Source organism: Melanerpes formicivorus, unplaced genomic scaffold (genome assembly GCF_026170545.1).
Source record: "Melanerpes formicivorus ecotype bairdi unplaced genomic scaffold, bMelFor1.0.p_v2 SCAF_151, whole genome shotgun sequence".
NCBI classification, from domain to species: Eukaryota; Metazoa; Chordata; class Aves; order Piciformes; family Picidae; genus Melanerpes; species Melanerpes formicivorus.
The window spans coordinates 285,222-356,722 of NW_027142503.1; the positions used below are offsets into that span (position 1 = coordinate 285,222).

Here is a 71,501-nt window from a genome sequence, read left to right on the forward strand (position 1 = left end):
TAATTCTAGCTTCAAGGTTTCTATAGACTGAAGCCAGTTGTCTATGAGAGTGCCCTTTGGTCAAGCCCAGCCTCGAGGAATCTATAAGTATCGTCCCAGTTGGTAAACAAGTTGCCCCTTCTTACACTTTGTCTCTCTCTCCTTGCTGGAGAGGACAACGCTCGAGCTATTAGACTCTGCCACTGAGCTTATTGTTATTAGCTTCTCTTATTTACACATGCACGCATACTGAAAGCCTCTGCATCTCGAGAAGCAGACCTGAGAATCATTTCCACAGGGAGGACCTTCACTGAGCCTGAGAAGCCCAGCGTCGCCACAGCCAGTCGTACCGACTTGGAGAGCCCACTGTGCCACCGGAGTACTGGACCAGCTCCCGAGGGTAAGATCTGCCCAGTTGCCGGGGAGAAAGGACTTGATCAAGACTGAGTCCACATATGCCTAGCCCCGCCATAGCGGGAGAGGAGCCACCATGTGTGCCGCTCTGAGCCCTGTAAACCTCAGGGTAGACTAAAGCACTGTTTGTGCCTATACTGCACCAAACCCGGGACCACTCCGAATGTCCCGCTATTCCTTTAAGCCCAGTAAACGATAAGATGCTGCTCGACGCAGCCACATTCTCTCTCCAAGGCTGTTTACATCAGCCCTGAGAATTCTCGTAGCTGGGCCGACCCCGCAGCCGTGCCTGCTGTCGTGTCTGATCGAAAACATCCGAGCCTGCCTATTGGCAACTGTCGCCCCGCCCTGCCGTGCAAGCCGACTCCAAGGGCCGACCCCTATAGAAATGGTTCTGTAGATAGTTCAATTAAGTTCTAATCATAACACTATGCCACTTATGGAATGTATTTCATGAACATGCACTAGAACATGTATATAAGTTAGTGATTCATTTGTCATTAATAATTTGATAATTAATAAAAGCACTATTTTCATATTTCATATTCATAAATTTAATAACCTCTTCATCACAATTGGATAGTGTTGGGTGATGGGTCAGTTTTGGAGATCTCAGAGAACTTTTCCAACCTGGTTTTCTATAGGGCTCCATAGGGCAACATAGGGCATTGTAGTCTCCATAGGCCTTAATAGGGTGTTATGGGATCTGTAGGGCTCCACTGGTCTCTATAGGGCTCTGTAGGGTTTCGCAGGGTTCCATAGGGCTCTATAGGGTTTCATAGGGCTCTTTAGGTTCCATAAGGTTCCATATGGCTCATTAGGGCTCCATATGACTCTATAGGCTTCATAGGCTCCACAGGGCTCTGTAGGCTCTATAGGGCTCCATAGGGCTTATTAGGGGTCCATAGGGCTCCATAGGGGTCTATAGGCTCCAGAGGGTGACATAGGGCTCCATAGAACTCCATAGGACACTATAGGATCCATAGGGCTCCACAGGTCTCTATAGGGCTCTATAGGTTCCATAGGGCTCCAGAGGGCTCTCTAGGCTCCATAGGGTTCCATAGGGCTCTATAGGGTCCATAGGGATCTATGGAAGTTTAATGAAAGTGTTATACTGGTCTAATTGCAGAATTCACCTCTAAAGATAGTATCTTAGGCTTACTTTTACGTCACCTGAGTGACTAAATAAGGTACAACAAAGCGACAATCCTCTGTCTGAAAATTCAAATAAAATTAATCCAAGGCACCATCACATTTTCACCTTTTTAGGAGATGCAGTTTAGAAATTTGTAATCTGGAAAACACTGGGAAGAGAAGATAAGAGAACAGAGCGAATCTGCAAAGACCTCCTTTCTCTCTTTCTTTTATGAGATTGTGGTGGTTTGAGCCTTAACTGGGACTTAAGAGCTCAGATGGGGTCCAGGCTAAGAATCCGTTCCCCGTCCCCCCTCTCTCCCTTTCTTTTGAAAGGAAAGGAGGAAATCCACCAAGAAATAATTTGGATTCGGCTTGGAAGTAGAGAGGTAAAGAATTTTCTTTAAGCAATATTTGTGCATGCGTGTGTGTATGTGTAACAATAACAGGCAGGGTTCTCAAGGGTAAGGAACAAAGATGGATGGGGAAAAAAAAGAAATATGAAATACAAAAGTAGTCCTTTGCAAAGGCATGGGGTGCAGCAGGGAGGACCACGTGGCAGAGAAGCAGGGGAACCAGTGGCAGTCCTCATCTAGGCAAAGGCAGGGCCCAAGAGAGCTAATGGCCGCAGTATTCTCCTTTTTATAGCCTTGCTGGGCAGGCAGGGGGGAGTGGAACAGACTAATTTAGTTTCCCAGGGGGAAAAACACCCTCCAGGGAGGGCAAAAGCTCTCACAAGCCCCCACCCCCACCCCCACCCCTGGGCTTCCAGGATGGGCATAGCCTATCGCAGAGATGATAGCCAAAGATGTGAAAGCAGGAAATACTCAGTGAGATTTGGTTTTCTTAATCACAATACTGTGGTTTGAAAGAAAGAACTGAACAGAAGTGCCTAGGGAATTTGAAACGACAGACATATCTGCAGGATGCTAAGCCTGTAATGTAAAGTCTTTGATATAAGCATCTACAAGTTAAAAACCAAACAAAGCATAAAAAAGAGGCCTCCCAGAAAAACACCCTCATGTTTTTATTGATTTGTTTTAGTCTGTGGGTTTTTTTTTCCTGTGTGACTTTCTAACTTGTTGAAGTCCTGTTGATACAAATTAACTTTCTCAGGGTGCTGTTTGTTACAGTTTCACTTTATGGGATACCTAACCGACTGGAAGTTAGCCTTTTTCAGCAAACAATAAGCCCAGCAATGAGCAGAAAATGAATCCTATCCTAGGATAGGCTATAAACACTACCTCTTAGTTTTGAAGGGGATGAGACATGTATACTTTTGGGCCTTAACAGAAATGAATTAATTTTCAAGTCACATCAAACTCTTTCAGAACAAAAAAGTGTTTGAATGGCTGTGGTCTTGCTTATTGTTTTATTGGGATGTGAAAAGGGTTCTTTTGCTGCTATTGATGAAATTTCTTGCTTCAGAGGAAATTAAAAAGGAAATATTATCATATTTCATAAAATCCTATTTGACTATGTTAATACAGAGACTAGTGTCAAGAGATCAAGGACGCACCTGCATTAGAAAAGAGGCTTCTTTTTCTATTAATGCTTCGGGACAAAGCCAGTGTAAGGCCATTTGAGGTTTATTTCTCTTCTACTCACCTGAAGATCAACACATTTGTCTTGGAGCAGGGAAAGTATAAGTCCTTCTCGTAGAGTAGATCAGCCTCTGGGTTTTGTGCATTTCCTAATTCCCTATCTGTACCATGGCTGTGCAAAAGTGTGGAGATTTAGCTTTAATGTGTAAGATCAGTTGGATTTCTTTGTATTCTACACCTCATTACTCTAGATATTCTATAACTCATTACTCTAGATACTTCTCAATACTGCTCAAACCACAAGTTCCAAAAATTTCCTCACTGCTACTTTAGTTATATTAAACAAACTTGCTTGTTTTCTTTCCTAGTTGTGAGCAGAAACATTGGACAACATCAAAGAAAATACAGTCAAGGAGGAGGGTAATGAGGAAAGACAGGGTTTCTCCAGCACACAAAAGGTAAGGAGGGATGAGAGAAGATAGCCCTGATATCTAATTTCTCACTAGGTTAGCTGGTTCCATGCCAATGATTTTCAGACTTGCTCAATTAGAATGGCTGGTCATGTTTTGATTTCTTCTGCATCTGTGAGAGGCTGTTGTTTTTGTGGCAGTCTTGGCATGGATATTTACAAAGTTCCTTTTAGTAACTCTGTGGTTTTTGACTCATGCTTTTTAATTCCACGTTGAGTAGCATGTCCTAGAGAACTGTGGATGTTATTTTGTGCAGCTACCATGAGGAAAGACCATGACTCTTTCTAATGAGAAAAGCAAACTATAATGGAAGCCTCTGCTGTTAGCTACCCAGGATTTCTCAAGTGTAAATAAGAATAATTATGCAACGGTGTGCACACACACACAAAAAAATACACTGAAAAATGCTGTGATGTGCACTGAAAAATACAATGACACGATCAACGATGACATATCCTAGCTAGTCATTCATACCTCACGTGTCCTAAAGTTTAGCAGTGACTCTCTGTCCCTGAAGTAGTTTAAAGGTGTGCCTATGTTGCTCACTAGTGAAAGTTGCAAGGTATGCTGTTCTGCTCTTCCAAGGAAGAGGCAAAACAATCAGCATGTTTTTGCAAAGTCTAACAGCAAACTTATGCTCAGTTTGCAGGAAGCTGAACATGGAGGCTTTCCCTTGGCTTGCACTCCCTAAGCCTTAAGCACTCCCACAGTTTTTCTTAACTGCATTTCCAGCACAAGTCCTAGCTGTGTTCCAGCCCCACTTGAGGATCAAGTCTTCCACTTTGACTTGGTTTTTGTTCAGGCACGTAGCCTGAAGTTTCAGAAAGATGTTGAGAAATTCTTTATGGATGCCTAGTTTGGACAGTGAGGCAATGGTGATTCAGTGTAGCAGATCCACCCAGCTCACATGTTGTGAGCTTTCTTGAGACTTTTAAATTATATGTCCGTATTTCATTATTAGCATATCTTTAAAACTTCATTAGCACTAGAAGCACTTTAGCATTTTGCATTTTTATAATGTTCTGGGATGGGCTCAGAGAGGATGCTTCTCCATGGACTGGACTTTGCCCTTCAGCTGCTCATGGAGGGGTAATGCTCTTTGGCAAACACAGTGCAGAGCCTCTTCAATTAACCTCTGAATGTGCAAGAGTGCTGACTGTGATCTGTAGCGCATTAAATGTTAACTCAGCAAAATCTTGAAACAAATAAACAGCTAAAAAAGACATGGGTAATCTAGGCTCCCAGTAAATCAGAATGGAAAGCAGCAGCAGGAGGGGAAGGAAATTAATATATTTCCTTGGAATTTGGACAACAGAATTATTCCATGCCAAACACAAGTGAATGTCTGCAAAATGTCTGGAAAATAACTGAAATATCAGTGTCAAAAGTTTCTGTGAATCCTAAAACTGCCATTAGTAACTGTCTTGAGCTTCACTAGAGTAACAGCGGTCTCTGCAGCTATATGTGTGTATTATTTTGCCATGGTAGAATATCACACACAACTTCAGTTACAATGCAAGGGCATGACACTGCACAGCAACTTGTGCTAAATACACATATCTCAAATCTTTCATTCTTTACTGAGTGCTAGTTCTTCAGATAGTAGCTGAGAAAAGCAATCAAACCTCCATATACAAACTCAGACATGCAAAAAAACTTACAATGCATCTTCCTCTGGCCATCCCATATCGAGGAGTAGCTCACACCATGGGTCTAGTGAGTCAGGTGAATCTCATGAATCAGAGTGTTCCCTGTCACTCTTCGTGTTTTCATTCTCTCTACTGGGGCTGCAGAAACCTCGTGAGTATTCTCTTCCGGTGCAGTGTTTGTGCCTGCCCGGGTTGGCAGAAGGGGATGCTTGAGAGCGCTGCTATTCCCTTCTCTGGCTGTGTGGTACAGTTTTACAACTGGCAGTATATAGCTTTTGCTGGTGTTCCTCCCTTCTGGGTCTGTGGTTCCCTTTGGAACTCTCTCTTTCAGAGGTCTTTTCCTGGAGCTGTCCTTTCAGGATGCTGCGGGGTTTAGCCTTACTGGATTCTGTGTCAGCTTGGCTTTTCCACAGTTTGCGATGATGCTGTGGGCTAGACTCACATCCAGAATCTGAGTCTGATAATAGTGCTCCGTGTGTCTCTGGGATCACAGTAAGCTCTCTTGCTGGCATGCTGTGCAAGCTGTTGTTGAGTTGGCTTGGCTACCTTATTGCAGGAGCTTCTATTTCTCTGCTTACCTCTTGGTCTGCCATGATGTGGGAGGCTTGGTCCTCTGCTGGCTTGGAAGTCATCTATCAATGCTAAGTTGAATCTCACCTTCTCCTTCAGGATTCGTTGCTGGTTGAAGCTGGTGGCTTCATTGTTATGATCCAGTGGTTTGGGGCCTGGCTTGGCTTGTTGCACTGGTGCTCTAGCTGCTGACCTGCCTGGTGTGGGTGAGCTAACGTTGCTCACATGCTGATGCTGGGCAGTTGCTGAATCAGAGTCAGCTGGGTTCTGCTTGTCAGCTGGAACAGACAGAATAGGAGAGCCTGGCTCTCATGGGTCATGTGCCCTGGCTAATTCATAAGTAGCATGTGATTACCATTGAGTCTTAGAGGCAGACACGGTCTCTTTTATGTGCAGCTCAAATAAATCATGAAGTCTCTGGATTTGTGTCTCTGACTTTGCCAGCTCCCTTTCCAATTGGGAAACCTTCTGGTCAAAAAAATTAATTTCCTCCTGCATCTGTATGATACAAGATGCCTTCAGGACAGCGTGTTCACTGCTGGGTTCGCTTAGCTTTGTGAAAATGCCATCTATATTTTTACAATTTAATTTTGGCCACTCCAAGTCTGGGGCTGTAATTTTGTATCCCAAGTTATGGAAATATTTCACAGATGTGCACCCTGCTCGCTGCGCCATTACTGTGATGAAGACGTTCTTAAATTTATTAATATGAAATATGAATTATGAAAATATTATTTATTAATTATGAAAGTATTAATAACCGATGAATCACTGACTCATATACATGTTCTAGTGTACGTTCATGAAATACATTCCATAAGTGGCTTAGTGTTATAATTAGAACTCAATTGAACTTCCTACAGAATTATTTCTATATTTATACAACGGAGGATGTAGTTCTGCCGATTGGCCACTAGATGGCGACGCGACGGGACGCGGGTGGCTTCTGGCTATACACGACGCTATTACAATGTTTCTGTGCGACATTACTCTGCTAGACGCTGATACTTTGAACTGAGTGCTAGTGGATGGAAAGCACGTGGAAGATACTCTGTAGCTATTGTTTGTAGCAAGGTGGAGGTCCGGCAGACCTCTGTCGCTGGATTGGTTCCTAGTCGATCTGAACGACGGCGCTGGGTAGCTGTCTCGTCTCTCCGCCGCAGCGAAGAGGAAATGGAACCTGGGCTTAGCCTGTAAGCAGGTTCGCCTCAGGACTCAGTCGATTCCCTCCAGACAATAGGGATCGGTCCTGGTCAGCCCGTGGGGTCGAGAGACAAAGTGAAAGAGGGGGCAACTTGTTTACCAGCTGGGGCAATACTTACAGGTTTCCTCGAGGCTGGGTTTGACCAATGGGCACTCTCATAGACAACTGGCTTCAGCGTACAGAAAGCATGAAGCTAGAATTATGCTCATACTTGGTTATTGTATGAGCACTGAATGCACTGGGTGCGTGCTGGCCTGGCTAATGCCTTGGCTTTTGTCTTCTTCCTGAAGGAGGGGGAACTTAACCACTTCCTGGGACAAGATTCAATATCTGGGGATAATGTGCCTTCAACACAAAAGGTTCACAGAGTTGAACCATTACTACTTTTAATATGAAGCTAAAATGTTTTCTGTATTTCAGCCTTCATTATCACTTGCTGTTCAATTAAATACAGGAAATTCTTTAATTACATTTCCTCTAGCTCTACAGGGACAAGTGATGCTTCATAAAGGCACTGTAAAGGTAAACATCAAGCTTTCTTTTTTGATAACTAATTAAAAACAATTTTTTGCCTTGATAATGTCTCTTTTGTTTTGATCTGTGTATGTTATCTTGACATCATACTGATGGGAATGATTTCAGAATATGTATTTGGCCACATCACAGGTCATTCAAGTCTGTATTTCTTTTCAAATGGCTTCAGCTTTGGGTTGTTTTTTGGGGGGCATGGGGGGCTTTGTTTGCTTGTTTTTCCCCAAAGCTGTCAGTTTCTACCCAGCCCAAAGACTGAATAAAGTCTAAGGTCTAAATGCTTATGACTGAATTGGACAGAAGAAGGTGTTTTGTTACAGAGCCAAGATTTGACTATCATCTGATTAAATATTTGAATCTCTATCAGCACTTACTACTATGTCTTGAAAAAATGGCTGACACAAGCAACTATAAGGCCCAGTTACTCATGTATCAATAAGTACACTACAGTTGAAACACTGAAGGATTAAGATTGTGCAGAGAATTGTTAGTGGTTTTTAGCCATTAGTTGTAAATATAGATGCCCCAGACAGCAATTTGGCAATGGAAAACAAGATTACTTAAACTGAATGAGTTCTGGAAGAAACATGGTGTAAAAGTGTGAGTTTTAACAGTTCAGCACTGCAACAGCTCCACAGTTCTGAGGCTAAGAGCAATAAAAGTCATTTAGAGGAGCAATTGTGTTTTGGAAGAGCAGCTAACATTATTTGGGGAAGCCGTTCCATGAAAATTTTGGGCACTTGTGACCTCATTTCATCTGTGAAACAGCACTGGTTAGACCACACCTTGAGTCCTGTGTCCAGTTCTGGGCCCCTCAGTTTAGGAAAGATGTTAAGGTGCTGGAACATGTCCAGAGGAGGGCAACAAAACTGGGGAGGGGTTTGGAGCACAAGCCCTATGAGGAGAAGCTGAGGGAGCTGGGGTCGCTTAGCATGGAGAAGAGGAGGCTCAGAGGAGACCTTATTGCTGTCTACAACTACCTGAAGGGAGGTTGTAGCCAGGTGGGAGTTGGTCTCTTCTGCCAGGCAACCACCAACAGAGCAAGAGGACACAGTCTCAAGCTGCACCTGGGGAGGTTTAGGCTGGATGTCAGGAAGAAGTTCTTCCCAGGAAGAGAGTTTGTCCATTGGAATGTGCTGTCCAGTGGGGTGGTGGAGTCACCATCACTGGAGGTGTTTAGGAAGAGACTGGATGGGGTGCTTGGTGCCATGGTTTAGTTGATTAAATAGTGTTGGGTGATAGGCTGGACTCGATGATCTCGAAGGTCTTTTCCAACCTGGTTAATTCTGATCTATTCTATTCTATTCACGTACAGAACGAGCACCTCAAGTTTATGGCAGAAATGGGTGATCATGCTCTACAGACTCATTGCCTAGAAGAGGTACACAGCAGGCCACTGGACATTTCACTTTAAGGCCCTTTGTCTGTGAAACACTGCGAATGTAGGAGAAAGGGTAGTAGGCTGTAAAACTGAAATGTTGGTTTTTTATGCCCTATAAAACCTATTAGGTATGATTCAGTGCCCGTGCCTCCTCCTTCAGACAATGTTTCACAGGTTTTACTCCAGACTGGCAGCATGGAGGTTGAAGGCATTGTTTCTACGAGAGGCACTCCCCAGATGAAGATAAACCTATTTCCCGGTCTGCTGCCTGTCCCTGCTGAGGCACGTAAGCCTTGTAAGTCTTTTAATGCCTGCATTTCCCGTGATGGTAGCCGAGGGGTAGAGCTGGCCTGCAGGCTTGTATCTCTACACCTGCCTTTTGGAGGGCCAAGGCAAGGGGAATGCAGAAAAGGTTGCCAACACAGCCTTTGTCCTTGATGCCGAGGGAGGTCGGGCGCTCAGGAGCTACCCAGGGCCCCTGCCCCAGGACAGCGCATCAGTGGCGAGGGACTCGCGGGAATCTGCGGGCACCGCGTAGCCACGCCTACCCGAGGCCGCCCGCGGGGCCGAGTGGCGCAGACTGCAACTCCCGGCGTACAGCGCGGCATCTACGCCTGCTCTGATTGGCTGCCTCACCCCGCCCCTCTCCACGTCATGGTGTGAGGCTGGCAGCAGCGTCGGAGCCCCCCGCTTTATGGGGGCTGGCAGCCGCATGGCGGCGGCGTGGGGGCGGCTCCTGCGGGGGCCGCTCACAGCAGCCCCGGGCCGCGCTTGTAGCACGGGCGCGCCCGTTAGGGCTCCTTCTGCCGCTGCTCAGGTGAGGAGTCGGGCGGTGGGGGAATACGAGGCAATGTCGGTGCAGTGAATAGGAGGCTTTTGGGACGAAGGTAGTCGCCACAACTGGCGGCCAGTAGCGGGCAGGTGCCGCTGCCGCGGGGGGAGGCTTGTGGGGCGTGTGGTCGCTGGAGGTCGTTTGGGCTTTTGAGTCCTGGGTCGGTGCCTTGCACTTAAAATTCAGAATTCGTAAGTTTGTGGTGCGAGTACTCGTGAGAATCCAGGCTTCGCTTGACAGGGCTCCCGCGGGGAGCTTGTCCTTGAAGGTGCTTCTGCCACCATGGTCTGCAGATCAGGGGTACTGCAGCTGGAACATGCTGGGTTGGATGGCACCGAGCCGCGCCTCGTCCTGTCTGGTAGAAACGCTTAATTTACCAACCTGTCCCAGACCGATAAGTAATTCCGGTGGTGAACATAGCTTGATTACATGGGGGTGCGGGGAGCGGGGTAAGAGAGAGTCTACGACGGGTATAGTAATACATAATTCGGTGTCCTTACTTTGTTGAAGTGTCACCCTTACTTTGAAAGTACGTAGAACGTTAAGTCCCTTGGCCCTGAACCAGTTCTAAGACAAAAGAGAGTATTGCACAATGAAGCTCGGTCTACCTAGGTCAAAGTATGGGGTGGTTGTACTCTTGAGTGGTCATGCGAGCTTGTTGCAGTGAAGGTGCTTGTTCCTTTGCTGGCATGGAATCAACACAGGTGCTGTCCAGATCTGGCTCCTTTCGGTTCCCCAGGTCAGTTTGTTATCTTTTGTGTTTAAATGCAGGAGAAAAGGCTGCACATAAAGGGAAAGTTCTGTAATGGTCCAGCAGGAGTAAGACATGACATGCAGAGTAATCCCAGCTGGGACATGATTTATTGATTTACTTGCAATTGCATGGCTGGCTTTAACAAGCAGAAAATAAAATAAAGCTATCTTTGTATCTCCAGAATTGAATGCATTCACTATGTGCAGAAAGTCACACAGACTTGTGTATTGCTTTATTGAACGCTTACTTGAGAATCTAGGAATATTATTGGATTTCTTTAGATTATTTTCTAAACTATGTATTGTTCTATAAATTCTGATCAGAATTACTTTTGAACTGGTTTCTATGAATCAAGTTGTTTTAACATATATTCAGGAATACTTTTGAGAGAAGTTGATTGCAAACATCCATCTCCAGAAGCGCTACTCCCCTAAGGGATGAAAGCCACAGAGGTTGGGAGAATGGGATGGGTGATTTGTGTGTTTGGCTTGGTAACTTTGAAAGGTGTGCAGGTGTGCTGGCTGATAGCATGCAGGGAGATGCAGGCTAATGCAAAAGCAGAGACAATGCAAATTTAGCAACTATACATATAGTGATAATATACTGATGGCTCCTTTCTGTTCTCCTAGGATTAATCTGTAAAGAGGAACAGTTAACCTTACAACCATAGGGGACAGGGAAACATGCTTTCAGATGACATTCAGAACAATGTTTATTACTGTTTGGCTATGATCTGGGCTGGAACTAAAACTGTTCATGGGTTCTCTTTAGTTTCACAAGATTTCAATTGGGTGCAGGGGGTACAAAGGGGAAAAGAGAGCACTAAGCTGTATTTCATCTCCTGTTAAAATGGTCCTTCCAACTGTGGAAGGAAGAACTCTGTCTCAGGAACTTCAGGAAACAACTGAAAGGCTGTGTCTAAGGCCATCTATTTTAAGTCAAGGTTACAACACAGAGTGGGGTTGGTGCAGCTACTGTATTGGCATTGTGTGGTGAATTTATATTCAGTTGACAGCCTTTTAGCCTGTTTCTTATGTGATGGTTTTTTGAGATAATGGGAGAATGTCGGTGTGCATTTAGTATCCTGCATTTGCAGTCACTACTAACACTTATCTATGAACTTCCTATGAATGCTTGGCAGGTGACTCTTTCCAATATAAACACTTTATTGCTTTTATTTGTGTTTTGAGTGTTCATTAAGTTCTTGAAACATTCTCTTTAGGAAATATGTGATGGAAAATTATGAATTCATAGAAGTAAAATTATATTGACCAGATAATCTGGCTGAGCAGATCTGAGGCTGTGAAAATTTATGTCAGTTTTGAAGATATATTGGAAGCTTTTTCTAAACTGTTTCCAAACGTAACCTAGAATTTGATCAGATTATTATGGACCAATTAATGCGCATGTTTATGTATTGGTATTTAAGATACAGTTGTGAGTCTTGGAGATGTGCATAGCATAGAGTTCCTTTTTGTAAGACTAGATAAAGGGCAGGTAGCAGGAGGCACTCTGAAAGCAGCATTTTCATGGTTATTTGGTTATGTGTAAGAATTTCTTCACTAATACACAGTTAACAAAGGAAAGTGTAATGCCATGTCAATGTATACACATGGATCCCTGTCAAAATGATATATGTTAATAAATAAAATATCATATAGGAATAAGTATTTCTACTACAAAACTGTGTATCTTCCAGTACAGAAAAAACAAAACAAAACCCCACTACAGTAATTTGTACTAATTTAAAAAATAATTATTTTAGTTTGCATTTGAAGCTGAAAGTTTACCTGCAAACATGCCAAAATGCCAGCTTTTTTAAACAAAGGAGGATGATAAGAGGACCCTTAAAATAGTGAGTCTGGAGAGCAATAACATGTTGGAAATTAGCATTTTTTTATTACTTCTTATTTTTTATTTTTATGTTCAATCTTGCTCTAGATGTATCATTTCCAGCCAAGGTTTTGGACACCCTGATAGAAAGTTTCACTTTTGGCTTCTACCATATGTTCATGTAGCTCATGTAATTCCAGCATAACCACCTGAAATTTTGTGTGGCCTCTAAGTCTTCACCACTGGGATAAAGAGGATAGCACAACTTATCCAGAAGGACCTCATATGGCCTCTATTCTTGGCCAGTTGTGTGAAACTCTGTGTACTGGAGCTCCATTTTGTGGGTAGCTGGTCAAAGTCCCAGAGCAGTGCTTTTTGTGCCAGCAGCCAGAACTGAAGCATGCTGTCTTGGGGTCAGCTGTTGGGTAGCAGCCGCTGAGCCCTCAGAAAAAACATTTGTCTTGGATTTCTCAGCTCAGACCTCATTCTGGCACTTGGCCTATTTAGACCCATTTCAGCCTCTGTGGTTGTCTAATTTCCAGGTTGAACAAGGACACTCTGTCACTTCCCTACAGGCTAAGATATTAAAGGTGAGGCATGAAGCAGAAAAGTTTTTCTGAGTTGTCTGTGATGCTGGTGAAGCAGGCAGTGCTGAGACAGAAACCCAACAGGGCTGCAGGAGCTGTAAGAACCAGCAGGTGCAGGAGCAGTGCTAACAATGTCATAAGTTGTGCTGGTCCTCAAGGCCTATGCAGAAGTAGTGTTTTCAGGGATTACTATTTCATAGTGTACAAATACCACTAGGCATAAGGTGAAGGGGGAAGGGTAGAGCAGATCTTCGGCTTGATAAATAGGTAAGTGTTCCATTCTCTTCTCCCTTTTGTTTAACTGTGCCTTTCCTGTCAGTTTGTGGTGTTCCTTATGGTTATTAATACCTCTGGTGACAGCTCTCACTTTTGCTGCATTGTTAGAAGAGTTCTCCTCGAAATAACAGATGAATTGACAGGTCTGAAGGGTTGACAGTTTGTCAAAATATAGCTGCTAGGTACGGTCATCTAAGCTCTCGTTCTTTCAGTACTGGTAAAGAACAAGGGATTGACAGCTCAGAGAATGAAACTGTTTTTTTCACACATCAGATAAAGTACACTGTGTGACAGGGCATACTCTTCCTATATGCAGAAGTGCCTTCTGTCAGCTATGGAGAAGAGAGTGGGGACTTGGGAATTATAACCAACCTTTTTGAGTGAAAAAGTTATGTGACTGGGCATTGATGTGTTAAAATACTGACAATCGCACATTTTCCAACTGCAAGAAAATTAATAACCCTTTCCCCATAGTCTGGGAACTGTAGTAGGCAGCTTTTGTGTTCTCCATGTTCCAATATACAGGCTATGAGTGACTAGGTCCGACCTCATCCTATTCTTCCCCTTCAGAAAATCTTACTTACATGACTGCCCAAGAGTTCCTCATCAGTTGCCCTGAGTTACCAGAAAGGCAGATGAGTTTCCCCCTCTGATGTTTGGCCTTCCTTGTGGAATGGATAAAAATACGAGTTAGTGATGGTCACACTGGCAGTTCTGGTAATGCAGGATCTGCTCCCAGTAGAGCTCAAGCTGATGCTACTGAACTCCTCATGGGTGTCTCCTGATTCCTCATTGCTGACATCAAACTGGACAGACACTGAACTATAATGACTTAAAAATTCCATCTCCAGTCATTCTTCCCTCCCAGACCAATCCATCTCTGTACACAACAAGAAGCTGATGGAAAGAAGCTCTAGCAGCTCTGGAAAACTTTTCTTTTTACCACCTGAACACCCACTATTTTATGGCAAGAGGTAAAGCTTAGTTATTTCCAACAGGAACTTTAAAGTATGTTGTCACCAACTGCCTTCTGAGTGCCTGTTCTTCTGATATTCCTTCTTGACAGTTCACTTTAATCAGTGAAGGGTAGTGTTATTTCTCCAGTAAGTCCTCTTACTTTAGCTTCTTTTCCTATAGCAGCCATGCAGGTGAATGGCAGACTAAAAACAGAACTGTTGTTTCCTGCATTCTGTTCCAGTGGTGGCTCCTTCCCGAAAATAGGAAATTTCTGTAAGTCTATTGTTGTCCTTGAAAATAAGCAGGTTTGGCATCCATTGCATACAATCACTAAAGTCTCCTTCTCTTACTTCCTGTCAGAGAGGACAACTTTTCACTTCTTTCCTTCCCTGTAATGCATAATCTAAAATAAGGAGGCATGAAGTCTGTACTGTTCTTTCTTCAGGTGGAGTGGGTAAGGAAGGCTGATCCTGATAAAGAAACAGGAAATGAGTGCTCCTAAAATAAGGGCCAAAGCATGGGCAAGCTTTCTCTTTCCATGTGAACCCCTTTCCAAAATGACAAAAAGGAGCACATCAGAAATCCAACCAGGCCAGAGTTTTCAAGAGGAAAAAAAAAAACCAAAACCCACAATACTTTTTGTAGTTTTTCTGAGTTTGGTGGTATTACATCTGTTAAGGGGTGAGTTTTCTAACTGGGAAAGAAGCAGAAGTGAATTTTGGACCTTTACTTGGGCTCTTTGACATAACCCTGCTTGTGTTCTGAGAAACTCTCACAGTAGAGGCAGTAGAGCCAGCATTTCTAAGCAAGCAAGCTCCCAGATTGGGATTTCTTGGGTAAACTAAAGCAGTGCAGAACTCGCAGATAACTCACAGGAGCCCAGGCTGGAGCGTTTTCCCTTGGGGATTGATGAAACAGCAGGGGACTTGTTCTGCCTATGCAAGCTGGAGAAGAGGGAGGTGTAAGAATGAGTGCGTGAGCAGCACACATGGTTCTGCAGGGCAGGAAGGGCAGGCCTGGAGAAGGCTGGTCTTGACCCCCTTAGGACTCTGCTGTTGTGGCCACCGCTACAAAACAGGAAATGAAAGAGACTGCTTTCTTCTGGCAGAAAAGCAATTATGTGGAAGCTAGTACTGCTGTTTTATCGGGGGTAAACTGGTGTTCCTTGAAACAGCCACTGTCTCCTTTGTCTTCCTTAACCCCCCACTGCTGGGGATGTTCGTGGAGATCTTATCTGACCACAGAGCTGTTTGGATCAAGAAGTGTAGTGAATTGTTTAAAGCCTAGTGGAAAGATTGTGCTGCCAGGAAAGGCTGCTCCTGCTTATAAGCTTAGCAGCAGCTGTGGTATTAGCACAGCTGGAATCAAAATTGCTGCAGCTGCTGCTGAATGAAGTTGGTCTCCCCAGATAACCTTTGCTGTCTGTCTGATCCAGTCACTGAAGGTGCCTTCTCTATCGTCTGCACACCCCCCAAAACCTTTCTTATGATTGCTGGTAGAATTAAGTGTTTTGAAGAAGCATACATGGGGTGTTTAGATGACCACTTCCAGACTTCTTGAAAGGGTTGTTTTGAAGTGCTGTGCACGATTAACTTCTGTGGTTACTGGTGATGACCAGAGCCAGGAAGATGATTGCTGTGGTTCTGCCCAGTCCCTTGGCATTGACCCATACATACCCATTTTAGTATGTCTGGAGGTTTCACAGGTCTGTTGGTCTGGTTTTCACTAGATGGAGGTCATTCCTTTTGCTCACTGTAGCAGTTTGATTACTAGCTATTATGATTTTGTCTCGTTCCTCATTCTGTATCTTAGATTTGTCACAACTTTAATCCTTTGCCTGCCACAGTCTGTCAAAGTTTGCCTTTTTTTTCCCCCTTCACTCTTTTTACTTTGTGATCATAATGTGTACACAAGTGGTTGTTTGTGCTATTTCACTGGAGCTGAAGTCTCCTGTACCATCCAGAAATCCTTGAGCTTTCTTCCTCTGGCATATAGCTGGTTAAGTGTCTCTATGTGGTTAACTAATAGGGGCACGGTGAAGGTAGTTCTTTTACTTATTTTGCTGCTGTTTTCTCTGGTTTCTTTTGGAATGCTATGCAGTTGGCTTCTGTCAAAGTTATTAAATTGGCCTCTATGAGAAACGAGTTCCCTGCTAAATTTTAAATACAACCAGTTTATCATAAAATAAAGGCAAAGCAGCACTGAGCACATAGCAGGTTTGCTAGAGGCGCACCATAACAATAGGAGTTGAACTTATATAGACGTCAAACATACATATTCATACCTTTCCCCAGTATGTTCCCACTCTTCTCCATCAGGGCTGCGACCAAACCTGCACTTTTAACCTGGCCAGTCTTCAAACATGTCGACGCCTCACCTTTCTCTCCCAACACACAAGGATCCCTGAAGGGTTAAAACTTGGAGAGCAGAGCTCCAAGCACTGCTAGACTGATAAGAGGAGACAGTGTTAGCCTTGATGGCTCATGAACCATGGGAACATGGTGCAGCAGTGTAGTTGGAGGAGCACAGATACCTGATTACGAATGGTTGTTATGATGTGAAAGTGTAAGACTTCACACGTATCATAGATGGTTATACCAGAGTCCCTGGTCTCTTAATTTTTCTTTGATGCTTGCTAAAACCCTGGTAAGATATAGGTACCTGTGTGATACATTTTCTGTAACCAATCACAAACCTCTTCTTTGTTATGTTAATTTTTATGAAGAAAAGATTTTGCATAATAAAGTGGACACCTGGCCTAAATCAGTCTCTTAATCAAGGCAGACCCCCACACAATAAAGACCACAATCAACCAATCAGCCCAAAGATTGAACCTCATGGTCCCCAGCAATTCCCCTTCTGAAAGCCAAATATTAAAATCTCTTTCTCACAATCCCTCCCCTTCTTTCTCCTACATTTGGCTTGAGCCACAATAACCAAAGAAATCCTCCCAAGAGGATCCATTTTGTTTCCCACCTGTTTCAAATGTGGGGCCAGAACAGTTACATAACCTGGCAACAATTCTGTAACCAACAAAAATACTCTAATTTCAACTTCCTGTTAAAAGGAATGGGATAACTGATGTTCCTTGCCTGAAAATATTTCCTCTTCTACTTTAATAGATACCATACACAGTGAGCGGGTATGGTATATATACACCAATGTCCAGGTGACAACTTTCTTCCTCCGAGTGGTTAATCCTGGGAATTAGGAGTCCAGTTTGACTTGCAGCTCCACTCACATGGCCTATGGGGTTGCTGCCCACAGCCATGGTTCTAGACCTTCTTTGTGGCGATTACAGAGGTCTACCTGGCCTAGCCTCGCTTCAATCCCCACCAATGCTCTGCTTGGACCATGTCCCCTTCCCTTGTCCAGGGAGGTTACTTGTTAACATTTCTCAATACCATTACCACTGCTATTCTGATACCGGAACTCATCTCATGACCATCTTTATGTCCTCCATTTGGGGTACCACAGTCCATTCAGTGGGTGGATCCACCAGGCCTTTAACTCTGGTTGTGTGTGTCCATCCTCTCTCAGCCATCTGTATTGCAGCCTCTGTGGTATTACTAGCTGAAGACAGTTTTTGGTGCTTTGACACAAAGAACATAGATGAATAAAAAACCAGCCTGGAGAGAAAACTAAAAAAGGAAGTTAAACACAAGCTCCATTGACCTTTGGTTGTGCAACTGGAATCTGACTGCAAGCCTTTCATGGTGTTCACTCCACTGCACCAGCTCCACCAGCTGCTCTGGTGGCAGCCCACTTAGCTCCCGCACCAACAGCAGTTGCAACCACCACTCACCTCGGCGCCTCATGACACAAGGGCCACCACAGCGGTCAGGCTGTCCACCCAGCGAGTCCAGCTGACCATGGTGCTCCCGGCCCAAAGCGAGCCATGCAACTTCTCCTGCACCAGCTCCCATTGCCACCGCCGCGGGCCTCCACCAGTGCCATCGCCATGGGTGGGACATGCCCAGCCCCCCTCGGCCAGGTGGTCACCCTGGATCTGCTCCGGGCTGCTGCCATAGCGCAACCAGGCTTGGCTCCATTCCGGCCCAGGGCTCTCTCACTCTAGCGCAGCCACATGGACAGTGTGGACGGACAACAGCCAGGCCACCGCCTCCTTTGCCTTGAAGCCCAGCTACACCTGCGCCTCCAGAAGATGCCCCACTCCACTGGAGAGAAGCCGGCAGCGGAGACCCGACCGTGCCAAACTGCTCCAGGATGCCCTGTTCCTCCCGGCCCACCGCCAGCAGTGCCAGGAAAGCTCTCCTCCTGCCACTGCTGGGCTCACCCTATTCCTCCAGGGAGCAGCTCCAGACCCACCAAGCCCCTGGCAGGCACAGCTCCAGCAGTATTGCCGTTTCCCGCTGCAGCAGCAGCACCCAGAGCCCTGGTAGGGCTCCCAGCAGCAGCAGCCTCAGCACGGGCAGAGGGCCCAGCTCGCCCTCCCAAGTCCTGCTCTACATATGCGGAGAGGACACTCTGTTTTAACCCCACTAAAGCCCTGGGCAGGCACCCATGACTCTGCAAGTGGCAGCACAGCATCCACACACACACCCAGCACATCAAACAGCTCAGCCAGCTTCAAAGAAATAAATTCTACATCTGAATGCACCTTGCTGTGCTGCTCCAAGACAGCACAGCATAGGCTGCAGCGGAGTGCTCTGCTGCTCAGCTTCTTGGGTGTCTGTGTTAAACTGCTCACTGAGCTTCTGGCTCTTCACAGAAACCCAAAGCCACAGCCTCAGGAGCAAGTCCCCACTCCTGAGTGGACACATGCAGAGGCAGTGCAGGGGAGGCAGCATCATTTGGAGCCAGCACAGCAGAAGCTCTTTGCAAACCAGAATTTAACATGAAGACATCCCCCATTAGGGCAAATACTCAGTACTTCCTGAAAACTCTGTTGCTTCAAGAGGAGATTGGACATGGCACTTGGCACCATGGTTTAGTCATGAGATCCATGGTGACAGGTTGGACTTAATGATCTTTGAGGTCTCTTCCAACCTTGGTGATTCTGTGATTCTAGAATATGCTATAGATTTGTAAATAGAGATTAATTCAGTATTGACTACATGGCACTAATAAAGACATGATTAAAGTTCTGAATCTTTTTATGTGGCCTTGACCAGGTGGAATGTTCAGGATCATACATTTTCCTTCTAGGCCTGCTGTATTGTTTTCATCTTTTATCTCATAAGTCTTTTTTTGAAGTATTCTGTTGTATGGATTTGGGAAAGAAGACCTTGTTGGAAATGTGCTTAAAAGAGAGATCATGAAACATAATTCTACACAGCAACAAGTTGGATTTGGTATTAACAAGATGCACATGGAAGTTGGAAGGGACACAAGCAGAGATGCAGTGTTTCATCAGCTTGTAGTTCACATGCACTGAAGTGCAGGGAGGGACCCTTCTATAAGATTTTATTTTTTCCTAAGAGCTGTAGTGAGATAGAATAGAATAAACCAGGTTGGAAGAGACCTTAGAGGTCATCATGTCCAACTTACCATCCAACACTATATAATCAACTAAACTATGGCACCAAGCACCCCATCTAGTCTCTTCCTAAACACCTCCAGTGATGGTGACTCCACCACCTCCCTGGGCAGCTCATTCCAATGGGCAATCACTCACTCTATGAAGCATTTCTTCCTAAAATCCAGTCTAAACCTCCTCTGGCACAGCTTGAGACTGTGTCCTTTTATTCTGGTGCTGGTTGCCTGGGAGAAGAGACTGGCCCCCACCTGTCTGCAATCTCCCTTCCGGCATTTATAGAGAGCAATAAGGTCTCCTCTGAGCATCCAGTTCTCCAGGCTAAGCAACCCCAACTCCCTCAGCCTCTCCTCATAGGCCTTGTGCTCCAAACCCCTCCCCAGCTTTGTTGCCCTTCTCTGCACGCATTCCAGCAACTCAACATCTTTCCTAAACTGAGGGGCCCAGAACTGGACACAGGGCTCAAGGTGTGGCCTAACCAGTGCTGAATCCAGGGGCAGAATGACTTCCCTGCTCCTGCTGGCCACACTGTCCATGCAGGCCAGCCCCATCAATTCTGGTGAGAGAATAGAAACAATTTGAAAAAGCTGCAGAAAGTCCCAAAGCTCTTGTGCCAAAAAGGCTGTATGTTAAAATGCATGAGGAAAATTGTACAATTCCATGGAATTAAGTAGGGTGTGAAACAATTAATAAAGGCAAGTCATGGGGTTTTCTTGTGCAGCTCACCCTGTGGGGATAAATGGAATAATAATTATCCATTGAGTTCAGAGTTAATATTTATACAGGATGCTGATGGGATAACTATTCAAATATTTAGCACTTCATTGTTTTCATTACAGGAGTTGCAAAGCTCAGGAAGAGGACGTTTTCTACTGGAACATGCTGCTCCCTTCTCTGCTTTTTTGACAGACAGCTTTGGGCGTCAGCACAATTACTTGCGAATTTCTTTGACTGAGAAATGCAACCTTAGGTGTAAGTGTCCACTTGCTTTCTTGCAGAGGGTTTTTAGCACCATATTGTGCCAAGAATCAAGTTTGGATACTTTTTGCTGTGTCGGCTCTATGCCAGTTCTGGTTTTCACAATGTAATAATAAAGGATAGATTGAAATTGTTTCAGGGCTGAGTTGCTGGTGGGATGGGGCAGCAGGAGCAAAACTAGGCTTGAAAGGGGAGGGAGTTAAAAACAGCAGAGGAGAGGAGCCTAAGGATAGCCTTCAGCCTGCCATTTCACATGAGGTGGGAGATGATGACAATATCAAAATTGGCTGTGTCAAGTGGCAGGATGACACATCAGCGAGACTTGGGGGTGCTGGTGGATGAGAACCTCAACAGGAGCTCTCAATGTTCACTTGCAGCCCAGAAAGCCAATCAGATCCTGGGCTGCATCAAGACAAGTGTGGCTAGCAGGTCAAGGGAGGTGATTCTCCCCCTCTACTCCTCTCTGGTGAGACCCCACCTGGAGTACTGCATCCCTATTACAAGTACTCCCTATTACAAGAGGGACATGTACATGCTGGAGTGTGTCCAGAGAAGGGCTATGAGGATGATCAGAGGGCTGGAGCACCTCTCCTGTGAGGACAGACTGAAAGAGTTGGGGCTGTTCAGTCTAGAGATGAGAAGGCTCTGGGTGACCTAATTGTGGCCTTCCAGTATCTGAAGGGGGCCTATAAGAAGGCTGGGGAGGGACTTCTCAGGATATCAGGTAGTGATAGGACTAGGGGGAATGGAATGAAGCTGGAGGTGGGGAGATTCAGGCTGGATGTAAGGAGGAAGTTCTTCACCATGAGAGGGGTGAAGCCCTGGAATGGGTTGTCCAGGGAGGTGGTTGAGGCCCCAACCCTGGAGGTGTTTAAGCCCAGGCTGGATGAGGCTCTGGCCAGCCTGCTCTGGTGTGAGGTGTCCCTGCCCATGGCAGGGGGATTGGAACTAGATGATCCTTGTGGTCCCTTCCAACCCTGACTGGTACTATGATACTACTATGAATGGCCCTCAGGGACAAGGGAACAGAACAGACCTGGCAGATCTTTAAGGATGCTCTCTTTAGAATACAAAACATCTCAATTCCTACAGGTAAGAAATTGGGCAAGGAGGGCAAGAGATCACCATGGTTGAGCCATGACCTGCTGGTCAAACTAAAGGCCAAGTTGTGGCTATGTAGGAAATGGAAGAAGGCACAGGCATCCTGGGAAGAGTATAGAGATATTGCCTGGCTCTGTAGTGATGAGGTCAGAAAGGCCAAGGCACAACTGGGATGTAAAGAAAACGAAGAAAGGCTTCTACAGATACATTAATCAGAAAAGAAAGGTTAAAGCAAGCATTAACCCCCAGTGATGAGCAACAGTGGGGGACTTGTATCCACAGATAAGGAGAAGATTGAGACTCTCAACAACTTTTTTGCCTCTGTCTTCACTGTCAGCCCCTCATGGCTCTTGTGTTGATGGCCCACAAGTTGGAGACGAGGGAGACAAAGTCCCTCCCACTGTAAGTGAAGACAGGGTGTGTGATCAACTGGGGAACCTGGAAATATACAAGTCCATGGGACCTGATTAAATACATCCCAGAGTCCTCAGGGAATAGCTGATGTAGTTGCCAAGCCACTCTCCATGATATTTGAAAAGTCCTGGCAGTCAGGTGTAGTCCCTGGGGACTGGAAGAAAGGAAACATTAGAGATATTTTTAAAAAGGGTAGAAAGGAGAACCCTGGGAACTACCAACCTGTCAGACTCACCTCTGTGCCTGGGAATATGATGGGACAGATCCTCCTAGATGCCATGCTGAGGCACATGGAGGTCAGGGACGTGATTCAAGATGGCCAGCATGGCTTTACTAGGGGGGGGTCCTGCCTGACCAACCTAGTGGCTTTCTATGATAAAGTGACTATGTCAGTAGATAAGGGATGACCTAGATGTGATCTGTCTGGACTTTCTGCAAGGCCTTTGACAGTCCCCCACAACATCCTGCTCACCAAGTTGGAGAGATATGGATGTGATGGGTGGACTGATCAATGGATAAGGAATTGGCTGGATGGTCACAACCAGAGGGTGGTGCTCAATGGCTTGAAGTCCAGATGGAGAGCAGTGACAAATGGAGGCTCCAGGGAGACCTAATAGCAGCCTTCCAATACCTGAAGGGGGCTTAGAGGAAGGGTGGAGACTGTTTCCGAAGACCTGGAGTGACAGGACAAGGGGCAATGGCTTCAAACTAGAGAAGAGCAGATTTAGATTGGACGTTAAGAATAAATTCTTTACTATGAGGGTAGGATGGTGGAACACTTGAACAGGTTGCCCAGGGAGGTGGTTGAGGCTGCTTCCCTGGAGATATTCAAGGTGAGACTTGACGAGGCCCTGGGCAACCTGATCTAGTTAGGGATGTCCCTTCTGGCTGTGGGGAGGTTGGACTGGATGACCTTTGGAGGTCCCTTCTGGCCTGGACCATTCTGTGATTCTATGAAAATTAGGGATCTGCTAGAGACAGGTAAGAATAACAGGTCTTTCATCAGACCTGTTGTGGTTTGAATGATAGTGCTATTGGAGTTTTGCCTACATGCCATGTGCAATAAGTGTAAGAGTCTGCAAAGTGTTTGGCAATATCCCACTGTTTTCCCATTCAGGTCAGTATCTCTGAATGCAGGTTAGATAGGAAGTTTCCTTCAGAGTGGGTCCATTGTAATATAGAGACCTATCAATTACAAGTCTTGCTTTTTCTTATGAAGGAAACCAGAAAATTGTTAGAATAGAATAGAATAAACCAGGTTGGAAGAGACCTTTGAGATTGAGTCCAACCTATCATCCAACACCATCTAATCAACTAAACCATGGCACCAAGCACCCCATCCAGTCTCTTCCTAAACACCTCCAGCGATGGTGACTCCACCACCTCACTGGGCAGCACATTCCCATGGCCAATCACTCTTTCTGTGAAGAAATTCATCCTAACATCCAACCTAAGCCTCCCCTGGCACACCTTGAGACTGTGCCCTCTTGTTCTGATGTTGGTTGACCTGGCTACAACCTCCCTTGAGGTAGTTGTAGAGAGCAATGAGGTCTCCTCTGAGCATCCTCTTCTCCAGGCTAAGCAACCCCAAATCCCTTAGCCTCTCCTCATAGGCCTTGTGCTCCAAACCCCTCCCCAGCTTTGTTGCACTTCTCTGGACACATTCCAGCAACTCAACATTTTTCCTAAAGTGAGGGGCCCAGAAGTGAACACAGGACTCAAGGTGCGGCCTAACCAGTGCTGAGTCCAGGGGCACAATGACTTCCCTGCTCCTGCTGGCCACACTGTCCACACAGGCCAGCCCCATCAATTCTGTTGAGAGAATAGAAACAATTTGAAAAAGCCAGGATGCCATTGGCCTTCTTGGCCATCTGGGCACACTGCTGGCTCACGTTCAGCCTACTGTCAACCACTACCCCCAGCTCCTTTTCTGCCTGGCTGCTCTTCAGCCACTCTGACCCCAGCCTGTAGCACTGCATGGGGTTGTTGTGGCCAAAGTGCAGCACCTGGCACTTAGATGTGTTAAATCTCATGCCCTTGGACTCTGCCCATCTGTCCAGCCAGTCAAGGTCCCTCTGCAGAGCCCTTCTACCCTCTAACAGATCAACACCTGCCCCCACTTTGGTGTCATCTGCAAATATACTGATGATGGACTCTATAGGACTATGTGTTTATGTGGTTGATCTTACCTGTATTTCAGAAAAGCTGAGTCATTTGATAGCTATTAAAGACAGCTGCAATTGGTGTAATTTGCCCATCAATATTAGACTAAATGCTGATGGTTATTTTTTACTCATGTATTTCTGGATTCTTGTTACAGGTCAGTATTGTATGCCGGAGGAAGGTGTTCAGCTGACCCCTAAATCACAGCTACTTACTACTCAGGAAGTAATCACCCTAGCCAGACTGTTTGTGAAAGAAGGCGTTGATAAAATTCGACTGACAGGAGGAGAGCCACTTATCCGTCCTGATGTGGTTGATATTGTGGGTGAGTTCCCAATAAATACAGTGTGCTTCAGAGTGACTTGATAGATATTGATGCAAGAACTGTTCTTATGTCTATCTGGCAGTACGGTCTAGCAACCTGAGGAATAGTTATGAATTAAATCACACTGTCTTCTCCCAACATTCAGAAATGCAAAATGGTTCACAGAATCACCAAGGTTGGAAGAGACCTCAAAGATCATCAAGTCCAACCTGTCACCCAACATCTCATGGCTACTAGACCACAGCACCAAGTGCTACAACCAATCCCCTCTTGAACGCCTCCAGGGATGGTGACTCCACCGCCTCCCTGGGCAGCACATTCCAATGGCCAATCACTCTTTCTATGAAGAACTTTCTCCTCACCTCAAGCCTAATCTTCCCCTGGTGCAATTTGAGACTATGTCCTCTTGTTCTGGTGCTGGTTGCCTGAGAGAAGAGAACAGTCCCCACCTGGCTACAACCTCCCTTCAGGTAGTTGTAGACAGCAATAAGATCTCCTCTGAGCCTCCTCTTCTCCAGGCTAAACCCAGCTCCATCAGCCTCTCCTCATAGGGCTTGTGCTCAAGGCCTCTCCCCAGCCTCTTTGCATTCTCTGGTCTGTTCAAGTGTCTCAATGTCCATTTTAAACTAAGGGGCCCAGAACTGGGCACAGGACTCAAGGTGTGGGCTAACCAGTGCTGAGAACAGGGGCAGAATGACTTCCCTGCTCCTGCTGGCCACGCTATTCTTGATGCATGCCAGGATGCCATTGGCCTTCTTGGCCACCTGGGCACACTGCTGGCTCATGTTCAGCCGGCTGTCAATCAGCACCCCCAAGTCCCTTTCTGTTTGGCAGCTCTTCAGCCACTCCGACCCCAGCCTGTAAGTCTGCATGATGTTATTGTGGCCAAAGTGCAGCACCTGGCACCTGGATTTGTTGAATGCCATCATGTTCCTTTCTAAAAGTTTCCAATCCTTCATTCCTTTTTGTATGGAACTTAGGACTCTTCATATTACAACAGCTGAATTTACAATTGTCTTCATATTCAGCTTCTACTTGAATGGCTTGCAATAATGTGGCCTTGGGGTGAAAAATCAGGAAATTATATGACCAGGTCCTCACTGGGAAGGAACAGCTGATGTGTGCTTATATACAAGATGGTTTTCTTTTGGATTTTCAGAGGAGTTTTGCTTTTGTGTTTTCATTTTGTTTCCTTGATAACAGATGTCACTTGCTTTTCAGTGTTTAATAATGATGGTGAAAATGTCTATCTTTTTACAGTTACTGATGAAGATTATTACTTCAATGAAAGATAAATTATTGGGTATTTTTTATAATTCTATCTCCTTCAAACAGCATTGAATTGACTGACTGTGCCTGTTTTTTCTTGAGACAGATGCTTTCTTTCCCTATCCAAAGCCTCAGGTGTTTACAAACATTGCAGTAGGCTTGTATAGTGGCCAGGTATCAGACTAAGGTTATATAGGTGGTTGTACTTTTGGGTATTCTAGGCAACTGTATTTGCCTGTTTCTGCACCTTTACCTTCATGAGGTATTGAATATAAGAATGGGTCCATATGCGAGATGAAGGTCTTCAAAGTAGAGTAAACTGTCTCTTGATACAGTGAGCTTTGATGCTGGAAGCTCCTGGTCCCTACTTCTGCTCTGTTTTGTTCAGGATTTGGAAATGCTTTATGTTCTTTTCCAAAGGAGGCAGCAGAGCTGTGTGATATGGTGAACTGACATGTTCATAGCTGGAAAAGGTATGGCTAGAGTGACCTAGCTTGGGTCTTTTTGAGCCTTGATTGTGAGGAGTCCTGAAACAATGGTAACTTCTTTTTGGAACTCTAGAATACCATTCTCTAGGACGTTTTGCCCATGCACAATAGGTTATTTTTAGTTTGGGTTTGAGAAAGTTATGTACCTCTTAGGAGACCTGTCACTTTCAAAAAGGTACTCCTCATTTATGGTGGTAATAGGCGTAATTAATTTTTGATGACTTTTACTAGCCTGTGATGGGTTACGCCCATCCTGAAAGCAGGTGGGGAGGGGTGTCTCGGTCCAGAGAGGGAGTGAGACTCAGTTCTTTTGAATATTCCCCTCTTGTGAAATGAGAGGCACAAACGAGGCCAAAATACCAACAGCTAGACTATTTATTACATAAATAAAGTGGATGGATTAGAAAGGGAGAGAAAATAGAGAGTGAGAGAGAAGAGGAAAGGAATTATATTACTACACCCCTCACACACACACCCCACAAGACAGTTTGAGTCTGTGGAGGAAAGGTGCTGCAGGAGATGTTGGGTCTGTAGAGAAAGGGTGCTGAGGCTTTGGCTGTAAAAGAGAGGTGGTCCTCTGAGCAGCCTCTTCAGCTCCATGAGTTGCAGCAGGCAGAACTTAAGACACACAGAGAGGGTTTGGTCTGCTTCTTACAGGCTCCATGGCCCCTTTTCTTCGGAGCAGCATTGTCCCGGGCTTTTCCTTCTCTGTGCTTTCCTTCTCAGTGGCATTGTCCTTCTCCTGTGTTTTTCTTCATCTGTGTTTTCCTTCTGTGTTTTTGGTTCTCCATTTTTCTTCTCCTGTGTTTTTGGTTCCGTGTTTTTCTTCTTCTGAGCCAGTAGTTGCTCAAGTCTTTTATACAGGTTTTTAGTCCTTAGGTATGTGTCCAAGTATTGTCCCTCAGGAAATCAGGGGCCACGTGGTGAATCCGTTGTCTCACCATCCTCCCTTTCCGGGATACTTGATGGGTGGAGATTATCTTGTCTTATGCATATTCCTGAAGGTGGCCTCGGTCATTGATTTTATCTTTGTTGAGTCACATCAGGAGAGACAAGCTTTTAGTCTCTCACAAAGGGGTTGTGAGAGCATTGCCCTCCCTGGAGGGGGTTTTCTCCCTGGGAAACTCAGTCTGTTCCACTCCCCCTCCTTGTCCAGCAAGCTTATAAAAAGACACTGCAACCATCAGCAATCTTTTTGGCTCCTGCCTTGCCTGGATGAGAGCTACTGCTGCTGGCTTCCTGCTTTTCTGCCACGTGGTCAGGCCTAGTCCTCTCCCTGCTACATCCATGCCTGGTAGACTGGTTTTATATAAATTTCTTTTTCTTTCCCCATCAATCCTTGTTCCTTACCCCTTGTGAACCCTTCCTGTTATTGCTTTATATATATATACTGTTTAAAGAAAACTTTTACCTCTTTACTTCCAGACCGACTCCAAATTATTTCTTGGTGGATTTGCTCCCCCTTCCCTTTTTTTTTCCTCTCTATTAGGAAAGAGGAGAGGGGAATGGGGGAGGGGTTCTCAGTCTTGCACCCAGAAGGAATGTTAGTTCTTATCTGCAAGTTCAGCAGCAGTGATTAAATCCTCCCCAGCCAAGCAGAAACAGCCAAACAGCCAGAGAAGAAGGAAAGGAATGAAGTGAAATGTGAGGGATTGCTAGGGTACATCTCACACACCTGGCCAATGAAATTTGTTTAGAACAAACTGTTGTTTTCCTTTTTACACCCACTTCGGAATTGTTTATATTTCTCCACTTTTCTGCTCAAAATCTGCAGCTACAGGCAGGCTAGAGTTAATCAGATTTCTAGATCATTTATAGAGGCTGGCTACACTATCTCAGGCACTGAATAGGAATGAGACTTAAGTTAGGTTTTCTTTTCACCATAGTCTGTGAAACAAAGCTCAAAAATATTAAAGCTGGAGTCCTACTGCCATATTTTTCTAATACTTAACTTGAACCTTTTTTGTTATTTCAGTAAAGAAATGTGATTTGAAGCTAGTATAGAATAGAATAGAATCAATAAGGTCGAAAAAGACCTCAAAGATCATCAAGTCCAACCTGTCACCCAACACCTCATGACTATTAAACCATGGCTCCAAGTGCCATGTCCAATCCCCTCTTGAACACCTCCAGGGACAGTGACTCCACCACCTCCCTGGGCAGCACATTCCAATGGCTAACAACTCTCTCAGTGAAGAACTTCCTCCTCACCTTCAGCCTAAACTTCCTCTGGCACAGCTTAAGACTGTGTCCTCTTGTTCTGGTGCTGGTTGCCTGGGAGAAAAGACCAAATCCCTCCTGGGTGCAGCCTCTCTTCAGGTAGTTATAGACAGCACTGAGGTCTCCCCTGAGCCTCCTCTTCTCCAGGCTAAACAATCCCAGCTCTGTCAGCTTCTCCTCATAGGGCTTGTGCTCAAGGCCTCTCCCCAGCCTTGTTGCTCTTCTCTGGACATGTTCAAGAGTCTCAGTGACCTTCTTAAACTGAGGGTCCCAGAACTGGACACAGGACTCAAGGTGTGGCCTAAACAGTGCTATGTCCAGGGGCACAATGACTTCCCTGCTCTTGCTGGCCACACTATTTCTGATGCATGCCAGGATGCCATTTGCCTTCTTGGCCACCTGGGCACACTGCTGGCTCATCTTCAGCTGGCTGTCAATCAGTACCCTCAGGTCCCTTTCTGCCTGGCTGCTCTCCAGCCACTCTGACCCCAGCCTGTAGCACTGCATGGAGTTGTTGTGACCAAAGTGTAGCACCTGGCACTTGCACTTGTTGAATGCCATCATGTTGTACTCTGCCCATCTGTCCAGCCTGTCAGGGTCCCTCTGCAGAGCCCTTCTACCCTCTAACAGATCAACATCTGCCCCCACCTTGGTGTCATCAATTTATTGATGATGGACTCAATCTCCTCATCCAGATCATCAATAACGATATTGAACAGTATGGGGCCCAGCACTGACCCCTGGGGGACATCACTAGTGACTGGCTGCCAGCTGGATGTGGCACCATTCACCACCACTCTCTGGGCTTGGCCCTCCAGCCAGTTCCTAACCCAGCTCAGAGTGCTGCTGTCCAAGGCACGAGCTGACAGCTTGGCCAACATCCACCAGGTGGTCATCTGATCATAGAAGGACATCAGAAGACCATGTTATTGAGAGACCTGCTACAGTTTTTTAGGTTATTTAAAATCTTCTTTTATGCATGCACATATACAAACCATGAGTTGTGACTAATGCTGAATGCTAAATCATGTCCTGGGATGGCTGAAAACATGGGTCTCAGAGTTTTCTGTAGCAGCAGATGGAGCATCCCAAAGGAGATTAGTTCTATATTGCGCTAAGTTTAAATTAGCACCATGTGATGAATATAGTAGTGATTTATGTTAAAATTATAAGACTCAGAGTGCACTAGGATTAAAGGTCAGGATCTTGTGGGGCCTCTTTTGAGAGCAAAGGTAAAGAAACATGTTTTGCAGACTTGCACGGAGACTGTCTGGTTAATTGGAGACATCATGGCTCAGAAGGAGTTGTCTTAAAGATACACATTCAGATCTAGGAATTTGTTTTCTTCAGATAAGAAGCCTGGACGACTGAGCATGCATGAAAGTGAATGCTTTGACCCTTACCGCACAGAATGTATGGAGGAGGGATTTGATCACCTATTCTGAAAACTCATTATCATATGCCTGCCTTCTATTTAGCATAAGCTTGTTTATGTAGATGATGTGACTATATAAGATGAAGAAAGCTATTGTAAAGGTGCTGTGGGGGTGGAGTTTTGTCCCCTCTCAAGCCCAGTGCACTGTTTTGCTTGTCTTTTATTGCTTTTATTGCCTTTGTTACCTTTTTATGATCTTATAGTTCCAATAAAACTGTTACCAAAAACTTTTACCTGGAGTCATCTATAACACACCAAATCTGAACTATAGAATAGAGTAGAGTAGAGTATAATAGACCAGGTTGGAAGAGACCTTCAAGATCATCACGTCCAACCCATCAACCAATCCAACCCACCTAAACAACTAAACCATGGCACCAAGCACCCCATCAAGTCTCCTTCTGAACACCTCCAGCGATGGTGACTCCACCACCTCCCTGGGCAGCCCATTCCAATGGGCAATCACTCTCTCTGTATAGAACTTCTTCCTGACATCCAGCCTAAACCTCCCCTGGCACAGCCTGAGACTGTGTCCTCTTGTTCTGGTACTGGCTGCCTGGGAAAAGAGACCAACATCCGCTTGTCTACAACCTCCCTTCAGGTAGTTGTAGAGAGCAATAAGGTCACCTCTGAGTCTCCTCCAGGCTAAGCAATCCCAGCTCCCTCAGCCTTTCCTCATAGGGCTTGTGTTCCAAACCCCTCACCAACTTTGTTGCCCTTCTCTGGACTTCTTCCAGCAAGTCAACACCCTTCCTAAACTGAGGGGCCCAGAACTGGACACAGTACTCAAGGTGCGGCCTAACCAGTGCAGTGTACAGGAGCAGAATGACTCTTTCTATGAAGAATTTCCTCCTAAATTTCCAGCCTAAATCTCTCCTGGCACAGCTTGAGACCATGTTCTCTTGTTCTGGTGCTGGTTGCCTGGGAGGAGAGTCCAAACCCCACCTGGCTACAATCTCCCTTCAGGTAGTTCTGGAGAGCAATAAGGTCTCCTCTGAGCCTTCTCTTCTCCAGGCTAAGCGACCCCAGCTCCCTCAGCCTCTCCTCATAAGGCTTGTGCTCAAGACCCCTTTGTTGCCCTTCTCTGGACATGTTCCAGCAACTCAACATCTTTCCTGAATTTAGGGGCCCAGAACTGGACACAGGACTCAAGGTGTGGCCTAACCAGTGCTGAGTCCAGGGGCACAATGTCTTCCCTGCTCCTGCTGGCCACACTGTTCCTGATGCAGGCCAGGATGCCATTTGCTGTCTTGGCTGCCTGGGCACACTGGGCTCATGTTCAGCCTACCATCGACCATGACAACCATTTATTATTAATCATCTGAGAAGTATACGTCACCACTGACAATCATTTGTCATGAATGACTTTATAGAAAACCACATTTCAAGACAGAAGTAGTGCAGGCTAGATGTTTTAATTAATATATGGTGCCATGGTCTAGTCGTCATGAGGTGTTGGGTGACAGGTTGAATTTGGTGATCTTTGAGGTCTTTTCCAACCTTATTGATTCTATGATTCTATGATTAGGAGATATGCATATGTTTTTCTGGAATCAGTCAGGAGAAGTGTAATTAGGAAAAAAAAATGGAGTAGAATATGTGAGAAAGTTCTATTTAAGAAGCTGTTTCTGACCTTGAAGAAAAAAGTGAATGTAAAAGGGTTTACTTGATGGCTTGAACCTGGCATAAAAGCTTTTATCTTCATGCTGGTGAATTATAGTATATACTCTATTTCCTTTTCCGCTTGATACTTTTATCAGTTGCCTTTGCTTGTGCTGATTGTTGCTAAAGCAGAGAGCAAAGGCCATGAAACAAACTCTACACAGGTACAAAGTGAGTTATAAAGTTATAAAATCTCTTTAATCCCTTTTGATTTTAGAAGTCAACAACATAGGAACTCAAGCAACTGCAAATGTTGTGCTTCTTAGCTTGCACAGATCGGGGAGAGTGTACCAACTGGTCCTTTTTTTTTTTTTCCCTGGTGTTTTTTTTTAACTTGTTGGTATTAATGTTAAGTCTCCAACTCCAATATCTCTCAGCTAGCATCTATCTAACTTGCTATTACAAGTGTTTCCACCTATTATTGTATTTATGGGGCCTTATCTCTTCCTGTCTGATGAGAAAGAATATGCTTTGATAACAGCTGCTGCCTGCATTAACTGGCCTAATCTGCTGGTGCTACTTTTAATTCTCTTTTTTTTGCAGCATGGCTTTGCTTTTATTCAACAGCTTTTTTTTTTTTTGCAATTCACATTTCTAGTAATGCATCCTGTGTGGCAGTTGAGCATTCAGAGGATGTAAATAAAAGTAGTGGTGTTCTTATACTTAATTCTGGCTGCAGTCTGTATCCTATGCTCTCACAAAGATGAGGCTGCTAGTGGTATCTAGTGTGAAACAATCTTGGCAAATTTGGGCCAGTAGCATACCTTCTAAAAAGAGGTTATTCTTGTTCAGTGGAAAGGATTTTGAGATGTGAATGCTGGACAAATCTAAGTCAAAACTGCTCTTTCATTAACACCTCAGGTTCTAAATGGCTTCATGAGGCTTTTAATCACAGAATGTTTTGAGTTGGAAGTGACCTTTAAAGGTCATCCAGTCCAGCCCTCTTGCAGTGAGCAGGGACATAGTCAACTAGACCAGATTGCTCAGAGCTCTGTCCAACCTTATCTTGAATGATTCCAGATCTGTGGCTTCTACGACTTCTCTGGGCAACTTGTTCCAGTGTTTTACCATTCTTTTGTTAAGGAAATCCTTCCCTTTATCTAGTCTAAATCTCTACCCTCCTTTAGGTTAAGTCTTGTTCTGTTGCAGCAGACCCTTCTAAAAAGATTATCCCCATCTTTCTTATAGGCCTCCTTTTAAGTACTGAAAGGCTGTAATAAGGCTTTCCCAGAGCTTGTGCTTCTCCAGGTTGAACAACCCCAATTTTGTCAGCCTCTCATCACAGATGCTGCAGCCCTCAGATAATTTTTGTGGCCCTCCTCTAGACCCACTCCAACTCCAGTTCTGTACTGAGAACTCTAGAGCCAGGCACAGTACTGCAAGTGGGGTTTTACCAGAGCAGAGTGGCAGAATCACCTCCCTCACCTGTTGGGCACACCACTTTTTATGCAACTCAGGTTACAGTTGATCATCTGGTCTGTGAACTTGTGTTGCTGGTTCACATCCAGCTTGTCATCCACTAGTACTCCTAAGTCTCTCTCCACAAGGCTGTTCTCAACCTTTCATCCCTCAGCCTGTATTTATACAAGGGATTGTCCCAGCCCAGGTGCAGGACCTTGCACCTTGTTGAACCTCATGAGGTTCACAGAAGCCCACTCCTCAAGCTTGTCCAGGTCCCTCTGGATGGATCTCATCCCTAAAGTGTGTTGACTGCACTACATAGCTAAGTGTCTTCTGCAAACTTCATGAGGGTACTTCATGAGCAAGGGACCTCCTGCAAGCCCATTCTTGCCATGCCTGCAGTAGATGTTACATTACCACCACTGAATTGTCCTGACACTGAATTTTCCCAGCACTGGAGAATGAGCTGGGCCAGTACTAATCATGCTGCAAAATGTTACTGTTGTGAAATTCAGCATCTTTGCTGTGACTTGGCTTGTCCCATTCCAGAGATTTTGGACCCAGCTTAGGGTGAATACTTTGAGAATAGTTGAGAAATGACATAAAGCAGAAGTAAAGCCCATATCAGCGTGAACAAATAGAGGCAAAATAGGGAGAAAGGAAATGACTATGAAATATTCATGTTGTAATTAAAGCTGCCTCAAGTAAGAGCTCTTCAAATACTTTTCACCTAATTAGGATAGAGGTTGTGAGAGAAGAGTGGAGGGAAAATAAGAAAAGAAAATTACTTTGTTATGGCTCTGCTTCTGCAAGTGGTTTATGAGTTTTCTTTCCTATTTGTTACTGAACTGATAACTGGAGGCTTGAAAGCCTGCCCCTGGGAGATTTGGTATACAGAGGAATTCTGCATTTGGTATATGAGAAGGCAGCTATTTTCGAAATCTGAATCTCATGATATTAACTGTTTCTTATGTGGTTTTCTGTTGGTAGCCATTTTTTTAGTGTCTTCTTGTCTTGATCTGAAGGCTGGGAAGGAAACGTGCTTCCTTTTGAAACATTCCCATGAGTGAAATTAAGGCACAAATGAAGTCATATATCACAATGAGGCTATTTATCAAAGAGAGAAAATGCAGCAAAAATAACAGAGAAAGAAAGAAAAGGGAGAGGGGGTGAAAGAATGGGAAAAGAGAGAACAGAGAGAAAAGACAGAACCCCATGGTCCTTCTTTGGTGGGGAGAAGGAGAGATGTCCTGGGCTGCTGCCTGTGGCCTGAGTTGTCTCCAGTGATGTTTCACCCCCACCCTGTAAGCTGCCATAGCCCAGGGCTTTTATTATGTTCCTGGTTCATTCATTGTAGCTCCTCCTGGCCCATACCCTTGTCACATTCCAGGGGGTCTTCCCGTGTGCCTGCAGGGGTTGGTGCCAAGCAGCCTCTACCCCTCTTTGACATCCATTGTGCATCACACCCCCTGGGCAGTTACTGTCTGGGTGGATGACACATCAGGCTGTTTGTTCAGGATGATCTTATGTTTGTTGAGATAATTCTCAGTTCTTAATGTAGTTGTCACAATCATAAGGTCATTTACATGTTCAAGAAAGGATTCCCTCCTTCCCTCTTCAATTGGCTTGTCTGTTATAGTGGGTAATGGAAGTATTTCAGTTGTTAAATGCAAGTGTTTTGTCCCTTAGATGTTGTTGCCTTGTACTCTCTATAATGGTCTAATATGTTGACCTTGTTTGTTTAGTTAGGAGTATATGTGGTATTTCTTTCAGCATTTTAAAGTCAATACTGCTGGCAGACTACCTCTGGGTTACAACTGCTTTTTGCTAAAGCATAGTAGTGTTAATGTTGCTAGATGAACACAGCTAGTTCAGGTGTCAAGAATGAAAGAGGTGAATTGCTGCCTCTTATTGCAGAACACATAATTCAGTTTGCAAAGTTAAATTGAGGAGAAGAAAGTGAATAAAACCAAAGGCCTTCTTCCAACAGTAAAGGAGCTGTTTTAAAAAATGGAGAACAAAATGAGTGTGCATTTTCAGTGTTGTTTATAACCAATTTCACTTGCAATAAACTTTCATACCTTTTGAAATGGATTTGTACTCAGCACTGGTTAGACCACACCTTGAGTCCTGTGTCCAGTTCTGGGCCGCTCAGTTTAAGAAGGACATTGAGATACTTGAACGTGTCCAGAGATGGGAAACGAGGCTGAGGAGAGGCCTTGAGCACAAGCCCTATGAGGAGAGGCTGAGGGAGCTGGGGTTGTTTAGCCCAGTGTGACCGTTTGAGGCTGTGCCTTTAAGAAAGAGACAGTGCTGGGACACTCTGGCTGAATGTTTTGGAATATTCACAAAAAAAAATCAGATATTCTAAATGAATTTCATTGGTAGATTGGTAGAATGCAACTTTAAGTTTTGAGTTCAGTTGGAACTTTCCTCAGTTCGCTCCTTTCCTTCTCCCTTTCCAGCTTGTCTGCTTCTGGGTTCCCTGCCAGAGTGACCCTGAACAGATAAGGCCTACTAACACTCTGCTTTATTAATCTCCTGCCTTTTTCTCTCTTTCTAACCCTCTTTGAGGAAAAAAGGGAGAGAAGGGGGTACAGGGGAGGAACCCTCCTCTGGAGGAGGGGATTTCATTCCTGTATTACTGTGGTTTTTTTACTTTGCCATATATTTCTGTATATATATTGTAAATACTGTAAATTGTGTACATATCCTGCGTTCTCCAAATCACTTGTAAAATATAGCATTTTTCCTTTTGCTTCTCCGGCTCGCTAGCTGTGTTGTTTTTTTTCTTCCTCTTTGTGGGGGAGAGAAGGCTAGGCCTTTCTCTCCAAACCACCGCACCTGGAGAAGAAGAGGCTCAGGGGAGACCTTATTGCTGTCTACAACTTCCTGAAGGGTGGTTGTAGCCAGGAGGGGGTTGGTTTCTTCTCCTAGGCAATCAGCACCAGAACAAGAGGACACAGTCTTAAGCTGTGCCAGGGGAAGTTTAGGCTTGAGGTGAGGAGAAAGTTCTTCACTGAGAGAGTCGTTAGCCATTGGAATGTGCTGCCCAGGGAGGTGGTGGAGTCACCATGCCTGGAGGTGTTCAAGAGGGGATTGGATGTGGCACTTGGTGCCATGGTCTAGTCATGAATTCTGTGGTGACAGGTTGGACTCGATGATCTTTGAGGTCTCTTCCAACCTTGGTGATTCTATGATTCTGTGCTAAAATGGTTCTCTGATACCAATATACCTGGAAGAATGCTGAAGCACTGAAGTGTCCCATGTTTTCCTCATACCCTCAGATATTTTTTTTTTCACACATCTTTTGAGTTTTCTGTGTAACTTACAGTTGAATTACTTCTTTTAAAGTGGTTTGGGTTTTTTTTACCTTTTATTTTCATAGGTCAGCTGTACAAGCTAGAAGGCCTGAAAACCATTGGTGTCACAACAAATGGAATCAACTTAACCAGAATGCTGCCCCGATTGAAGGAGGCAGGACTGAATGCCATTAACATTAGCCTGGACACGTTGGTCCCAGCTAAGTTTGAGTTCATTGTCAGGAGGAAAGGTACAGACATGTCTTCTATGGCATTTGTGTTATTGCTTGTGAAGTTGTGAGTCATTTAATATGTTTTTCACTTTGTGAAGGGTGTGGATTGATGTTCTTGCAAGCCTAGGAAAAGTAGGCTCTACTAGCCCATCTTTTTCTTTTTTAACCCTTCTTAAGAAGTAGAGCCTCTTTAGTTGGAGCTGCTGGAGGAGAAGATGCTCAGCTTGCCACAGTCAGTGGGACTGTGACCATATCTGGCAGTAAATGGCTGATTACTGGTTAATCTTGGCTATCAAGAGGATTCTCCAATTCTTATTTTGGTCTTGTGTGCTGCTCTTTCTTAATACTGTTCAAAAACACACTATAGTAGCTGAGGCCTAATATGCCACAGAACTGAGCTTCCTGTCACAAATAGTGGCAGTTTCTTGTAGGACATGCTAGCTAGTGGTCTCCCATGTGATTGGTGATGTTCCCTATCTCCACTACATTTTAATAGGAATAAGCATAAACTCTGCCCAAGATCACTTGAGGTGGGATCCTAGCTCAAATGGAGCTAATAATTCCAAAAAAAGCTTCAAAAATGCTTGGATGCACCCAGTGTTTAAAATTCACATGTAAATGGATCCTAAAGATCACCATGAAACTTCGTGGTTAGGTTTACTTCCAACCTAAAACTGATTTGATCTGGTATCATTCTATTTCTGTCTGGTAATGTAACTTGGGCAGCCTGGGAACTTCTAATTCAGACAAAAATCTCCAAGTTGCCACTAGATGGTGGAACAATACAAGATAAATGTAGGGCAAAGGATCCAGAAATGTGGAGTGCTGTGAGAAGTATTCTCAACATTTGAATCACTCCACTATCAAATCAAAGTTGTTCTGGCAGATGCAGAAAGGTGTCCTAATCTACAGCATCTTTGAGAACACTTCAAGTTTCTACATGGTGGTGCAGAAATCCCTTCCTGTCATAAATGTAGCTGGAGCATTATTCTTCCAGCATAGGCTAGTCCATCAATCTGATTGTCTCATATCACAGTTGGCTCCAATATAAGTATCTGGGAGTATCTAATCACAAGCTGGTGTTGGTTATGCTCTTTCATTCTGCTTTCTGCATTTGACTATTACCTGGTTTATGACATTCACTGGAAAAAAGTCCTTCCTTTGCTACAGACAGAGCAAACCTGATCCTCCACCTTCTTGAATTATATGGCCACAGCTCTTTGTATCTGATTGGAAGCTGTTAGGAATGTGATGCTTATAAAGTAAACTAAAAGTTATTGGAGGGTGAGGGTAATTTTTATTTATATAAATGTTCTCTTCCCCTCTTCTTCCTTTCAAGAAAAAGAGGTCTTTAACCACAAAGAAAGTCGAGAGAAATTTCTCAACTGAATAGCCTAGAGATTGAACAGAGAAGTTTCTGTGACAGTATTTTTAAGGATGAAAGACTCCAAATAATATTTAAGTGGAAATTAGTGAATACAGTAACACTCACTTGGGGTTTTCCTTTTGTTAAGGGCTGAAATTATGTAAAAATATCAGGTTTGTTGTTTTTGAGGGCTTTTTGTTTACTAGGAGATTTCCAAGTGTGAAATGGGAAGAGAGTGAAGTGCCTGCCCTGTGCTAACCTGTCTTCTGTGACAGTTCCACAAGCAGCAAGATTTATCTCTATTAAGGGGAGGCATTCCTGGTCTTAGACTTCTACAGGCTGGTAAATACTGTGGAAGTAAAGGTGGCATCTGATTATGAAGTTAATCAGGAACTCAAGAAACTTGTGATCAATTTTTGTGCTTACCTGGAAACCCATCCTAGGGATTCAAGAAAAGGCTGGAGTTTTCTGTCTGTGGTGCAGCTGACCTGCATGACACCTGTTTTTATTATCAAATGTCTTGGATAGAGGGAATGATTGTGGGATGATAGAGAATTCACTGATGTTTGAGAGCACATAAGAAGACCGCAATATTTCCACTTCTACCATTTTACCACCTTCTAAGGGATGAATGAATGAGAAACACTTCCTATCTAGTAGCTAGTCTAACCACTGCCTGTCTCTTCCTTTTTTGCTCAGTACAAGGAAAATGAGAGAGTACTGTGCTATAATTGAGTCACTAAACATAGACTTCACATTTTTCTTCTTCCAAGGATTAAGTATTGGGAGGCATTGTTCCACATAGGATTGTTCTGGATGTCTCTAAGGTTCCTTGTGCTTTAAAGTTGGCTAAAGTTATGATTTCAGAATGTGGTAGTGAGAAAGGGCAATCCTTCACCACACAAACCACAGCTAACTCAGTCAGAGAAGCAAATGGAAAAGGCTGTATTTTACAAGCAGAATGAAATGCAATGAATATATACAAAATATACAGTATTTACAGTATATACAAAAATATTTACAGTATATACAAAAATATACAGGAAAGAACGTAACACAGAAACTCCCTCTGGAGGAGGGTTCCCCTCAGAACCCCTTTTCCCCCTTCCTCCTCTTTTCCCAAAAAGGATTAAAGAGAGAAAATGGATATTAAGGGAAATTATGTTAGTTCAAAGCAATTGTTAAGGAATAAAAAGAAATTAGTTTCTTATCTCATTAGTCCAAGATCAGCACCGCCAAGAACAGAACAGACAGAAAGTAGCTTCACAGACTGAACTCAGACTAAAATCCTTAAAGTTACATTCCTACTGATCTATCAACGAAATTAGTTTAGAATTATCTTTGTTTTCCTTTTTACACCAAAGCATTCAGCTAGAGTGTTCAGTAGCTGTCCTTTCCTTAAAGGCACAGCCTAAAACTGTCACACAGAAGAAACCTAAAATGGTGAAAACACTGACATACTTTGGAAAAGGAGAAAGGTGATTGGATGTGGCACTTGGTGACATGCTCTAGTAGTCATGAGGTCTTGGGTGACAGGTTGGACTTGATGATCTTTGAGGTCTTTTCCAACCTTATCGATTCTATGATTCTATGGTTCTGAAAGGTCAAGAAAAAATTGGAGAATTTCTGATCCTTGACAATATTTCACAATGCAGTGATACCTAGTGTTCATTTCTGCCCCAATATTTTGAAAGGTTTTGAGTTTATTCTTTTTGTTGTTCCATTACCACATAAGGACATTGAGCTAGAAGAGTTACTTCAGTATGTATGGTAATACAAATGAATTCCTAACAGAGTTCCATACACAAAACCAGGAAAACAGTTAATACCAAATATGAAATGCAGTTACAGATATTTATTTTTTCTTTATTGTAGCAAATGATTATTTTAAATAATTACCCTGCCTCCAAAATCTTGTAGTGGAAACAAGCTCGTAGTTGTTTTTAATGAGAATAGTTTACATTTTTTTCTTGGTGGAGATTTTTGATAGCTGTTCTAAACCACACTCTTGTACTGGAGTGGTAGGAGGCAGAACCTGAAAAGACCTTGAATTACATTTTCAGCTGTAGTTGTGTTCCATGCACCTTCAGCTTCAGCTGAGCCTGAGCATGCGAGTATTCAAAGACACAGAATTTTTGATCTGCTGCTTGCTAGTGATTGCTTCCTGCCCTTTTTGGTTATGCTCAGTTTCACCATTCTGCAATCCTGAAGTGACACATGAGGTTTTCTGAGCTGTTGCAGGGCTTTTTGATTCCTTTTGTGGCTCTGGGACATGCTTACAGCAGTGTGTCATTATTTCATTCAGCCTGTGAACAGGCTTAATTGGAAAGAAAGCTACCAACAGTGCTGCAATCTTCCTGGCCATATGCAAAACAAGTAGGTGATGAAGGAGAGGGTGAACAAATCATAACTTCAAACACTTTCTTACAGGAGTTGTTTCACTGTTCTCCTTGCTCTTTACCACTCTTTTTGCAGCCAGGACTAAAAAGCATTTAAATGAGACTTTCCTGTCTCTCTTTTTTTTTTTTTTTTTTTTTCCTGATCTTGAATGCATCCAGTACAAAGCATGCAAAGAATGTTATTGAGTATTGCTTATTTTTGGTAAAGCACTTATAGATTAATGAAGGTATGATGTCTTCACTAGAGAATCCGAGTTCCAGTAGATAAGAGAGAGGTGATGCTGGACCTACTCAGAAAAATGTATGAATAGCACCCAGATTGTTAGCATAAACTTCTGGAAGATATTGCCCTTTTGCAGGGATGTGTAAAATATTTGCTGTTGGAGACTATGGCTTTGGAAGAAGGAGCTCTGTCTCCCACTGTTTGGTCTTTGGAGTTCAGTATTCAGATTCGGAAGGCAACCTAGTCTATTATCTTACAGGGTAGGAAGGACATTGACAAACACTGTGCTAGCAGCTGAGTACACACACTCACCAGAAATGAGTACCTAGAGCTGGTAGCTTTCTGTCTCCTCCTTGCAACTATCACTTTGTTTCTTTGCCAGCTGGTGACTGTAGCAGGGAAGGAATATGTCAAATCTAAAATTGACAGCTTGGTGAAAGGTCTTAACTTTGTTTGAAGTTGACAGAAGGTGTGGTTTGTATGAGATGATTAAGAGGCTTTGCTAAAGGCCTTTATAATTTCAAAATTGCATTGTAGCTTTCTCCCCCCCCACCTCCCAATGCAAATTGAAGAGGGTAAAGGGCACGGATGAAGATACTTGCCGTAAGTTAACTATATTTATGTATTCAGGAGTATCTGACTAGATTAGGCCACATTAAATGGCATAGTGAAGCTAGACACTTAATTCCTTGAGGTCACTGCAGCTTTTGACACTTTTCATTTGTTTTCAAGGGTCAAAGGCCCACTAAATTGCTATCCTAAATGCTCTAGTCTCCCAACATTGTGCTGACCAATTTCATATGTTTAATCATAAAAATGATGATCCTGTAAAATGCTGCCTGTAATCTTCAGACTAATAGATAGGCAGTAGCTTTGGGAAGCCTAAATCAATAAACATTAATTTATTATTTTTGTCTTCATTGAATCTGGAGGCATTTCACAAATGCTTTCCACCCCCTTTTAAGAAGAATTTAATACAAAGCAAAGCTGACCTGTGGGAAAGTGAAGAATCATATGCTCGTGACACATGGATATCCAAAGATGCAGAAAACTTTAACAGTATTTTTAACTACCCAAATAGCAGTTAAAAATTAACCTCAGTGATTTGTGCCCTGGTGGCCTTTGGGAGTGTGGGGGAAGTGTAGAATTGAAGTCTTTTTACTTGCAACTGGTTTTACTTGCAGCCCTATCTGCTGAAACAGACCGGGTTTTATTTGTCATTGGGTTTTTTTGTGCTTAATAACCTCCTTTTGTATTCTGTTTTTAAACAAACACTTTATTTATTTAGGGTTTTTTTTTAATTCTTTTAATATCTTAGGCTTTCACAAAGTAATGGAAGGAATCCACAAAGCTACTGAACTTGGCTACCGTCCTGTTAAGGTAAAAACAATGTTTATTTACTCTGAAACTGTTGTGTTGTACCATAAATTGTGATAAACAATACAGTTCACCTAGTGAAGAATTTACTATTCCATTCTCCCCCTGTGAATAATTCTTGGTAAGACTGAAGAAAAATGTAAGTAGATCAAAGATCACATTATGAGGGAAATTCACATAATCTCCCTGTGCAGCTGAGGGTGTGGGATTATACCGCCACACAGCCCATTGACTGCTTACTTGCAGACTACCTCATGGTTCTGCTCTGTATTTGACTCTTCCTGCCCTCTCTGATTTGGCACTCATCTCACCAGGTGTGAACTTGGCCAAGGGACATAACTGGCAGAACACTAACCTGCAGAAAGATGATTTTCTTCTGGTTTATCACCCTCAGCTGTTTGTAGCAGTGTCTGAGTACCAGTGTGAAAGGGAGGGAAAGGGAGTCCCCTTTTGGAGGTGCAGATAGACTAACTTATCAGTAACATGAAATGTCAACCTAGCTTCGCTGTTTCAGTTCAACAGCTATGGTTCCCTTCAGTTTCATCAGTGTTTTGGAAGATCTATTATATGTAAGTGGTTTAGGCTATAGAGCAATAAAAAAAACTTGAAATTAAACTAGGTTTTAGTCTTCCCTGAAAAATCTCAAGAATCATGATGCACAGTGCTTGGACACTCAAGTCAGCCATACAGTTCCTAAAACAGTCCCTGTTAGCAAGGCAATCTGTTGCTCTACAGAAAAAACACAGAGGGCCTGAGGCCCCAATGTAAATATTGTTAGAATAGAGTAGAAGTAACCAGGTTGGAAAAGATCATGAGTCCAACCTGTCACCCAATACTATCTAATCAACTAAACCATGGCACCAAGCACCCTATCCAGTCTCTTCTTAAACACCTCCAGTGATGGTGACTCCGCCACCTCCCCAGGCAGCCCATTCCAATGGCTAATCACTCTTTCTGGGAAGAACTTCTTCCTAACATCCAGCCTAAACCTCCCCTGGCACAGCTTGAGACTGTGTCCTCTTGTTCTGGTGCTGGTTGCCTGGGAGAAGAGACCAGCCCCTGCCTGTCTACAACCTCCCTTCAGGTAGTTGTAGACAGCAAGAAGGTGTTCCCTGAGCCTCCTCTTCTCCAGGCTAAGCAACCCCAGCTCCCTCAGCCTCTCCTCATAGGGCTTGTGCTCCAAACCCCTCCCCAGCTTTGTTGCCCTTCTCTGGACATGTTCCAGCAACTCAACATCTTTTCTAAACTGAGGGGCCCAGAACTGGACACAGGACTCAAGGTGTGGCCTACCAAGTGCTGAGTACAGGGGCACAATGACATCCCTGGCCACCTGGGCACAATGCATGTTCAGCCTACTATTGACCAGTACCCCCAGGTCCCTTTCTACAGGCCATTCTCCAGTCACTCTGACCCCAGCCTGTAGTACTGCATGGTGTTGTTGTGGACAATGTGTAGAACCTGGCACTTAGGTGTGTTAAATCTCATGCCCTTGGACTCTGCCCATCTGTCCAGCCTGTCAAGGTCCCTCTGCAGATCTCTCCTACCCTCTAACAGATCAACACCTGCCTCTAGCTTGGTGTCAGCTGCAAACTTACTGATGATGGACTCAATTAAAGATCATCTATACCATTTCAATCCTGTTAACTTCTCTCATCATCTTTTCTTTTTAAAAACATAAATGTTCTATTAACACTGCCTTCTGCAAGGGGTGTGAAACCTTATGTGAGAGCCTTGAAGAAAGTCATGCTGTGCTCACTAATTTCAGATGTCTTCTTTTCCTGAAGGTAAACTGTGTGGTGATGCGAGGTTTCAATGAGGATGAGCTGCTGGACTTTGTGGATTTCACTAAAGATCTGCCCCTTGATGTAAGGTTCATAGAATACATGCCCTTTGATGGTAAGTAGTCCTGCTTTGAGATTCTTCATGGCATGGAGTGTGCCTTGGACATGGGTGAATCTGGTTGATTATTTTGTTTATTTTACTCCTTGGGCTTGTCTCTGGAAGTTTAGTAAGTTCTTTTGGGAAATTAGGAATTGCCTTAAGTTTTGTGTTGAATCTTTTGCAGCTTCTCTATCTTCCCTGGGTAAGATTGAGGGGGATTAGTAGGATTGTTTGACCTGGGGCACCTACAGGGAACACTGATTTGTGGAGGCAGTAAAGGCAGTTCTCTACTAGTTAAAAAATAGTAAAATCTGTGGTTTTGTTAATTCTAGGCAATAAATGGAATTTCAAGAAGATGGTAAGCTACAAAGAAATGCTTGATACAATTAAACAGCGATGGCCTGAACTGGTGAAATTGCCCTGTGAAACTTCCAGTACAGCCAAGGTAGGGTTAGACAAAGAACATGGGAAATGTACCACCATTCTTTCCCAGCTGTAAATGCCCAAATTTTTCCAAGTAAATTAAAGTAAATTAAAGTAAAAAAATACTTAGTGTAGTAACTCTGAGATTTTTGGATAGGGTTCCTACATGTGGTTTGACCCTTACTAACGACTGGTCATAGTCTACCATTCCAAATACAAACTGTTCACTAGATGCCTCAGTCAGATAAAAAGCTTGGTAAGCTTGTGTCCTGTTTTTGTGGCTTTGGAAACTTTTGTGAGTCTGTGTCTGTCTATGACTGCACATTTACAAACCTAACAAAACAGTTGTTCAGTGAAATAAGTGTCACATAGGTGCTGTCTAGCCTACATCGATCTGTGGCTCGTGGCTGCCTGTGTAAGAACATGACTGCTGGCATCACCTGTCAATTGATAACTGCAAGAGTAAACATTTAACAAGTGCTGAATTTGTTCCAAAGGGGCAGAGTATACTGGAACACCTGACAAGGCTGATTGTGATAGTTTTGTTTGTTTGTTTTTCTCTTTTTTTCCCTCTCTGTGTGACCTGAAGAAAGCATTTGTTAAAATATCTTCTACTCTTTGGACAAGAGGGATTTAAAAATGAATGGTCCATACTTGACTCTGGGCCCCTCAGTTTAAGGACATTGAGACTCTTGAGTGTGTTCAGAGAAGGGCAACAAAGCTGGTGAGAGGCCTCAAGCACAAGCCCTATGAGGAGAGGCTGAGGGAGCTGGGATTGTTTAGCCTGGAGAAGAGGAGACTCAGGGGAGACCTTACTGCTCTCTACAACTACCTGAAGGGAGGTTGTAGCCAGGAAGGGGTTGGTCTCTTCTCCCAGGCAACCAGCACCAGAACAAGTGGACACAGTCTCAAGCTGCACCAGGGGAAGTTTAGGCTTGAGGTGAGGAGAAAGTTCTTCACTGAGAGAGTCGTTAGCCATTGGAATGTGCTGCCCAGGGAGGTGGTGGAGTCACCATCCCTGGAGGTGTTCAAGAGGGGATTGGACGTGGCACTTGGTGCCATGGTTTAGTAGTCATGAGGTGTTGGGTGACAGGTTGAACTTGATGATCTTTGTGGTCTTTTCCAACCTTATTGATTCTATGATTCTATTCCGTGATTCTATGACTCTTCTTTTTTTCTCTTCTGCATTTCTTTAGAGTTATAAGGTGCCACATTTCCAGGGGCAAATCAGCTTCATCACCTCCATGTCAGAGCACTTCTGTGGATCCTGCAATCGACTGAGGATAACAGCAGATGGGAACTTAAAGGTTTCTGGTGAAACCTAATTCTCTTTGCTTTTGTACAGTGAAAGTAATGTTGAAATTCTTCCCTTAAAAGGAGCTGGGATGTAAAGTAGGATGGAAAGATGCATAATTATTACCAGCCAATTCCTGTTCATTTATCCTATGTGCATTCTTGCTTGTGCTTGTTGGGCTGGGAGATGTGACATCACCTTTTTTGTTTTGTTTTGTTTTTTCCCCTGTTTTGCTAACATAGTTAACTTCAGCTATGAAACATGGTTGCAAGCTCACCAAATATAAACATTTATTTTAATCTTTGATTCAAAATCATCTTAACCATGTGACAAGCAGATGATGTCCCATTAAAAGGGGTCCATGCAGCTGTGAGGGCTTGACTTTTGTGTTCCACAAGAATCCTGTCATGTTTCACCAAACATGTTCTTACAACTCTTCTCCTTCAAGAGCTGCCTGTACATTTGTTCAGCAGCTGTAGAAAAGAGAGGGATAACCATTTCCTGCCACGTTGAAGCTGGCAGTTTCAAGGGGAAAATTGAAGTTTTCCATTAAAAATTGGCACTTACGCATTGTCACCTGATACTGACAACAGCTGTGCTGCTGCCTAATGTCAGATGACTGAAGCAGCCTGAAGGCCTAATGAGCTTAGGTTACATAAACATCCCAGGCTCTCTTTGTGTGTACATGAAGAGAAATAAAAGAAAACAATCTTCATAAACATTTTCTTTCTTCTACAGAATAGGCCTTTGCAAGCACTACATTGAGGTTAGTACAAAATACAAAAAGGCATGTATTTTATTCTTCCTCATTTTCTCTTTTGCTTCTGTGGGTTGCCTGCAGGTGTGCCTTTTTGGGAATTCAGAAGTGTCCTTGAGAGATCACCTACGTTCAGGTGCCTCAGAGGAAGAGCTGATTCAAATCATTGGAGCAGCAGTGGGCAGAAAAAAGAAGCAGCATGCTGGTATGTTATTTGTACCTGAGAAATAATGGCAGTGACTAGGAAAAAAGTGTCCTGGTTCTGCTATGGGATGCAGATGGAAAAGCTTCTTGAATGAAGCTGCATTAACTAAGAAAAGAATTTCCCATCTGATAAGAGTGTTGTCTGGTAGAAAGCTGGTAACATACCAGCCCTGCATTTAATCCAAAATCTGGATGTCAGCTCTAGTCCGCCACATGAGACTGACTTTTGTCTTCAAAGAGATGCAAATACCACTGCTCACAATAACAACAGCAGTGATGAATCTCTTGAGTATGCAGAAATTTGTAGCCACTCATCTAGTGCTCTACATAAGGTCATGACAAAATGTCCATGACAATGCAGTCACATCCTCAGGCTGTATTAATCTTTACTGAATTTATATTGATATAAAATATATTTCAGTCATAATTGAACCTAACCCTATTTTAATAATCTGGCTGCAGTTGTGACTGCTGACCTCATGTACTGGCTTTATGATCATAAAATAGTCTCCTTTACACTAAAAATAGATTTTGGCCCTTTTGTTCCCTTGCAGATTCTGCCAGATTATTAACTGGTAGCTTTTAAATCCAAGCGTAGACTAACTTGCAAAGACATTGGACTCACCCAGATAAAAGAGAGCTTTCTGAACATAAGTGAAGGGGTGGAGGTGGAGGGATTGGCTCATTTTCTTTTAGAGCATTCATTTCTAAATTCTGATTTGGGAAATGTCAGGGGTGGGAATAGGGAAAGTGTTTTCCCTGCCATAAGCCTGACATAAACAGGGATTGTTTAGCCTGGAGAAGAGGAGGCTCAGGGGAGACCTTGTTGCTCTCTACAAATACCTGAAAGGAGATCGTAGCCAGGTGGGGACTGGTCTCTTCTCTCAGGCAACCAGGACCAGAACAAGAGGACACAGTCTCAAGCTGCACCAGGGGAAGTTTAGGCTTGAGCTGAGGAGAAAGTTCTTCACAGAAAGAGTAATTGGCCACTGGAATGTGCTGCCCAGGGAAGTGGTGGAGTCACCATCCCTGGAGATGTTCAAAAAATGATTGGACGTGGCACTTGGTGACATGGTTTAGTTGTCATGAGGTGTTAGGTAATAGGTTGGACTTGAAGATATCTGAGGTCTTTTACAACCTTATTGATTCTATGATTCTATGATTATCTTTCTTCCCGTTATTGTTAATCCCAGTATTGCCCTGGGGGCTTCTGTGACTGGATTTCTTTCAACTGGAACTCTGTTAACAGCTTATCCATAGAACTAGTACAGTTAAATGCTAGTGTAAAGAATCATAGAATAAGGTTGGATAATAATGTGCTCCCTCAGCAGCACATTCCATCAGCCAACAACTCTCTCTGTGAAGAACTTTCTCCTCACTTCAAGCCTAAATTTCCCCTGGTGCAGTTTGAGACTGTGTCCTCTTGTTCTGGTTGCCTGAGAGAAGATACCAACCCCCACCTGGCTACAATCTCCCTTCAGGTAGTTGTAGACAGCAACAAGATCTCCCCTGAGCCTTCTCTTCTCCAGGCTATGCAACCTCAGCTCCCTCAGCCTCTCAAGCACAAGCCCTATGAGGAGGCCTCTTCCCAGCCTTGTTGCCTTCTCAGCCTTCTCTGGACATGTTGAAGTGTCTTAATGTCCTTCTTAAACTGAGCGGCCCAGAACTGGACACAGGACTCAAGGTGTGGCCTGACCAGCGCTGAGTACAGGGGCAGAATGACCTCATTGCTCCTGCTGGCCATGCTATTCCTGATCCAGGCCAGGATGCCATTGGCCTTCTTGGCCACATGGGCAAACAAGTTGAAACAAGTTGATTGAATTTTGTAGTAGGTAGACTGTGGCTGAGATGAGGGAGAGCTTTCTGGGAAGGGTTCTGTAGTATAACAGCAGATGGGGGCTTGGAGGCAGTGGCAGCTATGGTTTTAAACAAAACCATGCTAGATTCCCTCTCCTCCAGCTTCCTCGGTCTTTGTTTGCCTTGGGTTTTCCTAGCTTGAAGGTTGCACTGTGGAGAGCAAAAAACTAAATATGTAAACCAGATGCATGACTTAAAACCTAAAAAACCCACTATTTTTATGTGTTCCTTATTTCTAGGCATGTTTAACATTTCCCAGATGAAAAACCGGCCAATGATCCTGATTGGTGGGTGACAAATCAGTACGTAATACCTGCACGATGGTTTTGTTTGGGTTTTGTCTTCTAGGGAACAGAGTGGATTGAGTTTTTAAGTCTAATTTCTGTTTGCTTCTGGCTTCAGTTTTAGGCAAAGAAATGGGTTTCTTAAAAGGCATTTGTGGTTAACATGCAGAAGTGGAAGAGAAAAAAAGGTTTAATGCTCCTACCAAGCCTTATCCAGTCTTCCAAGTGACAGCCCTGGTTTTCCAAAGGCATGGCTAGCTTTCCCATCTTATTTCCTATATGGTTTCTTTGTACTTAACAAGAATAGTGTGTTAACTTATAAGGCCATTTGGGGTGAATTTTATGGCATTGACCAGATTACTGTATAAACGTAGAGGGTGCAGGATGGACCTTTATCCCTGGATTAAGAAATTGAACTTCACTTACAATATTTAGTGCCAGTAACTTGACAAATGCAAGTTTTTCCACCCCACTACTACAACAATTCAGAAGCTGAAAGTTGGGGCTTCATTCTTTTGGAAATGTCCTCTTATTGCTTCAAAGTCTTTGGAAACAACCCTGAAAACTGTAGTATCTGGTATCTGACCAGCCCTATGGACAGAGAGTGCTTCTTTTCCTTGTTGTCCCTATTGAAGATGTTTGCTACCTCTCCCTTATGCTTGAAATTCGGTTCCTGAGTGATGTGGCATTCCTGTGGTTTGTTATGAATTTTTGATGTCATCTTCAGTGTGGTTTAACCTTCTGTATGCCTCCCATTTCATAAGATAGCTATCCTCCCAAGCACCTTCTTTTTTCCTTCCTTACATCTTACACCAGGTTTAGGCTGGATGTTAGGAAGAAGTTCTTCATAGAAAGAGTGATTGGCCTTTGGAATGTGCTGCCCAGGGAGGTGGTAGAGTCACCATCACTGGAAGTGTTTAGGAAGAGGCTGGATGGGGTGCTTGGTGCCATCATTTAGTTGATTTGATAGTGTTGGATGATAGGTTTGTCTTGATGATCTCAAAGGTCTCTTCCTACCTGGTTATCTCTGTTCTTTTCTGTTCTATCCTATTCTTTTCTTTTCTGTTCTATTCTTAGACTTAAGAAATGTTTGCAAGATTTATCATTGTTGGATTAATTGGAAGCTGCTCTGTTGTTTCTTATCAACAAGGGCAGAAAAATGCGAGTAGAAGAGATGGACGTTGTTTGAAATTCAGACTCATATTCTCCCATTGGAGCAGGTTAGCTGCTCAGCAACTTAAAACACAGCTTTTCAAACAGGCACTTGAGGGGAAGGGGAGTGTCACATGAACTAACTTGCAGGTCCTTGCTACAGATAATATAGTAGTAATTCCTTGGTTTTTCTAACCCAAAATGTTAGTGTTTGTACTTCAGTTGCTCTTATGTGGTGGTCTGAGCCTTAACTGGGACTTAATGGTGTCATGGTCTAGTAGGCATGAGGTCTTGGGTGATAAGTTGGACTTGATGATCTTTGAGGTCTTTTCCAACCTTGTTGATTCTATGATTCTATGTTTAAGAGCTCAGATGGGGGCAAGGCTGAGAATCCCTCCCCCCCCCCCCCCCCCCTTGCTTTTTCCCAATAGAGAGAAAAAAAGAAAGGGAGCAAATCCACCGAAATAATTTGGAGTCACCTTGGAAGTAGAGAGGTGAAGAATTTTGTTTAAACAACATATATATATATATATGTAACAATAACAGGTAGGGTTCACAAGTGTAAGGAACAAGGATGGATGGGAGAAAAGAATACAAAACCAGTCTCTTTGAAGATGTGTGGAGGCAGCAGGGAGAAGGATCAAGCCTGACCATGTGGCAGAGAAGCAGGGATCCATCAGCAAAGGCCAAGCAAAGGCAGGGTCCGAGATAGCTAATGGCTGCAGTGTCCTTCTTTTTATAGCCTTGCTGGGCAGGGAGGGGGAGTGGGGCAGACTAATTTAGTTTCCCAGGGGGAAAACCCCCTGCAGGGAGGGCAATGGTCTCACAAGCCCTCCCCCTGCCCTGCTTCCAGGATGGGCATAACCCATCACACCTTATTACAAAACAGGCTCTACAGAAGTCTTTTAACATAGGTTTTCACTGAGAGTATTTTTCACTTGATGCATTCCTTTAAAGGGCCATCATTTTCCATCTAGTGGTGCAAGGTTGTCTCTCTGTTTGCTTTTGCGCTTTTGAATTTGGCCACTGCTGCATTGTGTTCCAGGAAAACATAGGTTGGACTCAATGATCTCAAAGGTCTTTTCCAACCTGGTTAATTCTATTCTAAAAGGGGAGAGAAGACCTTTTCTTTTTAAAGTGTGCATTGACATGAAAAATGCTGTATTAAACTCTTGATCGCTCACTTGGACCTACATAATTTTTCAAGATTCCTTTGAAAGAATCCCCACACACCAAAGTTAGCATCTGTAGCAATGTTTGGATGTCTAAAGATTAGATCCATCCAATTTCCTTTTGAAAAATGCTTTAGCATTGTCATACAGTAAATGAAGCAGCCTGTCCAGGTCCTCCTGCAGCTGTTCCACATCCTTTTGAGACTAACTGCTGGCAATCACCTCATCAGTGGAGAGACTGGCGATGAGAGAAGAGTATCCCACTGAGACACATGAGGAATCATTAGGAGATTTTCCTTATTGTATTTTGAATTACTTTAAAACTTCAAATGGTGCTGGCATGCAAGCAGTCAGTGTGGGGGGAGATGTGTGGAATTAATTTAATGAAAAGTAATGAATGATGTGGAAATCACTAATTGGTTTTTGCTAGTCTCAGTAAGCCAAACCAGGCTTCTTCCCTGCACTGCTGTTGTCTGATCCTTTCTATATGGCTTGTATCCTATTTCCCTTAGTCAAAATATTCCTTTCTGCACATTGCTCTCCTCATGGGTTCACTTCAGTTACGGGAATTTCCTCCTTAATTTAGGTGTCTCCTGCCTTCTTTTCAACTCCTGAGATTAATTAATTTAGCTTCCAACTAGCACAAGCTTCAGGTGCAGTTTGTCACATGGTTTCATAGAACGGCTTGAGCTGGAAAGGATCTTAAAAATTAACTAGTTCCAACCCCTGCTGCCATGGGCAGAGACACTTCCATTAGACCAGGTTGTTCAAAGCCTCATCCAGTCTGGTCTTAAACACTTCCAAGGATAGAATAGAACAGAATTAACCAGGTTGGAAGAGACCTTTGAGACCATCGAGTCCAACCTATCATCCACCACCATGGCACCAAGCACCCCATCCAGTCTCATCTTAAACACCTCCAGTGATGGTGACTCCACCACCTCCCTGGGCAGCCCATTCCAATGGCAAATCACTCTTTCTGGGAAGAACTTCCTAACATCCAGCCTAAAGCTCCTCTGGCACAGCTTGAGACTGTGTCCTCTTGTTCTGGTGCTGGTTGCCTGGGAGAAGAGCTCAACCTCCACCTGGCTACAACTTCCCTTCAGGTAGTTGTGGATGGGGCATCCACAACTCCTCTGGGCAACCAGTTGTGTGCTGTAGAAAACTTACCTAATTTTGTTATGTATTTGAGCAATTTAGGTGGAAGATAGAGGACTAGGTATAGGTTGAAGAAAATGTAAATTGTTAGGAAATACAAAAATGGTTTGCATGGTTTACTGTCTATTACTGTCTTTTTACTTATCACTCTGCTTGAGCAAATAGTACTTCTCTTCCCTGCTGTGGTGGGTTGAAATTCCCCCCAACATTAAATTGCCAGACCAGCTCAGGTGAAAGCAAATGCAGCTGTATTCACAAGCAAAACTACAATCTGAATATTAAATGCAATGAATATGTATGAAATATACTATATTTACATATGTTTACAATTTAAAACAGCACAAGAACCCCCCTGGACAAAACCAAGGGGCTCCCAACAGCTTCCCTGCTCATTTCCTCCCCCTGTATATGGGACAAGAGAAAAGAGGAGAAAAGCAGAGAGAGCTTACTAGTACTTAGCCACAACAAAGCAATGCAGCCAAGGTCAGCAAGCCAGCAGAAAACCAGAAGCTAGTATGTGCTAGAGTGAAGAAGCCAAAAAGAAAGTTAGTGTAACCAACTAATCTTATGTTAGATATCAGACCAATGGGATAATTTAGACTTCATCATTATTTTCCTTTTTAGATCCAATGGTGATTTATTTACATTCTACTAGTTTCTACTCAGGATCTGTGGAAAATTTTCTAGGCACATCCTAAAACTACCACACCTGCTCCCCACCATGTGTGTTTACCCTGTTTCCCTTTACCCTCCAGCTTCTCCTGAGGACAAGATACCTTGCCAGTGGTTTAGCTTCAGCTTTAAAGCTAATCAAGGAATCAGAATGTTCCTGGATTTTTAAAGGAATATTCACATTAGGCTAATAAAGAAAGAAGGAAAGAAAGGAGGAATAAATCACAACTTTGTGGTCTTCTAAAGCAGAGCAATGTTGCACGCAGAATATTTATGTCCATTATCCCACTCCTTTGAAGGTAAACACATTACCACTGAACTTGCTGGAGTCTTAATTTTACTGGGTAGGCCAGCAGCTGTAGATCAGAACTGGCCTTTGTCTGAATTTAGGTTGCAATGCTTTGCAGAGGGAGTTGTTGGCCATTGGAATGTGCTGCCCAGGGAGGTGGTGGAGTCACCGTCCCTGGAGGTGTTCAAAAAAAGATTGGGCATGGCACTTGGTGCCATGGTTTAGTAGTCATGAGGTGACAGGTTGGACTTGATGATCTTTGAGGTCTTTTCCAACCTTATTGATTCTATGATTAAATAAATAAATAATTTTTAACAAAATCTATGTTTGATTTAAGCTTCTGGCACTTTCAGATCAGCGTTTGAAGGATACTTGGGGTGAAAAGTACTGATGTGCCAAGCACATCAGTCTTGTAGCAGAGAGTGGAACTGACAAGGAAGTTTATTCATTAAACAAAAAGAAAAAGAGTGGGGTGGGTGTAACCAATAGATTGTCAATACTGTTACTGTCATGTGGACAAGGTGATACCTGTAGGCTGGGGAGGCAGAGGTAGCTCAGCAATGTGCAGAAGGGCCAGGAAGCTGCTTTGATTCACCTGTGGGCAGTCCTACAAACTCATTAGTAAGAGTCCTCAAATACCAGAGCTACCAAAATGAGGTTGGTAAAGCCTAATTCTAAGTTTCTCACAGCAAAGAGTGCAGAAGTTCCAGAAAAAGAGAATGATGCTTATCAATGAGCTTGTTAAAGGAGGGCTTAGCCACTTCCCTATATACTGCTTTCTCTTTACTTACAAAACACATTATAGGAAAAAGACTCCTTCTGTCTTGACACTTGGCATTTAGCCCTGTGCAAGTGCCAAAACTGAGGGATTAAATGGTGAAAAGGGGCAGGAGGGCTTACTACCTCTCTGCCAGTTGGGAGCTCTGCCAGCTCAACTTGGAACATACTTCTGAGCAGATTCAAAATCTGTCTGTCAATGAGAGGAGCGTGGTTTTCCCAGTGATTAAATTTCAGCTGTCATTAATGTGGTAAGAGCTGGCAATAATAAGAGAGGCTTCCATCACAGAGCCACCCTCTGAGCTTGTAAGCAGCACAGTTGCAGATGCATTGCTTCTGGTTCCTTCTGTCCTCAAGTGCTGGCCTGACCCTGCAGAAGTTAATGAAAGAAGGAAGTGCAGTTGCCTGTGCTGGGAAGGAGGTGTTTGGAAAGGCAGAGTTGAGAATCTGAGTGCAAAAAATTCCTGTTAATCCTGCTAGGCTTCTGAAAGAAGACTGGTGCTGGAACAACAAATGGAGGCTGAGAGATGCTGTGACTTGCTTTTCTTCAGAACTGATGTACCTATATGCTTTCTTGGCTGCTGTTTCTTCATAAGTGTCAATAATTTTTGAAAGTGAGTTGTTTCTTCTTGTCAGGGATCTTGAAATTAAGTGCTTTGAGTTTTGTGGATTGCAAATGCAGGGAACTAATGAGACAAAAAGGAAAGAGCTTGAAAAGTGGATATTCACAGGCTCACTGAGGTTTTTGCAATACAGGAAGTCCCAAACACTGCTCTGACAAGATTCTCAGCTAGCTTAGCTTACCTTTCCTGTTAATAAGATGTATTCTTATGTTACTTTTCTTTTTTTCCCTCTAAGAGCCTGCACTGATGTCATTCCCACTACGTCAAGACACCCTACAGAATCCCTCAAATTCAGAACAGTGGGGCCACATGTTTAGCCGTTGGCTGACTTTGAGAGCAAGTTTACCTGAACAAATGGGAAAAGCATTAATTAAAAAGAAGCTTACAGGACCACTCTTCCTGCCAGGATCTCACCCAGAGCAGCGTTGGCCCACAAATCCAGGAATTCTACAAACGCTGCTCAGAAGTTTCCATGTCTTCCAGAAGGACCCAAGCTCCACATTTGACACAAAGTGCCTTGAAGCTTTTCCTGTTGGCCAAGTTTCTGTTTCCAAAGAGGGAGGTCCAGGGTCTGAATTCTGTACCAGGGACTCAGAATCTTGCACCAAGGTACCACGTGCCTCTGACAACTTGACTCACACTGATGAGGAAGGGCGGGCTGCAATGGTTGATGTTGGAGGGAAGCCAGATTCAAGAAGAAGTGCTGTTGCTGGTGCTGTTGTCCGCCTGGGTGAGAAGGCATTTGGAATGGTGAGGCAGAACCAGGTGAAGAAAGGGGATGTGCTGGCAGTAGCCCAAATTGCAGGAATTCAGGGAGCCAAGCTGACCAGCCAGTTGATCCCGTTGTGTCACAACATCTCCCTCAATCATGTTGAGGTATCTCTGAGCCTGGATGAGGCCAGATTTGCAGTGGTGATTCGCAGCTCCTGTCAGACCTGGGGGAGGACAGGTGTGGAGATGGAAGCTCTAACAGCTGCCAGCCTGGCTGCTCTGACTGTGTATGACATGTGCAAAGCAGTTACTCAGGACATTGTGATTGAAGAGGTCAAGTTGCTTAGTAAGACAGGTGGGCAGAGAGGAGACTTCTTGAGGGTCTAGATCATATCCAGGTACCTCCAGGTGACCACTGTTCATGATCAGCCTGTTACAGAACTACTTTTGCCCAGATAGTAGGCTTGGAGACCTCAGCAGCTCTGCCATACAACAACTGCAATTCCAGTTTTTCTTGTCATCTTACTCATGGGAAACAGCCACTTATTCCTGTTGATAACAATGTGTATATTTTAGAGGACAGATTTCTCCACTCTGCCACTACCTTAATTTCAGAGTCCCCACCATGAGCTTGAGCAAATGTTTCTAGTTGTGCCAGAGAGCTGGTGAGTTTTTTCTTTTCTCCTGTGAAATATTCACAGCTGCTGTCATCACCCAATGCAACTGTGAACACTGGAAATGAAGCAAGTGCTGTCAGTTGGCAACTCTTTAAGTTAAGGTTTGAGATTTTAGAATGGTGTCTGTCAGTCTGTCCTCATGGCCTCTGTAGCTGGGAGGTGGTGACAGTAGGAAGACACAGGTTTGGAATATTACCTTATAACAGTGAAACAGCCAGAGCCGGAGAGGCAGCTCCCGTTCTCGCGTATTGCTACTGTTTCATTTGTCTGCAAGTGGGAAATAACAGGTTCAAAAGAAAAACAAGGCGGCAGCTGTCCAGTTCTTCACAAAACGTGCGGACAGAGGATTTCTGGGCTCAGAAGCGTTATTTTTGCTGATCTGAAGGATACCTTTTACAATGCTAGAAACACGTTCCAAGCATTTTCACCTTGCCATTCAAACACATTGATGCCCTGTGTTTGCATGCTTAAGGGCTTAATTATGCCATGCACCGAAGTATGTCACCTCTCTCTCCCTGACTTTTGAAACAGATGTCACCCCAAGCCTCCCAGTTTTTTATTCCTACAGTGAAGCTCTTAGGAACCATGAACCTGCATCCTCCTGACAAATATAGCACACTTTAAGACTAGTAGCCACACTGAAGAATAAGGTAGTTGCCTTGGCTAGTGATTCCTGCATGTTTCTCTAATTTGCTTTCATGAGGTCTTCTGGGCTCAGTGCACTTAAGTGTCCCCCATAAATGTGCCAGTGGCCACTGTCATGTAGCGTTAGGTAGCTTTGATAATGGGCTGTCCTAGAGAAGAAATTACTTGACGTTGATGTTAATACTAATGGGTCCTTTTCAAATGTTAAATACTCTAAGCAGGTTCTTTTCAAGTTTGGTTTACTTGTTTTCTGGTGCTTATGGCTCATATGACAGTAGATATGATTCAAGGTGCTCCCTCTCCATACGCACAGAGTTGAAGACCTTTCTAATAATGTCAAAGAGGATACCAGACAAGCATCTTAAGCTCTGCAAGTAGTTCCTTCTCATGAAAGAAGGTTAAATTACTGTGAGCACCAGTAAAGCACACACCACACTGCCACACACATCCTGCTCGCTTAAAGCGGGCACAGGTCGAAGATGAGGCAACATTGGTTATACTACACATCCTTCACAAATCTCATACACTACCCCAGAAGGCCCTTTCCCATTACAGCTGAATTAATTTGATTCTTTAGTCATTGTCCTTGTGAGATATGGCACATGCAATGACAGAGCAGCTACAGCTGCAGGGGGAAGGCGACTGGAAAGCTTGGTGCCCAAACTCCATAAACATTTGTACAACAGCATCTGGTGTTACAATCTGATTCCCTTGATGCCACTAATCTGTCTGTAAGGGTGTTCCTGGTCCCCTGGTCCTTCCCTATCACTGCCATACTGAGCACCAGCAGCCTGCCTTGACCCTGCAAGTACAAGATTCTGGTCATCTGTGGAGCTGCTGTGCCCATAAGGCAAAAGTTTCCCTAGCTCAGTGGCAAAACAAATTGCAAATAAGAGGAAGCATGTGTATAGCCTGCTAAGTTAATTGATTTACAACAGCACCCCACCAGAGACACCATGCCCGGTCCTCCCTGCCTTCACCCAGTCTTTAGATGAGTTTTGAAAGCTAAAAGGAAGCCAGACCTACTCAGCAGTAATAAAATGATGCTTTGGGGCATATGATTCTTTGGCTTCTGAGAAGTTTGCTGTGATATGGTTTAGTAGTCATGAGGTCTTGGGTGACAGGTTGGACTTGATGATCTTTGAGGTCTTTTCCAGCCTTAGTGGTTCTATGCTGTAAAGCTCACACAAAGGCTTCAAGACCATAGAAGGGACAAAAGCACATGCACGACTGCCATGCACATCTTGCTACTCACGCACATTTCCCTCCTTTCTTGGGTCGAGAGTGGTTGGGTTTGGGTAAGCAGACTTTGGTACCATTTTATGCTCATTTTACATTGTCAAGTCTTGAAACTATGCACATTTACAGATAATGAAGCAAGCATAAGTAAATAGAACATTTTGTAAGGGAAATGAGCTGATAGCACTGAATGATTCAGTGGTGCTGGGTGGGCAATGGTGTAAAACATGTTGATGGACTGACTGGAGGCCTGTTTTGTTTGGGTTTGGTTTTTGATGTTTTGTTTTGTCTACTGCACTTTTAATAAATACTAGTTGTAATGAGTATGTTTCACAGTGCTTTCAATATCCTTTTCATTTATTCACAGGAACACTATGTTTTAATCCACACGCTTCTGGGAATAGATAACTCCTGCCAAGTAACAAGATAGACTTTTTAAGTTGTAACCATTAGTCAGCAATTAACAAGGGATCAGTCACAGTAACATTGCTTAATGTAAGGAATCTATTATTTCTTTTTGTTGTTGAGTGAAATTCCTCTCTATCTGGCTGTTCTTAAACTGAGTAATCCCATAGTCTTAGCTTCAGAGTTTATCATCTCTCATTATCCCAGCTTCTCCCACAGGCCTGTTCTGAGGCAGCAGCTGCATATATAACAGCACTGCTTTGTGTTGCTGAGCCACTTGGACACTGACAAGTCCATGGGACCGGATGGGATCCATCCTAGGGTGCTGAGAGAGCTGGCAGATGAGCTTCCCAAGCTGCTCTCCATCATTATCCTCCACTCCTGGCTCACCGGTGAGGTCCCAGATGACTGGAAATGGGCCAATGTGGTCCCCATCCATAAGAAAGGTTGGATGGAGGAACCTGGAAACTCCAGGCCAGTCAGCATGACCTCAGTGCCAGGGAAAGTGATGGAGCAGATTATCCTGGCAGCACTAACTGCGCACCTGAAGGATGGCCAAGGGCTCAGGTCCAGCCAACATGGATTTAGGAAGGGCAGGTCCTGCCTCTCCAACCTGATCTCCTTCTATGATCAGGTGACCCATCTGGTGGATGTGGGGAGGCCTGTGGATGTGGTCTACCTGGACTTCAGCAAGGCCTTTGACACTGTCCCCCACAGCAAACTGCTGGCCAAGCTGTCAGCTCGTGGCTTGGACCACTACACTTTGTGCTGGGTTAGGAACTGGCTGGAGGGCTGAGCCCAGAGAGTGGTGGTGAATGGTACCACATCCAGCTGGTGTCCAGTCACCAGTGGCGTCCCCCAGGGATCAGTGCTGGGCCCCATCCTCTTTAACATCTTCATTGATGATCTGGATGAGGGGAGTGAGTCAGTCATCAGCAAGTTTGCAGATGACACCAAGTTAGGAGCAGATGTTAGTCAATTAGAGGGTAGAAAGGCTCTGCAGAGAGACCTCGACTGACTGGACAGATGGGCAGAGTCCAATGGGATGGCATTTAACAAGTCCAAGTGCCAAGTGCCAAGTTCTGCACATTGGCCACAGCAACCCCATGCAGAGCTACAGGCTGGGGTCAGAGTGGCTGGAGAGCATCCAGGCAGAGAGGGACCTGGGGGTACTGGTCGATGGTAGGCTGAACATGAGCCAGCAGTGTGCCCAGGCAGCCAGGAGGGCCAATGGCATCCTGGCCTGTATCAGGAACAGTGTGGCCAGCAGGAGCAGGGAGGCCATTGTGCCCCTGTACATTGCGCTGGTTAGGCCACACCTTGAGTCCTGTGTCCAGTTCTGGGCCCCTCAGGTTAGGAAAGATGTTGACTTGCTGGAACGAGTCCAGAGAAGGGCACCAAAGTTGGTGAGGGGTTTGGAACACAAGCCCTATAAGAGAGGCTGAGGAATCTGGGGTTGCTTAGCCTGGAGAAGAAGAGGCTCAGTGGAGACCTTCTTGCTCTCTACAACTACCTGAAGGGAGGTTGTAGACAGGTGGGGGTTGATCTCTTCTCCCAGGCAACCAGCACCAGAACAAGAGGACACAGTCTCAAACTGCACCAGGGGAGGTTCAGACTGGATGTTAGGAAGAAGTTCTTCACAGATAGAGTGACTGGCCATTGGAGCGGGCTACCTGAGGAGGTGGTGGAGGCAGCATCACTGGAGGTGTTCAGGAGGAGACTTGATAGGCTGCTTGTTTGCATGGTTTAGTTGATTAGGTGGTGTTGGATGATAGGTTGGATACTATGATCTTCAAGGTCTCTTCCAACCTGGTCTATTCTATTCCATTCCATTCCATTCCAATCCAAGTCATGAGGTCTGTGGTGACAGACTGGACTTGATGATCTTTGAGGTCTCTTCCAACCTTGGTGATTCTCTGATTCTATTATAGGCTATTAATGACCTGCAACAATTCTCAGTAAGTCACTGACATTACTTAGATTTACATGGGATTTGACTGAACAGGTTCTGGCTCTCCATCTTACCCCTTCCTTGGCCTTCTGCTAGTTTGCAGCTCCTTCTGGCTGCCTCAGCGGCAGTTATGCAACCATGTAACAGTTTAAAAATGGCTGTAGCATCATGTGTGCTTTGGCCAGGACACAGGACTGGTAATTAGTTAAATGGAAACAGTTCACTTCCCTCCATTTACTAGAGCCTTGATCCAAGAGAATCTTAGCATTCCAGGGAGCCTGAAAACAGTTGGAGGAGTTGCTGGTTGCAGTAGGCTGACTAGACTTTTCATTTTTTGAGACTGCATGTTAATGCCTCAACTTAAATCTCAAAGCTAGTGGAGCAAAGGAGCACTGCAAAGCCATGACAATGGCAGGCAAATTCCTGACACATCTGGCACACTCCCCAGAAAGGTGCAGGATGGAGTGGATGAGTCTTGTTTCACAGGCTGGGCCTGAAGGGCTTTGGGTGAGCTTAGTACACCCCTTCATAAAAGCATATACTCCTTTTGGTTTCAACAGGCTTAAACAGTGGTAGCTGAGACACAAATCCAGTTGTTTCTACCTTCCCCTATCCCTCCATGCTGCCAGTGTCATGTTTAAAAAGCTTGCAGTTTAGCATCTCTATTTTTGTATCCTGTTTGCTCCTTTGGGGAGCAAAGGACACCCAAAGTAAGAATTATAAGTGCAGCTGAGTGCAAGTTCATTGAAGGGGATGGATGTCCTGAGACACTGATGAGTTTTGTTCTGAGCAGAGCTGCATGACAAACCAGACATTGCTCAGCTTCATTTGTACAACCCAAATGCACTGGCATAGCTAGGACCATCAGGCAAGCTGCTTAGTGTCCATGGCTCTTTAACGTGCCATATGCACAACACTTGCTCCACGGAGCAAAGCTTCACACTTCATTATTGCTTAAGGATTGCTTCCAGAATCCCAATTTGGCAATTATATTGCAGAGAAAATTGCTTCATCAACAGGGCACAAAGCTTATCCTTAGATTCTGGAGATGCCACTCAGATCTAGCAACACTTGGTACCACTAAGCTGTTTCTGCATAGATTTATAACAAATGCAAAAGAAACACTCTTCAAAACAATGATCCTTCAAGGGTCCACAGCTGAAGAGACACAAGGCCAGCAAACGCAGTCTCTGGTTGCAATGTCAAAGGCAATTTGGCTGCACTGTTTACAGGAGTGACAGGAGGTAGGGAGGTAGAGGAGATGATAGCAGGAGGGTCAAGCAACTGTAAAGTTGTGTTAATATGCTTGGAAAATAATACATGCGGTCAGATATACAACAGCTTCACTACTTGTGTCATCAGCCAGTTACTAGCTAGTGCACATGGTGGCAAAGCTCCACCAACATCAGAACTGTGCAGTGTCACACCAGGCAGAGACATGATCAGTAGCATCTACTCCTGTATGTTTGGGAGAGAGGAGTTTCAGCAGCACAACTCTGACCTGCCATTGCTACCACTTGCCAAGACCTTAACAAACTCCTGTTTCATTATCGGGGTCGTTTTAACACTCAGGTCTCCTCATGTGCAGAGTTCCATCAAGGCTGGAATTGCTGCTGTCTGGAGGCAGCGTGTGGAGCTGCACTCTTCCTCCATTCTTCCCTCCCATCCCATCACCTCCCCTCCCCTGCCACCCACAATCTCGGTGCTTCAGAGAGCTGTGCTTCCCCACCCAGAGCCTGACACTGCATTGAAGTAATTTCTTCTGCCCCTGAAGCCTCATCTCTCCAATTGCAGCTGGCAGCTCGAAAAGCTCTATCCTGCCAAGACTGAATCTTACTTGGGATCAGTAGAAAAGACAAGACGCTGCCAGGGCCACCCTGATCCCAGATTTACAAAGAAAATGGACAGAGCTTGTCTGGCCCCCACAGGATCTATAGTAGCAGTGGAAGCAGCAGGCTGAAGCCAGAGAGGAGATGGCTTAACCAGGAGTAGGCAAAGGAGCAGGCAGAACCACACCACACGGAAAATTCTCCTGCACAAAACTATCAGTCTTGCCAAGGACTACAGAAAAGAGTGCAAGATAAGCTTGCTTTCTTATCAGAGAAAGACCAGAGCAGAACCTCTTCAAGCATCCTATCTGCATGTGGCACCAAGATACTGCACAAGGCTTTTTCCAAGCCAGAAACACCAATTTTTAGCTCATTCACTACAAAGACCACTGCCAGAGCTCACTCATACCTCTGCAATTAGGCACAGTCTAGCCACCACTTTGGCTTTGAGGAGGCACTACCCTAATGCACCCAATGTTGGTGCTTCTGATCCAAATTACTTAAAAACACAGTGTTCTGTCAGCTGGGCAAATTCAAGTGAAAGAAGAGGGTCTACAGATCACGCAAGCAGGGGCTTGCTACTTGGAAGGAGCATAAGACTGTTGTCAGAGGATGTAGAGAGGCAACTAGGAAGGCTAAGGCCTCACTGGAACTCAACCTTGCAAAGCAGGTCAAGGACAACAGGAAGGGCTTCTTCAAATACATTGCAGGAAAAACAAAGACCAGAGGCAAGGTAAGCCCAGGGCAGAATGAGGTGGGTGCCTTGGTGACAGACGTACAAAGAAGGCATCTCCACCAATACTGCTGGAGACTGTCCTCAGGAGCCCCAGACCCCTGAGGCCCCAAAGGAAGGCATGACAAAGGGGGAGATTTCCTTGGTTGATGAGGACTGGGTTAGGGAACAGTAAAGTAATCTGGACATTCATAAATGTTTTTAGATGTTCTAATCACCCAGAGCAATGCTTCCAGGACCAGATGTAAGCAGGCAAAGATGTTTACTACATTATACAACAACGTTCTATAGTCTATCAGAAGGCACATGTGTCACATCTCAATTGGTCATTTTCTACTGGCATACATGTAATTAAGGCATACAATAGGTCAAAATAACAAAACACTATTTTAACACATCCAACCAAATTCTGCCTAGTTTCTCTCTCTCAGTTACAAGGTGTTTACATTCCCCCCAGAATCAAAGACAAAACATAGCTTTCTCTAATTCGAGCAAAGGAAAATCCTCCCTATAGCCTTCCCAAGCTATCCAAAACCAACATCTTCCCACATATAAATCCATGGGTCCTGAGGGCATGCGCCTGCAGGTCCTGAGGGAGCTGGTAGAGCTTATTGCCAGACCACTCTCCATCATCTTTGGTAAGTCACGGTGGACAGGAGAGGTGCCTGGGGACTGAAGAAGGGCAAATATCATTTCAGTCTTTAAAAAGGGTAAGAAGAAGGACCCAGGTAACTATAGACTGGTCAGCCTCACCTTCATCCCCAGAAAGGTAATGAGCAACTTATTCTTGATGCTGTCCTTAGGTATGATGCTGTTACCAAGGACAAGACGGTCATTAGAAGCAGTCAACATGGTTTTACCAAGGGGAAGTCATGTCTGACCAACCTGATAGCCTTTTATGAGAACATAACCAGGTGGATAGATGATGGTAGAGCAGGGGATGTGGTTTATCTTGATCTCAGTAGAGCATTTGACACTGTCTGCCACAGCATCCTTGCAGCTGAACTGAGGCAGTATGGTCTGGATGATCAGGTAGTGAGGTGGATGGAGAACTGCTTGAAGGAAAGAAGTCAGAGAGTTGTGGTCAATGGAACAGAGTCTAGGTGGAGGCCTGTATCTAGTGGAGTCCCTCAAGGGTCAGTACTGGAACCAGTACTATTCAATATATTCATCAGCAGCCTGGATGGGGGCACAGAGAGCACTGTCAGCAAGTTTGCTGATGACACAGAACTGGATGGAGTGGCTGACACACTGGAACATTGTGCTGCCATTCAATTAGACTTAGACAGTCTGGAGAGCTGGGCAGAGGAAAATTAAATGAAATTCAACAAGGGCAAGTGTAGAGTCTTGCACCTGGGAAAGAACGACCCCATGTATCAGTACAGGTTGGGGACTGACTGTTGGAGAGCAGTGAAAGGGAAAAGGACCTGGGGATCCTAATAGATGGAATGTTGACCATGAGCCAGCAATGTGCTTTTGTGGTGAAGAAGGCCAACAGTATTCTGGGGTATATTAGAAGTGGTGTGGATAGTCAGTTAAGAGAGGTTCTCCTCCCCCTCTACTCTGCCCTGGTGAGGGCACATCTGCAATATTGTGTCCAGTTCTGGGTCCCTCAGTTCAAGAAGGACAGGGAACTGCTTGAAAGAGTCCAGCACAGAGCCACAAAGATGATGGAGTGGAACATCTTCCTTATGAGGAGAGACTGAGGTAGCTGGGGCAAAATAGTTTGGAAAGGAGGAAACTGAGGGGTGACCTCACTAATGTTTATAAATATGTAAAGGGTGAGTGCCAAGAGGCTGGAGTCAGGCTCTTCTCAGTGATGCCCAGTGACAGGACAAGGGGCAATGGATGAAAGCTGAGGCATAGGAAGTGCAATGGAAACAGGAGGAAAATTTTTTTCACTGTAAGGGTGACAGAACACTGGCACAGGCTCCCCAGGGTGGGTTGTGGAGCCTCCCTCTCTAGAGATACTCAAAACCAGCCTGAATGTATTCCTTTATGATCTGTTATAGGTGATCCTGCTCTGTCGGGGGGGTTGGACTAGATGATCTCTCGAGGTCACTCCCAGCCCCTAATATTTTGTGATTCTGAGATGATCTCAGCAACAGCAGCAATGTGAAGGAGTAGAGCAGTCATTATTACACCATTTGTTGCATCTTGCAGATTTAGGTGCATCTCTGAAGTCCCTACATAAAAGGAAAGCCACTGTGGTAAGGTCTTGCTCAGACTGGGACTTTCAGAAGAGATCACTTTGCTGACTCGGGGGGGACAGGGTTATGCAACAGATGTCACACAGGCATCTCAGAGTTGCTGGACTTGAGCAGTGAAAATGGGCTTTTGCTCTGGAAAATAGCTTTAATGGGATTTTTCAGTCAGCAAACACTTTAGAGGGGCACACCCAGGACACTGAACCATCTGCAACCCAACTGCACGCAAAAGGCTCTTGGCCAGACAGACTGGGAGGGGTATTTAAGTGCAGGTTTCTTGCATTCAGCTTTAGAGCCTGCTATTTCCCTCCTGGCTTAGAGAGGATGCCTCCAAGCACATCCCTGTGACACAGCAAAGATGACCAGTAACAGCCCGTCACGGGTAAACCATAGCTTCTGCAAACCTGTGCCAGTGAACTCTATCTGAACCCCAGCAGCTGGAGGGACTTTCATTTCCACTTCTCCAAGGCTGGTATTTCAAGGTGTGTTTATTTCTTTTTAATCAATGCATGTGGCCAACGCTGAGAGGGGCTTGAAAGAGGAGAGGGAGACAGTGCAGCCACTGTCTGTGTACAAAGTAGTTCCTCATGCAAGCAAAACAGGGCTGGACTCTCTTGGTGTGTGTTTTGCAGTGTGGATATGAGCCATCATTCCACCTCCACAAAGCTGTTATTTATTTACTTAAAGACTTGCATTCCGTGGAAAAAGATGCTCCAAGATAGCACTGTTTCTAAAATTAACCCCAGCTGGATGGAGCAGGGAGAAAACAAGTGAACACTCCTATGCTGCCACAAGCAGCAGGAACAGGGCTCCCCATGTCCCAGACTCCCCCAACCCTCACCTAGCTGCAGAAGAGCCTGGCAAAATGTCCTCAGCCATGAGGAAGGCAGCTCCCTGGGAAGTCAGGCTCAGACCAAGTGCCTTACCGAAAAGCAGAAATGTCACAGGGGGGATGATTGCACTTCCTTCCCCAGCAGTCCTGGAAAGCCCTTCCCTGCTGCAGCAGAGCAGACATCCTACCAGGCATCTGCCACAGGTTTGAGCATGGCCAGCCCTGTGAGGAGAGGCTGAGGGAGCTGGGGTTGTTTAGCCTGGAGAGGAGGAGGCTCAGGGGAGACCTTCTTGCTGTCTACAACTACCTGAAGGGAGGTTGTAGCCAGGTGGGGGTTGGTCTCTTCTCCCAGGCAACCAGCAGCAGAACATGAGGACACAGTCTCAAGCTGTGCCAGGGAGATTTAGGCAGTGTGTTAGGAAGAAGTTCTTCACAGAAAGAGTGATCTGCCATTAGAATGTGTTGCCCAGGGAGGTAGTGGAGTCACCATCACTGGAAGTATTTAAAAAGAGACTGGATGAGGCACTTGATGCCATGGTTTAGTTGATTAGATGGTGTTGGGTGATAAGTTGGACTTGATGATCTTGAAGGACTTTTCCAACCTGGTTAATTCTATTCTATCTCTAAATTCCTGCTCTGGCCTGGTGAGTACAACCTGACATTATGGTGACAACATTAATAGATGAGGGGCGAGCAACTGATGTCGTTTACCTGGACCTGAGCAAAGCCTTCGACACTGTCCCACACCACATCCTGGTCTCTAAGCTGGTTCAATATGGGTTTGAGGGATGAGCCACTCAGTGGATAAAGAACTGGCCTGATGGCTGCTCCCAAAGAGTGGCTGTCAATGGGTCCATGTCCCAGTGGAGGCCAGTGACAAGCAGAATCCCTCAGGGATCAGTCCTGGGACCTGTCTTGTTCAACATCTTTGTGGGGGACATGGACAGTGGCATTGAGTGCACCCTCAGCAAGTTTGCTGATGACACCAAGCTGTGTGGCACAGCAGACACACTGGAGGGAAGGGAGGCCATCCAGAGGGACCTTGACAGGCTGGAGAGGTGGGCACAAGCCACCCTCATGAGGTTCAACAAGACCAATTGCAGGGTCCTGCATCTGGGTCGAGGCAATCCCAGGCACAAATCCAGGCTGGGCAGTGACTGGCTGGAAAGTAGACCTGAGGAGAGAGACTTGGGGGTGCTGGTGGATGAGAAGCTCAACAGGAGCTCTCAGTGTGCACTTGCAGCCCGCAAAGCCAATCAGATCCTGGGCTGCATCAAGAGAAGTGTGGCCAGCAGGTTAAGGGAGGTGATCCTCCCCCTCTACTCAGCTCTGGTGAGACCCCACCTGGAGTACTGTGTCCAGTTCTGGAGCCCCTATTACAAGAGGGATATAGAGATCCTGGAACGTGTCCAGAGAAGGGCCAGGAGGATGATCAGAGGGCTGGAGCACCTCTCCTATGAGGACAGACTGAAGGAGTTGGGGCTGTTCAGTCTGGAGAAGAGAAGGCTCTGAGGTGACCTAATTGTGGCCTTCCAGTATCTGAAGGGGGCCTACAGGAAGGCTGGGGAGGGACTTCTCAGGATCTCAGGTAGTGATAGGACTAGGGGGAATGGAATGAAGCTGGAGGTGGGGAGATTCAGGCTGGATGTGAGGAGGAAGTTCTTCCCCATGAGAGTGGTGAAGCCCTGGAATGGGTTGTCCAGGGAGGTGGTTGAGGCCCCGTCCCTGGAGGTGTTTAGCCCAGGCTGGATGAGGCTCTGGCCAGCCTGATGTAGTGTGGGGTGTCCCTGCCCATGGCAGGGGGGTTGGAACTAGATGATCCTTGTGGCCCCTTCCAACCCTGAATGATTCTATGATTCTATGACATTCTCTTTGGCTTTCCCTAAGGTCCTGGCTTGCCTCCATTTTATAAGTGGGGTGAAGCTATTTTGTGGCTTAGCCTTTTCCATTTCCTGAAGTCTCTAAATTGTACTAAAGTTGCCCATAAGCATCTTTGTAGAATTCATGACCGAATAGAACCTGTTAATACATTTAATCAGTTTTGTACATAATTTTGGGGCAGGGTTTGGGGGAAAATAAAGATAACAATATTTTTCTAATTCCCACCTTGTCAATTTAATCCCAGTCAATCAACTCACCAGAGTAGCTAGTACCAAAGCTGCCATTCAAGGGTGTTACCATAGCCTAGATTTATCCTCATCTCCCAGGCCTGCCTCTCCACAGATATACATCTGAAGCTTTCTGAAGACTGACTGTATGCTGTATGCACCCTCTTGAAAACATCCTCGGGCTCTGCAAGGATTGAGGTGGCTTCCAATCACACCTAAAGGTCATTGCATGGAAACAGCAGCCAAGAAAGCATGGTCTACATCAGGCCTGCTCACAGTCACAGGACCATGCAGTATCAAAGAGATGCTTTAGAGCATCCAGAGAAGGGCAACAAAGATGGTGAGGGCTTTGGAGCACAAGCCCTATGAGGAGAGACTGAGTCGCCTGCGGTTGCTTAGCCTGGAGAAGAGGAGGCTCAGGGGAGACCTTGCTGTCTACAACTACCTGAAGGGAGGTTGTAGCCAGGTGGGGGTTGGTCTCTTCTCCTGGGCAACCAGCACCAGAACAAGAGGATACAGTCTCAAGCTGTGCCAGGGGAGGTTTAGGCTGGAGGTTAGGAAGAAGTTCTTCCCAGAAAGAGTGATTGGCCATTGGAATGTGCTGCCCAGGGAGGTGGTGGAGTCACCATCACTGGAGGTGTTTAGGATGAGACTGGATGGGGTGCTCGGTGTCATGGTTTAATTGATTAGATGGTGTTGGGTGATAGGTTGGACACAATGATCTCAAAGGCCTCTTCCAACCTGGTCTGGTCTGGTCTATCCTATCCTATATTTTCTTATGTCTTGAATCCAGTAGATCACTTAACCTTCTTGGGGAGGAGGGGGGGCAGGTTGAGCAGAAGGGGTATCCATCTTTCTTATGCAGTGTTGCCACAATCAAATGCAAAATAGCTTAAGCTTTAAGTAGATAGGCATTCATATTCATCTTGTTTACTTTTGTGGGCAATGGAGTACACCAAAGCTTTTGATCCTTTTTTCTTCCTCAGGCACTGCCCACAGATCTCTGATACCTTTACGGATCACTGGCTCTACAAGACCCACAAATTACAAAACATTAACAGAGTTTGATGATCAGAAGATAAAGGATGGGTTCACCACAAGCAAGTACTCGGGAAGTCATTCATATGGCATCCAAGACAATTCTTGCAAAAGTCCTGATATTTTAGAGGAGGGTAAAACAGGAGGTTTGCTCCTGCAGACCCACTGGCAAGGCAGATCTTTACTAACAGAGAAACAAGTAGTAAGTATCCCTCTGGCACAAGATCAAATTACCTCAAGAAATCTGACAACCACAGTTGCCCCTCACCTTCAGCCTCTTAAAACTTCTGCAAGGAAACTGAGAGAAGGCAGTCCTCATCCCCACGATACAGGCAGCAGCAGCACACAGTTCACAATGCACTCACCTCTCTGCCCTAAGGGGAGGTGTGTCCACAAAAGGGGTGAGGAAGAGGGGCAAACACAGGGTGAGGAAGACAAAAAGGGGAGGAAAAAATTAAAAAATAAGGGAGTCTAAAGGGAGTCTACAGAGACTAACACCTGGCATGGCATCTCTGGGAAGAGACTGGTATGTGGGACCTACAAATGAGGGTATACGCAAGCAAATGTTTCATACTTAGCCAAACATCATCTAAGCTCCATACATCAGCCCTGGTCAACAGTCACCTGAATGAGGGACTGCTGAGGATGAGACTAGACATTGAGATGCCTGAATGAGGGACTGCAGAGGCTGAGGGTGACACTAGACATTGAGATGCTTCATTTCTCTGGGCATGCCAGCTCCTAGGGGATGTCTGGCACCACTTTCTTCAACCTAAGTAGTCACAGGCAGAGGGAAACCCTAGGAACCTTTGCAGCCCCAAACTAGTTTCCATAGCCTATGGACTGTGAGCTGCCTGCAGCTCCACTTTCCACCTGCAGCCCAGGCAGCATCCAGCCCATGAACTGGAACTTCTACATACATTTGTCATTTTTCATGCTTTGATCATGGCTGGAAAGGGTTTTTTTTTAGCAGACAGCTCCTCCTCATTAATTAAGCACAGGAAAGAAGAGAGGAGCTCAGCTTTGGGAGAAAGGGACAAATACTTGTCCTTAAAAAGCAAAGGTTAGCCTTTTGGAAGACTCCTAGTTTCATTCATTTCAAACACATGTTGTGGGTTTGTTTAAACAAACAAACAAAAACACCCCACCAAACCCACCAACAATAACAAACAAACAAAACAAAAACCCAAGCAAACAAAACCAAACCAAAGGAGCAGAAACAAACCTTGACAGGAAACAAACAAAAATAATTACAACTGCACACTCCCAACTGACAGCCTACCCTGGTTTATTTCTCCTGTGCTTCATTCCCTCAGCAAGACAAAACACGAGTAAGGTGCTTTGCTTTCTTAGTGCATCTTTACACCACTGTCTTATAGAAAAAGTCATTCTGTCAGCCTGGTGTACATCCAGACCAGCAGATCTCCAAAAATGAATAAAAAGCAAGATTTTAGCAGAGTTACATGGCTCCACAAGCAGCATCACCTTCATCTCACCTAAGCAATTTGTGCTGAGAATGAGGGGAAGAATTAGAAGGGAGAGAAAAAAAAAAGAGGGGGTGGGGGTTGGGGTGTGTGTGGAAGAAAAGGACCCTACCTTCTGATGAGAATCTGACTAAAGTAAACAGCAACTATGTCTCAGAGAAAACAGTAAGAACCTCTTTAGCTACAGAAGCATTGAACAAACAAAATCTAGCACAACAATGCTGAAAACCAAAGTTTGGGGCTTTGGTAGTGGAAATACAACAAAGGTCTTCAGTTCTTCTGTTTCTTAGGAGTAGAAATCTGCTCCCAAAGGCCCATGTACACTTCTCCCAGAAAGTTCTATGTTTGTTAGGGCAGAGATAAAATTAATCTTTGTTTAAAAACAGGAGCAAAAGGTTAAAGAAAGGTAAAACCAATGAGTAATAAATCCTTGGCCCTTCCTAGCAAGAGATCCCCTTATGTTCCTCCTCACTTCCAGTCACTCAGAACAGCTAAACTGCAACACTAGTTTTGCTCATGAAAAATCATGAAGCACTTACCTTGCTTCTGTGCAGTGGTGACAAGGACAGTCCATGACCATGGGAAAGGTGACAAAAGAGAAGCCAAGTGTCTTCCGTGCTGGACCCATCCTGTAGGGCAGAACAGCAGCCCCTCGCTGTGTGCTTTAACCCCAGTCAAACCATTAGATAAAAATCTCTGTTAAATTCAGGCAGGACACCTCTCTGTTCAAAGCAGAAAGTATTCAAATGCTGCTGAGTTTCACCTCTGACATGATGAAAAGAATGATTTGGCTGCTTCTGCTAAAACCCAGCTGGTAGAGAAAGAAGTGAGATCCCTGCATTTTCACCCTGCTTCTGCCACTGATGCAATGCATAGATTTCAGAAATATCCCTTTGCTTCTGCCCTTCCATTTACAAAACAAGAACTTCTGAGCTAGACTCTTAGCAAAGTCTGAACCAAATAGATAAAAAACAGAGAAACTGAGAACGCTGTTAACAAACACAAGCTAAGAATCTTCCCGCACAACACTCAAACTCACATCTGCTGCCTGTTGGTCCTCAGTCTGTGCAAGCAATTATCCCGATTGCTTTGTTCATTTCTACAGCCCTTCCCACCTGAGAAGCAGAACCA

At 44.6% G+C, this 71,501-nt stretch overlaps 1 protein-coding gene across 4 annotated transcripts; it reads left to right on the forward strand.

Moving 5' to 3' along the window:
- Nucleotides 1-9,565: 9,565 nt before the first annotated feature.
- Nucleotides 9,566-58,106, forward strand: MOCS1 (molybdenum cofactor synthesis 1). Of its 4 annotated transcripts, none has more exons than XM_068168669.1 (11): nucleotides 9,566-9,693; nucleotides 20,452-20,584; nucleotides 24,426-24,593; nucleotides 36,457-36,621; nucleotides 41,910-41,971; nucleotides 43,753-43,864; nucleotides 44,182-44,294; nucleotides 45,469-45,579; nucleotides 46,408-46,528; nucleotides 48,624-48,671; nucleotides 54,747-58,106. In XM_068168669.1, exons 1-11 carry the CDS (start codon nucleotides 9,571-9,573, stop codon nucleotides 55,607-55,609), a joined length of 2,019 nt encoding a protein of 672 aa, XP_068024770.1. In that variant the 5' UTR covers nucleotides 9,566-9,570; the 3' UTR covers nucleotides 55,610-58,106. The 4 variants fall into 4 exon arrangements, with proteins under 4 accessions (XP_068024770.1, XP_068024773.1, XP_068024771.1 ...); XM_068168672.1 differs by having other exon boundaries at nucleotides 48,624-48,686; nucleotides 54,747-54,836; XM_068168671.1 differs by lacking the exon at nucleotides 9,566-9,693 and adding an exon at nucleotides 10,433-10,447.
- Nucleotides 58,107-71,501: the final 13,395 nt, after the last annotated feature.

What these genes read in the sequence shown, in the direction of transcription:
- MOCS1 (XM_068168669.1), top strand. Translation starts at nt 9,571, where the DNA reads ATGGGGGCTGGCAGCCGCATGGCGGCGGCGTGGGGGCGGCTCCTGCGG. An exon ending in AGAATACATGCCCTTTGATG is followed by an intron (nt 43,865 to 44,181) that starts GTAAGTAGTCCT and finishes TGTTAATTCTAG; the next exon opens with GCAATAAATGGAATTTCAAG. An exon ending in AAAAAAGAAGCAGCATGCTG is followed by an intron (nt 46,529 to 48,623) that starts GTATGTTATTTG and finishes CCTTATTTCTAG; the next exon opens with GCATGTTTAACATTTCCCAG.